The 72,089-nt window shown below is 41.1% G+C and overlaps 3 protein-coding genes across 4 annotated transcripts in view; 2 read left to right on the top strand and 1 right to left on the bottom strand.

Annotated features, from left to right (window-relative positions):
* Positions 1–12,647, top strand: part of LOC135111089 (leucine-rich repeat protein soc-2 homolog) — a 21,988-nt gene extending 9,341 nt beyond the window's left edge. For both annotated transcript variants that reach the window (XM_064024019.1, XM_064024020.1), the window contains exons 2-4: positions 6,627–6,770; positions 9,312–9,479; positions 9,807–12,647. In XM_064024019.1, coding sequence (XP_063880089.1) covers positions 6,627–6,770; positions 9,312–9,479; positions 9,807–9,970 — 476 coding nt within the window. In that variant the 3' untranslated portion in view covers positions 9,971–12,647. The remainder of the gene's footprint in view (positions 1–6,626; positions 6,771–9,311; positions 9,480–9,806) is intronic.
* Positions 12,648–13,605: 958 nt separating this feature from the next.
* LOC135111088 (kelch domain-containing protein 3-like) lies at positions 13,606–21,365 on the top strand. Its single transcript, XM_064024018.1, has 9 exons — positions 13,606–14,081; positions 15,097–15,252; positions 16,033–16,191; positions 16,309–16,496; positions 17,139–17,355; positions 18,285–18,371; positions 19,489–19,597; positions 19,943–20,052; positions 20,726–21,365. The coding sequence occupies exons 2-9, from the start codon at positions 15,102–15,104 to the stop codon at positions 20,869–20,871; spliced, it is 1,167 nt and encodes a 388-aa protein (XP_063880088.1). The 5' UTR covers positions 13,606–14,081; positions 15,097–15,101; the 3' UTR covers positions 20,872–21,365.
* A 6,303-nt stretch (positions 21,366–27,668) lies between these two features.
* LOC135111090 (uncharacterized) lies at positions 27,669–53,875 on the bottom strand. The gene is made up of 4 exons (XM_064024021.1): positions 53,295–53,875; positions 31,462–31,698; positions 30,873–31,018; positions 27,669–28,717 (listed from the first exon to the last, which is right to left on the bottom strand). The coding sequence occupies exons 1-4, from the start codon at positions 53,326–53,328 to the stop codon at positions 28,610–28,612; spliced, it is 525 nt and encodes a 174-aa protein (XP_063880091.1). The 5' UTR covers positions 53,329–53,875; the 3' UTR covers positions 27,669–28,609.
* Between the last annotated feature and the right edge of the window lie 18,214 nt (positions 53,876–72,089).

The following is a 72,089-nucleotide window of genomic DNA, read 5'->3' as shown; positions in this document are numbered from 1 at the left end:
CTCTCTCTCTCTCTCTCTCTGACATTGTGGTTGTGCTGTGGGCGTGGAAGTATTACAGTAACACTACACGTAAAAAAGTTTTATATTTAGACACGTATATAGATTCTCTCTCTCTCTCTCTCTCTCTCTCTCTCTCTCTCTCTCTCTCTCTCTCTCTCTCTCTCTCTCTCTCTCTCTGTATGTAAGAGCGTGAGATGAAAGACTAATGACAATGAAAAGTAGCAATAATAATACGTAGTAACTTCTCAGCTTAAAAATAGAAGTTACTACGAAACCTCATCACATCACCAGTACCATTACCTCCACCCTCATCACCATCTTCCTTGACTGCTTTAACACCACCACCACTGCAGCTCCCCACCCTTCACCCCTCTCCTCTCACCACCCCACCACCACACCAGCACCCCACCACACCACCACTATCAGCATCCGGGTCCCTGGTGGTGCCTTTAGCGGCCCGTTACGTCGCCACACCGTAATAATGTCTCACTCCAACCTTCTCTTCTCTCCCTCTCTCCTCTCCCTCCCTGTCTCGTAAGGAAGGTCATGATGTATGCGCACGTAGAGACTGTTTCCCAATGCCTCTTTCCATGTATGAGTGAGAGGGAGAGCAAGTCATGTAAAACGAGAGAGTGAGACCTGCCTTGAAAACAGCTGACATCCTAAACAGCTGATTAGAGGTAAACAAACGGGTGAGTGTGAGGCGGGAACGTTCAAGGTCGAGTAGACGTTCAGGAAGCCAGATAAACTCCTCCTCCTACTCCTCCTTTCTTTGTTCCTTTCTTTGGTTTATCTTTCATTCTTTCTTTGTCGGGTATTATTGATTTTTTTCTTGCTGCGTTTTCATTCCTTCTCTTCCTTGTCGTCGTCTTCGTTCTCATTTTTCCTTCTCAGTTATTGAGTTGCCACACGTCACTAGTCATTGAGGTTATAGGTGGTGGAGAAAACGAATTACATAAGAGAGAGAGAGAGAGAGAGAGAGAGAGAGAGAGAGAGAGAGAGATATGTGTCTTGGTGGCGTGACTCTTGAAAAGTTTTATGTGGCAGGAAATACGTGCGTCAATTTTTTTTCTCTATCTTTCCTTTAGAGCATTGTTTTCGTCTATGGCATTGTGAAATACACACACACACACACACACACACACACACACACACGGGCTTTGAGCGGTGCTTGTTTACACGAAAGAAATGGAAATGATTGAGGAAAACGAGAGATCCCAGCGCTGGCAAATGTAAACAGTCACACGTGGTTGGTGATGCAAATACAGAGAAGGAAGGAGGGAGTGAGGGAGTACCGTTACTGCCAGAGGTACAGTAGATAGTGGCGGCGACAGTGACATGAACACCTTGACCAGGGGCATCCCAGCGAGCCAAACCCTACAGTTCCACCCCTTGGTGTTGGCACGGGCTGGATCCTGCCCCTGGTGCTTACATGATGTTTGTCCTTGGAGCCACCCAACCCAGTCACCAGTCTCTTCACCCTCCACCGCCGCCCCTCCCCTTCTGGCTCCTTCCAAGGCCACCACACACCCCACCATCCCCTCATCCTTCCCTCTCTCCCCTTCTTTTCTCGCCAAGGCTGCGCAGCACGCCCCTACACCTTAGCGTCACCCCTCACCACCCATCCATGATTCACCAGCGTTATCTTGCTCGCGCGCCTCATTCCTTCCAACGGCACGGCCTAGCGGGAGGCGTGCTCCGGGTGACCTCTCCTGCAGGTGTCGCTCACTCAGTCTTCCGGGTCTGGCGACAGCATCAACTTACGGCGGTTACGCAACGCTGTGCTTGTACGTCCGTGTTTTTCCTGCATAGAAATGAGTCACTGAGGATAAAGGGCCACGCCTGCAGGTCACGCTGTAGGTCAAACAGAGCGAAGCGACGAGGAGGGAATGATGGGTGGGTGGAGTGTGGCTGCTCCTGAGGCTGTGACGGTGCTCTTGTTTTGTTCGCTGGAGCCTGGTGGGGGTGGGGAGTGAGGGCTTTGTGTCGGGCGCCGGCTGCTACGAGGTACTTAGCGAGGGAGAGTTACCGTGACGAATGACTGTCGGGAGTGGCTGTAGTTAGGCAACACGCTAGGCTGCGGGGAAAGTACTGTCTGCGTGTGTGCAAAAAACACGAGTAATGACAATAGAGAGGAACACTCACGGATGGCGTAATTACTATACAGGTGCACATTAGTGAACGTCGCGAACTAAATAGCAACCAAGAACCGTATCATTATGTAGTACTGTCGTTAAGTTTCACCATTAAAAGTGACACCTATCATTAGTAAAAGGTAAAAACCAGGCACGCTTACGTTTAAGTGGAATGTTTAGTTATTAGCTTTCTGCCAGTATAAAAACGTCGCTAAAAACATCATATTGCGTTTTAACGTAGAGTTCTTTGTTAGTGTGACATTTTGATTTATTGAACCAGTCAGTTGTCCCGTTGTTCACTAATATAAGCAGTGACAAGAGTGGTAATGCGTCTGTTGATAAGCGTGATGCAGGAAAACTTACAGGCGTGCGAGGACAGAGAGAGAGCAGGAGTGGCAGGAGTCGCTAGCAAGGAAGCGCTTACAAGCAAGACATGAGTGGGAGATTGACTCACGAATGGACGGGTGAAGCAAATGAGTGATGGTAAACATTGCTGACTCACTTGCTAAATCATTATGTAACCCATCACTTGGCTGGCTTAATGACTGAGCTGGATATGGTATGGCTGAATGGTTTACTGAAATGACCACGACCTGATTGACTGAATGAAGAGTCGTGGATTGTGAACTGACTGACTGACTGATGTGCTGAGGTACTGGAAATAAATCAGAGAAGTAAATGAATAAGTAAATGAGTAAACAGTTGACTGATGATACCACTGGAGAGAGTGATTGACTGACTGGATGAATGAATAATTGATTAACTAAAGGACACACTAACAGACTAATCCATCAATTCATTGGCTGATTGAATGATTGAATAAATAAGTAACTAACTAGTTAACTAAAGGACACACTAACAGACTAACGTACCAGCTTACTGACTGACTGAATGGCTTAAATTGACACACGAGCTGGCAAAAAAAAAAAAAAATAAATAAATAATGGTTGACTAATGCTGACTGATTAACTAGACTGACAGAGATAGACTGGCTAGATATCTAACGAACTGATGAAACAGAACTGAGGGACTGAATAACTTAACTGACCAACCAAATTATCTGATCAACAGACAGAATGGCTTCCTAACTGGCGAAACAAAATCTGACCAGCCAAATCAACATACTGACTAACCGACTGACTGACTGAGTGGCCTTCTGGCGCTGAGTTGGGTGCTTGTAACGGGGCAGCGTGCCACAGCCCGTTCCCGCAGTGTGGATCGTGACCCCTCACCCGTCGCCCCTCACCCCACGCCCCACCCAAGGATAGGAGCAGGAGGCAGGGAGGGCTGGCCAGGAAGCGGTTGTGTATACTGGCGGTGGCGGCGGCGGTGGTGGTGTGATATTGGTATTGTTGTTGTGATTGAGAAAGATGGTAGAAAGTCATAGTAATGTAGTAGTAGCAGTAGTGATGGTGATGGTGGTGGTAGTAGTAGTCGTAGTTGTTGTTGTTGTTGTTGTTGTTGTAATAGTGATACTGGCAAAATGGACGGAAATTTTTTCTTTTATTTCCTTCGATACTATAGTCATTATTATGTTTGTAATGGTAGTAGAGGTAGTGGTGGTATTAGTATTGGCGATAGTAGTAGTGGTAGTAATTGTTGTTATTGTTGTTGTTGACGGTGGTGGTGGCGGCGGCGGCGGCAATAGAAAATTTATTCAATTGTTTTCGTACAGTAACAAATGTGGGTATCATCACAAACATGACAACTTTTCCTTTTAGAGCATGCACAAGTATCCATTACTCCAGAGAGAGAGAGAGAGAGAGAGAGAGAGAGAGAGAGAGAGAGAGAGAGAGAGAGAGAGAGAGCAGTAATAGGATGAGTGGCATGAAGGAGACAGAACATTATTATGTCACCGCACAGTGTAAGAGGAGAAAGGGGAAGAAGACAGAGCGAGAAAAGAGAAGGACGGTGAGGATTACGCACTAGGTTAAAGGATAAGGATGTAATCTTCTCGTCCTCCACCTACACTCAATTACCTACCCTTCTTCCTCCTCCTCCTCCTCCTCCTCTTCTTCTACTAGCTCGTCCTCGTAACTCTTCTGCTGATTGTGAGCATTTTCTTCCTTCTCCTCCTCCTTCTCCTTGTTCTTCCTTGCTTTATCTTCTTCCTCGTCATCCTCATTGTTGTTGTTGTTCGTTGTTGTTGTTGTTGTTGTTGTTCGTCTTCCTCATCTTCGCCTTTTTTCCTCTCCCTCTCTCTCTCCATCCCTCCTCCTCTCCTCCTCCTCCTCCTCCTCCTCCTCCTCCTCCTCCTCCTCCTCCTCCTCCTCCTCCTTCCTCATTCTCATACCACTTCTCTTGTGTGGCCACTACGCAATACCCAGCTGAGAGAGAGAGAGAGAGAGAGAGAGAGAGAGAGAGAGAGAGAGAGAGAGAGAGAGAGAGAGAGAGAGAGAGAGAGAGAGCACTATGGAGGGAGTGTATGAGGTTGATATATGAGTACATACACATAACTGACAAAGGGTATTCATATGACCCTTAGCCCTTGAAGCTTCCTCGTGGCTGCTGCTGGATATGCTGGTGGTTGAGGGACCTTGCAGCACATATGTAGACTGTGTAGGCGTGCGTATGTAAGTGTGTGTGTGTGTGTGTGTGTGTGTGTGTGTGTGTGTGTGTGTGTGTGTGTGTGTGTGTGTAAATCTTCCTACTGCGTTAGAAATTTGTCCTATCCTCCTCCCACGCATCAGAAACTTCTCGGGCAATACTATGCACGTAGTATTGTTCCTAAACCTTATTTACGCACATACAGGCGCTGATTGATAGTGGTAGTAGTAGTAGTAGTAGTAGTAGTAGTTGTTGTTGTTATTGTAGTAGAAATTAATAAACCAGGAAAGCATTAGTTACATAGGTTACATTTTTTATCCTCAAAATTTACCTCCCACTCTTACTCCTATAATCTTGCCTAATTTTTCAACGATTTTACTTTACTGTTTCAATTATCATTATTTTTTACTTACTTATCCCCCCCCCCATCAAATCACCTCACTGTTATTTGAGACCATTCTATTTCTTTCTTAGTTCGATAATTATAACGAGCGGTGAGTTACGACCCTATTGTTCGGTTTAAATCACCCACTGAACTCTCACCTATACCACGAAGTTGAATGGCCAAGAATGCGAAGTTCGGGACAAGGACAGATAGAAGGAGGAGGAGGAAGAAGAGGTGATGATGTTGCCGTGATACCTTGTAAGTGTCCGTCTGAAGTGCTCGGGGAAAGGGAGATGACCTCGTGTTGCGTGCTTGTGCTGAAGGAGGAAGAGGAGGTTATGTTGGGATAGGCGCGCGGTGCATCTTTGTTTTGTTTTGGTAGGGGTGGTGGTGGTGGTGGTGACGACGACACGCTCCGCCCTAAGTTGTGTTGCTTTCTTTTTGCTATTGTTTTGTTTCTTTGTTTTATGTCTTGCTATTTCTACTGCATGGTGTTATATATATTTTCCTATTCTATTCTTTCTTTCTTCATGTTTCTTTGTATATTTCTATCCACCTTTCTTTCCTTCATTCATTCTTTCTTCCTTTCTTCCCTCCTACCCTCCTTCCTTGACTTCCTTCTTTGTCTTCTTTTAGTTATTAATTCTTCCTTTGTCGATTTTTCAGTTGCTGTTGTATTTTCGTCCAAATTTTTCCTTGCGCATGTGTTTTCTTGTCCTCCTCCTCTTCTTTCTCCTTGTTTTTCATATTGCTGCTCCGGAAGAGGATAAACACGAAAACAATCTAAAACAGTCCTTAACCACATGACCCAATTGTTGCTGCGCCATAAGCTCAGTTAGTCCGTCCGTCAGTTTGTCTGTCAGTCAAATCAGTCACCTCGATCCTCCCCACATGCCGTGATGAGTGACAGATTGAAGCAGGATCAACCAGCTGGGAAACTGAATGAAAATAGCAACTCTAAATCCACGTGGCATAGCGAATATACGTAGCTCTCTCTCTCTCTCTCTCTCTCTCTCTCTCTCTCTCTCTCTCTCTCTCTCTCTCTCTCTCTCTCTCTCTCTCTCTCTCTCTGCAAATTGCTGTCTTCCTCTCGTTTTTCGCCCCTATTTTTATCCCCTCATATGCATAAATAGTTTTCCCCTCTCCTTTATACCCAAAATTCTTCCCCTCCATGCTGTGCCCTCTTTCCCCTTCATGCTTATTAATTTCCCACATGCGCAGTTTCCCTCACTCCATTATGCAGCCAGTTTCCCTTTGTTTCCTTGTTCTTCGTTTAAAAGCAGTTTCTTTCCTTCCTTCCTTGCACTTCTATCCTTTCCCGTGTGTTGTTTCCATCTCCAATTTACGCAGTTTCTTTCCTTCCTTTCCTTCATTGCACTCTCATCCTTTCCCGTGTTGTTGTTGTTGTTGTTGTTGTTTTTCCACTCCTTAATATACGTAGTTTGCTTCCTTCCTTCCTTCGTTGCATTTTAATCCTTTCCCGTGTGTTGTTTCCACCTCCGTAATATACGCAGTTTCATTCCTGCCCCTCACCCTTGTCCTCTTTCTCTCCCCCACAGACTTGAGCGAATGCCAGCTGTGTCAAGTGCCGGACGCTGTGTTCCACCTGATGAGAAACACACCGCTCACCACGTGCAACCTCTCCGGAAACCTACTCTCCAAGATTCCTCCCAAGTTTGCCCTCAAGTTTTGCCTCATAACAGGTGTGTATGTGTTTGTTGTCTCGGTATCCGTGCGTAGTCTGTGTAATAGTAACGTTCTATCTTATATTTATTATTTTTCGATGTGTTTGCCTTTTCCTCTGCTATTTTTATGCAGTTTTGTTTTCTTGCTGCTATTTAATGTGTGTGTGTGTGTGTGTGTGTGTGTGTGTGTGTGTGTGTGTGTGTGTGTGTGTGTGTGTGTGTGTGTGTGTGTGTGTGTCGCATATAAATGGAAAATCCCCCTCCAAGTTCTTTCTGATTTCACTTTCTTCCCTCTTGCCTCACTTTATGAATAGCTTGTTTATTAAAATGAGAGGGTCTGGTGATGCTGGAGGTGATGCTCCATCAGATTCGGGAGCGCTGGCCGCCCCGGGAGCCAGGTGGTCGCCAGGCACTCCCGCCATGTGTTTTCCTAGAGAGCGTCTCCACCTCACATTCCCTTAAATATTTCTCTTTGTCCTGGCACGCCTTGCACCACGCGGTCTGTCTACCCGGTATAGTTGATGTTTACTTGCGTCTTGAGAGAGAGAGAGAGAGAGAGAGAGAGAGAGAGAGAGAGAGAGAGAGAGAGAGAGAGAGAGAGAGAGAGAGAGAGAGAGAGAGAGAGAGAGATTCCTATTGTGTTGTGAGGCTTCATTGCACAGTAGTGAGTGTGAGGATTGGTGTAACTGTGGTAAAGTGTGGATGTCATGGGTGTGGTGAGTGTTTGTAGGGTGTAGCCGCCGTCTTTAGGTGCACGACCGGTCCTCAGGATAGCCTCCGGATCCCTTTGTATGCAATTTTAAGTCTCCAAGGCCCTCTGAGAGCAACGGGCGGGCGGGCGGCCGGGTGGGTTTGGGTTCGTGACCCGGGGCGCCACCGAGGAAGGCGTGGGCGAATCCTGGTCAGGGAACAAAGAGGGCATGAGTCACTCACCTCACCGTCGACGCCGCCGCCCACACGAATACCGAGTCCTACGCCCACAACGCCCCTCAAGGACTCTGTTTCCACCCTTGGTCAGAACGTGACGCTGTGGTGGTGGTGTAGTGAGGGGTGTTGAGGAGTAAGGTGCCGACCGTCAGAATGTGTTGATGCTTGTGACGCAATAGGCAAAATAACCTGGCGAGGGATAGGAACCGTCAGGGGAAGATGTTGGCGGGCACAAGTTGTGATGCGGTACGCACGACCTGCCGGCTGCGTCACCTTCCGCCTGCTCTCTTGATGCCAAGCATCCGCACAGAGACAGTCCGACACAACAATAAGGAGTGCCGAGGCTGTTCTGCAGCCTCTGCTTGAGGTCAGCGGATAGGATACGTGAAGATTCCTAAGTGACGGAATAATATATATATATATATATATATATATATATATATATATATATATATATATATATATATATATATATATATATATATATATATATATATATATATATATATATATATATATATACACACACACACACACACACACACACACGAGTATATTTAAGCGCGGAAGCTTTAGCAGAAGACATGCTGTATGGTACGCGGCTCAGTCTAGAAAGCAGCTGAACTATCCCCTCTCATTCCGATCGGAATGAGGAAGAACAAAGAAAGCAACCAAGAGAAATCGCCCTGGGGCCAAGGTGGAGAGGGTGGTGGTGATGGTGGTAATGGTATGTGGAGTCGAGGGGCGCCGTTGCCCTGAGAGGGGTGGGGATGGGGTGCGGGAAGTCCGTTGATTCACCTGGACAGCCCGCCGTGGCACCTTGCCCACCGCCAGCCAAGGAGCCTCATCAAAATATATCTTGTTATGAACTCTTGCTGAACCATAGCATTGCGCATTGCCTTGAGCCACTTATAACTTGGCACAAAATTCAATATACACGTTGCGACATCCTCTCTTGACATAGTAATCTGAAAATTTGGCTGCTTGAGAACACAAAGAGCGGGAAGCCCCAAGGCACGCGGGGTGTTGGCGACCACATTGGCAACACGTGCCTCGCCAACTGCCCTACGCCGTCACCTGCGCAATAGACTTTCCCATCCCTACCCAGTGAACTGCGGAACAAGTCTTGGGTCTTTTCCATTCTTCTTACGGTTAATGAGGAAGACACGACACAAAGGAACTTCAGTTTTTTTTTTTTTTTTTTCTTTGGTTTACCATAATTCTGCTCCTCGTCGTTGTGAATAATAACTGGGACCTTTAGCCGAACACACACACACACACACACACACACACACACAGTCTATTCAAAGACCTCTGCTGTTCAGTGATAACAAAATAACTCAGCAAAAGTTAGGATAGACTTCATATCACAGATACCTCGAGTCATTCATCAATTGACGATTATGCATTCTTATCAAAATATATTATGACTTCAAGCTGTCTGCGGTATCTGTGGCTGTGACATTTAGACGCATTGAGGTTAATCAAGAGAAATCCCTTTGCTACCCCTGCCAGAGAGAGAGAGAGAGAGAGAGAGAGAGAGAGAGAGAGAGAGAGAGAGAGAGAGAGAGAGAGAGAGAGAGAGAGAGAGAGACGTAAATCCAAAATTAACATTATGCTGATCTTTCCCAGAGTTGAATGTCTCCCACAACAAGATGTCAAAGCTGCCCGAGGAACTGGCAGACTGTGTGGAGCTGCAGCGCCTCGATCTAAGCCATAACTCTTACGTCAACCTTCCCTCCGTGGTGTTCCGGCTGCCCAAGATCAAGGCCATCTATGCTAACAACAACTATATCATGGGTAAGAGAGAGAGAGAGAGAGAGAGAGAGAGAGAGAGAGAGAGAGAGAGAGAGAGAGAGAGATTGTACTTGATATTTAGACAGGGCTATATTCTTTCCCTGGTTTTACAAGGTTTGTCTTTGTTACACTGATTACTACAAATGACTAAAAGAGTAATGTGAAATAAAATCTTCAGTAATTTTTATTAACAATATAACATTTTACATCAGTAAAATTAAGTAGGGTGTTCTGTACATAAACATATATTTCATATCTAAAACTCAACAATTGCATATTTATCTTTATGGTGTACAGAACCTTATGGTGTGCTCTTCCTTTCTTATACAGATATTGAAGTCGAGGAAGTTCAGAGAGCAAAAACCTTGGAAGAGTTTGACATCACTGAAAACCCCCTGACACCAAAGAGTCATGATGGCCTTAGTGCCGTGACCAACCTCAGGATAAAGCTTACCCCGCGAGAGCTGGAGGAGTGGGAAGACCTCAATGTCTGAGTGCACTATCATTCCTCAGGGTCCTCACCTAGCGCCCTTCAACCTTGTGAACTGTGGATGTCATCAGAGCCTGGCATGTGAAAGTGCTAACCTGTGAAAGAAGCACATCTCAGGCAAGATGTTTTATGGTACTATTCACTGTCGCCTCCTCAGAACATACCATTATGATGTAACTGATATAATGGGCATCAGCAATTTGTAATGATGGGTTTAACATATAAAGGCTTTACCTTACTAGTTTCATGCAGCGAAAGATATGGTGATTAAATATCAACTTCATGATGTGATGTGGAGTAGAAGTATTGTGAACATCCAGTATTTTAAGAGATAATATTTGCAAAAGGGGACTTTGTGTTGACTGCAATTGTGAAATCTTGCAATGAAAATGATAATTTTATACATCTGAAGCTTAAGATTACAATTCTTTTTGAAGGTGTTCTCCATTCATATTCCTGTGTATTGAAGTTCATAGGTATTGTGATTGAGGTTAAGTATTTTATTTTTGCAAGAAGCCCAAGTTCATTGTTGTGTCTTGTTACTGTTATCTTTTATATGTGAGGCAGAAGGGTGATTATTTATATAATTGTACTTCATATCCTTTTATTGTTTTAGTGATTAAAAAAAAAATCTGACTATCATAAGCAGGGCCATAATTCACTGCCATAATGCTGACTGCAATTACTACACACATATGGTATACTGTATCTGTTACTCCATTGCATAACAAGTCTCTTTCTTTTAGACAAAACACATGATATGATCCCAAAATATCAAAGGCAGCTGATAATTTGACATATGTCATCTTTTTGAAAGGCAAATTTAATGGTTGCCTGAAGAAAGTATGCTGTGGTTTTTCACCTTTTGTCAGTTTGCTAAGGTGCACAACAACTGTATGTTTAGTGTTGAGTCCCTTGTTTTCTTGGTCACTTCTGAAGATTTTATCTTCCATCTCAAAATTATTCAAACATGTCTTGCTAGACAAAAATAGATGTTCTTCATACCAACACAGCTTTTCCATTGCTACAGTGGCTCACATGGGTCCTAGCTGGCTTAAGGAACTCTATGGTATCTACCATTCATCACTATCACCATCATCATCAGCCATACCATAGCGCCTTGTCACTAATTCCTGTTGCATCTTCTCAAATAGTGTTTCTGCTTTTCATTTTCACATGCCCATATCAACATGAAAGAATACTAAACAAGCTAAAGAAGTTAAATGCCAAGCAGTAACTTGTCTATTGTATTGGTTTTCATGATATTAGGAAATGTATTTCCAAATGTAAAGTAGGTTAGTGAGGTTTTTACATAATGAATTGCTTTGATAAATAAGGGTATTGAATTCTTGATGTTTGAAAAAAAAAAATACTGTAGATTATGAATATTTTCATTGGCATAGTACTCTTCAGTACTTTATTCAGTGTTTGATAAAATTACTAGAGCTCTGATACTGCTCTACTAGGTCTCTGGTTGCAAGACTGTTAATCTTTGATGAAACTTCAGATCAGTGCTTGAGAGGAGGGGTCATATTTGCTGCCAGTAGTGATACAAGATTGTGTGGCAGGTGATGTCTTTCACAGTAACTCTAGAACTAACACAGTATCTAGTCACAGGTTGGGATGTATATATTGTATTATATATCATGCATTTGGTGGTGGACTTGTTGTATATTATTTTATTTTTATGTGTTGTGTATGTAAACTTTTTCAAAGAATCATGTTATACTGAGTGGTTAGCTAACATGACCAGTCAGGAAAAAAGTGATAGACTAACTATAGTTGCTTATAGAGTAATTTTCCCCAATAACACTGCTAACATGGAAACTATTGTCTTGTAAAATACCATAGATGTAAACCACTTGCATTCCGTAAGATTTGTCTTTGTATTTTTTTCGATACTTCAACTTTTATATTGTAGTTTCTAACTGATATGATATGCTAGTCTGTGTCAACTGCCCTGCCTGCTGACTACAGACCACAGTAAAAGCTCACCATGAAGAAGACCCATGGATTCAGTTAGTCAAAGTTTACCATTATAGCTTTAAGACATAGCATGTGTTGGTTTGAGCCAAAAACGTGTATGTAATAGAATATTAATCAGGACTCATGTAACTCACTGATAATTCCAACTTAGCATCGATCATGTATGAATCTAAAGCTATGGTTATTCCAAGACACCCATGTAAGGCTGGGCATCAAGCTCAGTGTGTGAGACATTTCCATCCGATGAGAATTCTGTTATGCTGGACTGAATGATATTTATTGGCCTGGATCAGTATTCCTCCAGCTGATATTGGTTAAATTTTTTGGATATCATGAATCTAATGTTTATTGAACTTCATAGTTTCCTACTGTTTGCTTGCTTACCTATAGTGTTAAGTAATGGGAAGTGGAAATAGTTGACACTAACTGCTGAGTGTAATGTTAACAGTATGTATTTCACTCAAAGAAATTATTTAAACATTTTTTTATAGGTTATTTAATGAACAGATTGGATGTGCAATTCTTTTAAAACTGCTTTAACCTAAGGCTTTATAAATGAAGAAGTTATATATATATATTTACTGTATGTATATGTATATACTATTAGAATAAGTTTTACGTTGAAAGATGTATTACTTATTGTTAGAGTTTAGAGAGATTTTTTATACTCGAATACATTTACTATAAGATAGAAAGAAGCATTTATTATCCTTCAATGTCAACAATCAAACTGTTGGTGACATCAAAGCTCTAATGGGCGGCAGTGATACATTTTGCTTCCTTCATTTTTGTTCCACAGAAATACTATAAACTGAATTAAGATGTGCAAATTTGAGCTCTCTCTCTCTCTCTCTCTCTCTCTCTCTCTCTCTCTCTCTCTCTGTGCTTATAATAATAATTAAAAGACTCGTGCTAGATCTTTTCTCTTATAAGTAAGGTTAGGGGCATATACAATTGCTGTGTATGATCTTAGCACTTATCACCATCTCATTGGCCTTTATCTATTCTATGTATATCTATCTATTTATCTATCAATCTATCTGTAGCGTCGATTTTTGGTGTGGATTATATTCTCTTGTAGTGGGTGTCTTCTCATTAATAAGAGACGTTATTAGTCTGGTTACACCGTAAGATAAGGGAAACAAACACAGCCTCACGTTCTTACACTATTTCATAACATGTGTAAGAGTTGTGTACGTAAAGTCGATGACTCAAGTCACAGAGGCCAGAGCGGGACGGGAGGTAGGATTGCGTGAAGGCGCAAGTGTGAACCATAGGAAGCAAGAGCGAGTCATATAATCTTCCTTGATGCGAATTAGTGAAGCAGCAAACGCGTGGAAGATCTAGAGTGGATAATGCAGTTGGAGAGTTGAACTTGTGGCTTTGCTTGAGTTGCTGGATAAGTTTAGAGTAAGTGATCATGATAAGAACAATAGTGGGTATCATGGAACTTACTGAATCTAAACCTGGCATAACCTATTTCATGGACTTATTGAATCAAAACCTAACAAAACCTAACAGAAAGCCCTCAGATGATTTTTTTTCACCATTTTCCAGTAGTAAACGAAGAAAAATGAACACACACACACACACACACGCGCGCGCAGACACACACACCTTCCCGTATCAAACTTTTGAAATCTGGAATGATTTGAAGGAAGAGATGGTTTTGGCACAGTATACACATTTAAAGAGAAACTGGATAAATATAGTTAAGGAGACAGGACAAAATGAGCTTTGGCTCGTGCCCTGTGCAACACACACACACACACACACACACACACAGAGAGAGAGAGAGAGAGAGAGAGAAAGGGTGGGGGCACTGTCATGGGAATGCTTCACTGCTTGTTGTAACGTGCATGATGGTGGGCTGCCATAACACTATGGATTACAGTCCTTTCACCCACTTACTGTTTGCTTGCTTCTGAAGTCCAAATCACAAGAAAAAGTTAACTTCTGAGTAATTTTCATCTGGGTTTACCGACTAATTTCTTAGGTTCTCTAACTCAAGAGAGAGAGAGAGAGAGAGAGAGAGAAAGAGAGGACCGAAATCAACACTAGCCGAACTGGTTGAGTCAAATTCAGAACAACAACAGAGCCACCGCGGGACAGCAGGCAGCTTCACTACGGTATGTTTATTTACTCGTTTAAAGGTCATAGTATAACACTTCCCTGTATTAATCAAAGGTCATGCCGTAGACTTGAAGCGTGTGGGGCTTGCACAATATTTTGCCAGGGGTCTTGCATTGTCTGAGTGGCAAGAATTGTACCTTCATTATAGGATTCACTTTTTGGTCTACATTCTTCATTGTGTAGAGTGAGATGGCCTCCTTACTTGCGCCACTTTGGCATGGCCTTTTAAGAAGTCACGTGGTTATAAGCCCTGACAATTTCAGAAGTGGGATTAAAACTTCCTGGTCAACAAGTTACAAGTATCATTAAAGTTGAAAATTAGGGTTTTCTGTTTAGGGTTTTCTCAGCATCGCAGGATTCAGAGACAAATCAGGATATTTCCCGGGATCCTTTAATTTTCCGTACCTGATGATATACATATGAACTAAAGCTAACCCCTACATATCTCATTAGTGTAGTGTAATTTAATTATTTGGTAGGCAATAGGATTAGTAAATAATATTTCACTGAGACAAATGTCAATGGGTATTATGGAAATAAATTAAGTAACCTTAGCCTACTGATTTCCAGATACTGACTATTTATTTCTGGGCAAAGTGATTTTTTTTCTTTTAAATTGTTATCCACAAAATTAAGGAATCAGCCATTAAATTATGAAGTGATTCTAAACCTAACCTAATATGACTTTCTGTGTCTCCTTTTGTCTGTGTCAGTCTCTGTCTTTCTGTCTGTCCATTCTCTCTCTCTCTCTCTCTCTCTCTCTCTCTCTCTCTCTCTCTCTCTCTCTCTCTCTCTCTCTCTCTCTCTCTCTCTCTCTCTCTCTCTTTTAGTAAATATTTGCATTTATCTCTCCAACCATGCATTAGTGTGTTAATGACATAGTTTGTGTTTAAGCTTTTGGATCATTTTTTTTTTTTTTTTTTTTTGGTGTCTGATAACAGTGTTAATGTACCTATAGCTTTTGTTCTCCAATGTTTTCCTATTTGCTCTGAAATAGTGATGCATTTTCAGGGGTCATGCTGTGGACAGTGGAGCTGGCCGGGGGACCACAGCGGGTCAACCATGCTGCTGTGCCTGTGGGAGACAGAATTTATTCCTTTGGGGGTTACTGCACTGGAGAAAATTACCAGACGATCAGGAATATGGATGTACATGTTTTGGATACAGGTGAGTGCTGGGAAGGTCATGAGGTTATAATGAGTCAGTGAACACCACAGCCTTTGTTGCTGCTATCACCCTGTGACAGCCACCAGCCAAGCATCCTTAGTGTGTAGGATTGTTAGAGTAATCACTCATCTTGTTCCTTTTCAGAATTTTGATAGGTGCATATTTATATCCCATGATTACTAATGTCTTCATATGTGTTATTACATACATATCTGTCAGAGTGGCCTTGTGGTGTTGGAACAATTTCTAGGCCTGTAAATTTTAGCTGGTTTATAATAAGTGCTTGTTCTTTATTGCAATTTTTTTTTTCCCACTGTACATTTTTTACAACTATATAATTTGACAAATTTGACAATATGTGTTGCCAAAAACATGATCAGACATCACTGGGCTGGCCCTTACAAGTATCCCAATGAATCTACAAGTACTGCAATGAATCTGGGTTACAGAATTTCCTCATCTTATAGGAGGGTTTTTTGTGGCTGTAAATTCAGTTCAAATTCTGAATTTTATTTATTGAATTATAATTTTTTAAAGCTTGCTCTGTGATCATGGAAGAGTTTTTCAGACTGGTACATTCTTACTGGCTGTGAGTTATTGTTGGAGTTTTTTGGGAAAGTAAATTTTTGTCCTTTTTAAAAGTCAGCACCTTGAAGAGTAGAAGAAAAAACTTTTGGTCCTAAGGAACTGCTCTGACACCACTGATAACATATAGTTTTGCATCACCAGTGTATAATGATGATTGAATTGTTATTAATTTGACTTTGTTGATATTTCCAGTAACTTATAGATGGAAAGTGGTTGAGATCCATCAAGAAAGGAGAACAGTCCCCTTCCAGAGATATGGACACACTGCTGTGGCATTTGGAAACTTGGTTTATGTCTGGGGTGGTCGAAATGACAACACTGCTTGTAATATACTGTACTGTTTTGATACAAGTAAGTATTTCATTGTTTATATATAAGGAGATATAAGGAGTTGATAAATATGAAATAATTTTCTTATATACATTGTTTAGATTAAGCTAGTGAACATGAAACTATTTGTACTTACAGACACCCACCTATGGTCTGTCCCAGACGTGAAGGGACTAGTTCCAGAGGCCAGGGATGGCCACTCAGCATGTATTGTCAATGACCACATGTACATATTCTCTGGCTATTTGGAATATATGGAATCATACACTCAAGAAGTTCACACTTTAAATCTCAGAACTATGACTTGGTTGTACGTCAGAACTACCGTGAGTTTTTATGTTTTCCGTGGCTGAATCAGTAGTGCATCTTATAAAGTGAATTTTGACTTTAGTCTTTTGTTTACTTTTCAACTTTGTTAGTTTAAACCATAAACCAGTTATGTTTTCTGCTGCAAACAGGTTCATGGTTGATATTAATATATTAAGATATGAAGAATACACTAGAAGCTCCCCATCTTGTAGCTTGAGTATAGTGAGTGTACTGAGGATATCTTGATTGGTCACATTCCTATCCTTACTGTTGTCATACATTTGACAGTGCTATCTGATTAATTATCATTGTGATCAGGTAGCACTACCAGATGTATGAGTACAGCAAGGAAGGGAGCGTGGCCTATCAAGTGCACTCACTAAAGATATATACATGCATATTGTATAATATAATGTCCAGACCATGAACAGCAAGATATGAGTCAGTTGTCTTATTTTGAAGATTTTTGGCATGTGAAAATATGACTTTGCTGCCTGAAGTTTATGAAAGATATTTTGAGTTCCCCATCCTAGGACTATTTTTTTCAAGGATGCTTGAGACTAGAGGGTTGCCAGATTCATGGAATTTAGAGAGTGTAACCCAGGATGAACAATATACTAGAAAACAAGTAAAATATTTAATGTTATTTTTTTCCACAGGGGCCATCTCCAATCTTTCGTGACTTTCACACAGCAACAGGAATTGATGGGGTCATGTTTGTTTGGGGAGGAAGGGAAGTGCCTAGTGGTTGGTATGATTCCCCAGACCATGAAGAATATGGATCTAATATGTATGCTCTAGACACAACCACCAACCGTTGGAGCATTGTTCCCTCGTCAGGCAGTATCCCTATTGGTCGCAGGTCCCATTCAGCCTGTGAGTATAATGGCTAGTCTTATCTGATATCTCCAACAGATATTGATGTGCTACTTGAGTGTAGGTTTTCTTCACTTTCCCTTTATTTTTCTGAGAGGTTGTAACTTCTGTGACTGATAACTTATGAGCCATATAGCATAAAAGAAGCAACCTAACCAAACTGGGCAGTATTGAGTGTTTGGCAGCATCTGGTGGCTAAATTATAGCCACATTGTGTGGAGGAGCAAGCTAAGGAAAAGTTAACCTTAAAGGGGATGATTCATAAGCCTAAAGCTGCATAATTCTCTAACTCAGCCAATGCAGGATTTGTAGGGTATGGCAGTCCTTTTAAAAGAGGCATGTGGTGTGTGGTTGTTTTCTACTCCCATCAGTGACGTCAAGTGCTATGACCATTAAATACACAGTGTTGTATAATAATGTGGTCTATAGAGTATGCAGGAAAGGGTTTTAGAGTATGTTGGAATTCTCTGAAAATGAAATTCCATTTTTTATTCTTTAGGTTATTTTTCTTTTACATAGTTGTTGAAAGTTATCTTTGATTACTGAAAACATCAAAACAAACAATTTCTGAATACTCACCTCCAACATTCTGTTTTCACCCTGAAAGGAAGCATAATTCTTGCTGTCATGGTAACTTTTTATGTAGTCCAATGGCTTTTGCTTCAAGCTTTTTATGAACATAAAGACACTGAAATTCATCAATGAATACCAGAGTTATGGACTGAATTTTTAAAACTTCCTTTAAATGTGATTTTCTCAAAATGAAAAAAAAAAAAAATGACAGGTTGCCCCTTTTACATTATACACCTCAGATAGGTATGCTATGTGATGATTTGTAATTTTCTTGCTGGAAATTTGAGCAAAAAGAAATATTATAAGTTATTGGATTGATTTTGACAATGGAATTGTTCTTAACTTTTTTTTTTCAGTTGTTTACAAGAACTACATCTATGTTTTTGGGGGGTTCAATAGCAAAGAAGGTCGTCATTTCAATGATCTACACAGATTTGATCCAGGTAAGCATATTAGTGTTCTTGTATTGTTGTGCACTGTTATTTTTTTTTATCTATTTATTATTATTATTATTATTACTATTATTATTATTATTATTATTATTATTGTTGTTGTTGTTGTTGTTGTTGTTGTTGTTGTTGTTGTTGTTGTTATTATTTTATTTTTATTTATTTTATATTTATTCATATATTTTTTATACAAAGAATTTGCTAATGTCATCATTATCTTTCACCCATTAGTGTTTTGGCTTTCTCTTACTCACACATATGCACTGATCCAAACATTAGGTTTATTAGGATAAAAAGACATGGTTGTTTTCCTTCCCAGTTTACAGTTCTTATGATCTATTTGTATTCTTTATCCATAGTATTTATTTATAAAATTGTAGTGGTGAATGCTGATTGCATTTTGGCCACCATGTAGCAGATGCCTTACAATAAACAAAGACATTTAATGTCTTTGATATTGTTTATTGGCTTTATATGTAACTTTACCTCAAAGATATTTATTGTTCCCTAAATAATGTAATAAATAATGTTTTCATGAAATGGTTGTCTTTATTTGTTTATTTATTTTATTTATTTATATATTTATTTATTTATTTTTTATCAATGGCAGGACTAAAAGTGTGAATGTGAGTATGAGTGTGTGATATTTTGTCTGGGCCACCCTGTGTTGGATTGCCAGCTTGATATGTAGATACAGATAGGTAGATGAGTGGCAGAATCTTGGGAGAGGCATGACTGATACTCAAACAATGCACTATCACAATGAACACAACATTTTTACTGATTTATGAAATGCTGTTTGCAATGCATTGTCATTAATGTGTCATTGGATCCCTTGGTGTAATTATGGGTTGCAAGGGTTGCAACCAGTTCAGCAGAGTAAATTGTACTATCACCATAAATGGTGCTTCCTGGCACACATGTTACCTCAATGGCCTCTTGATACCTCATGGAACCAGAGGAGGCTTTTCGTACTTTCTTAATACTTTATTTATTCTTGCTTTATAAAATGCCTGCATTTTTTATCTTTTATTACATTTATAATTTTACATCTAATCTTCTTATGCACTGTTCATCTACTGTTTCACAACATACCTCCCTAAATTTTCAGTGACACACTACTGGGAACGTGTGAAACCCCTGGGTGTTGGGCCCTGTCCTCGGCGCCGACAGTCTTGTTGTGTTGTGGGCTCTAGGATGTTCCTCTTTGGGGGTACCAGGTAGTGTATATGTATAGTGTATTTCTTTGTGAAGGTTTGTTGTACAAAATATACATATTGTGCATATAAAAATTTATAATTTGTATAAAGCAAACATCAGCTCGTCAATGTTTGAGGCATGTTGGTTAGTTTAATATAATTATGTCATGTACAGGTGGATCCAGATTTCTATAAATAGTGTCATGCAGTATCTAGAAGGTTATGTATATCTTTAAAGACTATTATGAGCTGTCATGACTTCAGTTCCTAAATCAGTGATGAAGACAAGCTTCTTCTTTGTTGTTGTGGATGTGATGACTTCCCACTGTAGTAGATTGATTTATATGATAGTTTCTTTTTTCTCAGCCCAAAGGAAAATTATGAAGATATGACGCCAGCAGAAGATGATGCCTACAGTGAAGAATCAACAGACCGCCGCCTCAAAGATCACAATGATCTCCATGTGCTTGATTTTGGTAAGTTTCTGGTTTCTTTTCTTTTTTCTTTTTTTCTTCCCCCTTTTTTATTCCCAGTTTTATCCATTTTCAAATATTTTATCTTTGATTCTTGTTTTAGGTATTTTTCTTTCAAGGTAGAATCTTTTAATAATATTGGAAAGTTCCTAGTCAAAGAGGGGGCATTTACAGTAATTACAAAAATTGAGGGGAGTCAATTTTTGTTTCTTTGAAGATGACATGATTGCTTTTGTGAAAGTTATTAGAGAGAAGCTGCAGAATTTTGTTAGAAAATTTAACACATGTGACAGAAGGAAGCTTGATGTAAATCAGCTACCCTTATGCAATAATGCTGAGTAAAATATATTACATATAGACAGAGGTGATAGTAATAATAGTTATAACAGTGGTTTTTAAGGTGATAGTAATGGTGATAGTAAAAATACTTCAGTTCCCAGCTTATAAAATCAAATGTGTTGGATATTGAAGTAGTTGAAAAATAGGACCCTTCAGAGGTCAGGTGTATTCATGATAAGGGAAGGCCAAGCAAGGTGCATCAAGCCCAGAGGACTGGCTGGTGCAGTCTTAAGTAATGCATCTTGTATGTTTACCACCTGCGGTGTCTTCATAAGGCAAGGAGATGCGAGAATCATCAGAGTTCTTTCACTTATCTTATACTTCTTTTATTTTCCAGAACCAAGCCTGAAAACATTGTGCCTAATCAGAGTAGAAAGCCTTAAGCTTGACACCTCTTGGCTCCCAAGGGAGCTTCAAGCTTTGTTGGAAGTAATGACTTTGCCCAACAAGATAACTCCAAGGCCCCTAAACCACACTGGATGATTGCAGTGATTGCTTGGGCGAAATGCAAAGTCCAGAAGAATATGAAACAAAAATGGAACTTTCACTACCCCAGTCTGGCACCACAGCTACTTCTCTGTCCATGTCTGTGCTGCAGCTTTTAGGATGCACAGAAGCCTGGCTTGGTGTTTTCACACTTCAGGTCCTTTCAGTTGTCTTCAACAAGTAGAGGTTTATATATATGATCCAAGAATCTCCAACCTGAGACAGAACAGGTGTTTCCACAGATTATTTGGTTAAGCTTTTATTCCCCTTTTCTTTTTCAAGTGACAAAATTGATGTCAAATAACCACTTACATCTTGGTCTTTATTGTTAAGCAGTGATTGGTGAACTGACGCCTGGTGTGATATACTACAGTTCAGGTCAGGCACAAATTAATTTAACTAAGATTTTTTTATAGTATATCAAGATATCTATGTTATTTTAAATGAATCCTTAAAAAAATAAATAAAATAAAATAAATAAAAAAAAAAAAGAAGAAGGAAGGCCTGCAATTTGTGGACACTTGTTCAGTCTCCAAAATTTCCGTCCCTCAAAATAATTTCTGTGCTCCTATAACCTCATTTTACATAAGTAAGAAAAAAGAAAATGAGGCCCCTTACCACAATGTGGTGATTCAGGGATGAGTCTTAAGGAAATTTTTCAAATGAAGACAGACTCTTGTGAGGTTTTCTTCACTTGGATGGTGGGAACTCAAAAGTGGAATGAAATCAGGCTTAATAAATATATAATGTTGAATTTTCAGTACCAGAAGATTTTTAACATGCAAGCATTTGTATGAAAGTAGAATAATATTGGTGATAAAATGTCTGTCTGCATTTGAGGACACTGGCAAAAGATAAAAATGCTTCATATGAATGAACATTTCAAAAATTATAAGATATCTAAAGCAGTGCAGGCCTTCAGTTTAAGTGTATGGAGCATATGGGAGTCTTGAGTTTTTAATTATGGTGAAAAAATGGTTTATGTTGCACACTACTGACTTTCTGATTATGGTGGAAAGATGGTTTATGTAGCACACTACTGTCATTGGCAAAAAAGACTGGTTTCAGGTTTAAATGAATTGGACTTTGTCACCCAGTGGTCACTCATCAAGCTGAATGGTCATGTGTAACTTGTATCTTAAATATTTAAATTTCTCAGTTGCTCCTCAGGACCTCATCCCATATTTATTCTACCTAAAATGCATGCCATTAAGATTTACCAATAAGCCACGCCCCCTTCCCATCTGAAACATGTTTGATAATCATATTTCCAAGTATGTGTTTTAGTAATTTTCACTACCTAACATGTTTTTAGTTTTCATCAACACGTATTGCAGTTTCTCATGCATCCTTGATTACTTTAAGAACAGTGATTGGAAGTCATACATTTTTGTTTCACTGGACTGGGCATTTACTATGCTCAATACTTGAAGATAACTATATGTAGGCAGAATGTTTTAATGACTCAGAGGTTCTGAGGGAGAAAGGATGTGGCATCCACCTCTGTGTGGTGGACTCTGGAAACGTCATTATCAAAAGCTAAATGTATTATGAAATTTATTAACTGCAGTAAGCCAACTTACTGAATATTGAATTGCTATGAATTGTATGCAGTTCTGCATCTTTTGGTAAGCTGCTTTATGTTATGAGAGAGAGAGAGAGAGAGAAAAGCAAAACATGGTAGTGGTGGTGATGGGTGGGAGGGAAGGTGGGAGAGTGAAAGGGAAGGAAGTCTAGCATGAGGAGGTAGGGAGGTTTTTGACAATGGTTAGACACTTCTATTTACAAGCTCAAATTTCTGCAACCATAACACTTAGAAACTCATGGTTTGTTTCACCATGAAGAGGGAGCTTTCATAAGTATATTGATAGAAAACTTGTTTAAAGATAACCACAGATTTACAGGTATTGAAACATCATTTTATTGTCCAATGAAAAATTAAAATATATTTTTAGCATCTTAACCAGATATCAAAAGATAACATCCAAGACTATGGTACGAGAGCTTGTTGCTTTATCCATGACACTGATGGGAAGAGAGCATGGTCTGTTGATATCTACTGATATGTCTTAATTACATGCACTTTACACACATCCTTCATATTTCTGATTATTAAAAAAAAAAGTGTAATTCAGATATCTTTTCTATACCTGGTCCCTCTTCATTACATTGATGCTTTGAAACTCAGGTTCCTTCTGCAGCTCACAGTAACACTGCACGTCTGTCTCACCTTGCTGTTTTTGTGACATCATCTGTAACATTAAATCTCACAAATATAAAGATGGTACCCATCTGTAACATTAAATCTCACAAATATAAAGATGGTACCCTTCACACATGAATCATACCATTTAGCTTTAATGTGCAATGAAACCTTTCTGATTGTTAGCAGTAGAAAGAAGTCCCTATGTCCACTCAGCCTGTACAGTTACCACAGAGCTAATTTTTGCATCATTCTGTGTAGTACATTACCCACCTTAATTCCACTGCTTGGTTCTCATTGTGCACACATCATGCTTACAGGTAAAATCAGGTAGCTAATATTACATTACATCTTTTATGTATCTGTCATCACACACATTACAGAGTATGGAGTTGCCTTCCACGATTCTTTTATATACAACACATCACACAACAAAAATCACAAATTTTTTGAAAACTGGCTCAGCTATTTATTTTTTACTGTAAGACCTTGGGACTCCATATCCTTTCTCCACCTCAGAACTTCATATCCTTCAACCTATCAGCAAGTCTGTTTATCACCCACTCAGACTAATTTGAAATGGGAATATACTCAAAAGGTACTGATAAATAAACACACCTTGGCATTGTGTAAGGTTAGCTGATCATAACAGATCATAAAAGGAGTAAATGCTAACATAAACATGAATTCTTTTATAATTGTGAATTTCAGTCAAGAAGCAAGACAAAATATTCTGCCTGCAGAAAAAGAATGAACTGTTTATCCCTTGCATTTTTATCAATACTTTATATATATATATATATATATATATATATATATATATATATATATATATATATATATATATATATATATATATATATATATATATATATATATATATATATATATATATATATATATATATATATATATATATATATATATACAGTACATGGTAATTCTCTTTTTAAATGTTTTGTCCTATATGAATATAATGAATTATGTGGTATCTTTTCTCAACTTTTCTTAGTTTTGCTTACTCAATTAAGTAAAATTTACCTACCTTACTCCTGGTCTATATATTATTTATGAAAACTTGTTTTAAGTTGTCAGATTCCTGTATATGTAAATACTTGAGCCATAATGGTGGTGTGAGTTGTTAGACAATAGTATGTGTATATGACCTGTATATCTGTATTTGTTTTAGGAGTGTTTATTTTCAAGTTTGTGGAACCTTGTTATATGGCTGCATTGGACAGTGAACTTGCATACAAGCAACAGTATGTCGAATGATTCTAACTAATCTCTTCAGAATGTCAAATTAATCACTACAGTATTACTATATAACACATGTATGCACTTGGCAGGCTATACAGTAATAGTCCCAGTGCTACTTAATCAGAAAACAAAGGTTATGAATATTGCAGATTTAAGGTTTATATTTTTACACCTGTCACTGGCCAGACTCACCTATTGCTGTTTTGCTGCAGTAATGTTAAGCACAGTTATTATAAGTTGTGACTTGTTTTTTTTGTACATTACTGTACATTGATAACACCTGTTTGCACCACAATAGTATGGTAATGCATTTAATGAGTGCATGAGTTTGCATTGCTGCTTACTGCTACAGACATAATGCGTTAACTTATCAAAATCTAAGTATGCTAATACATAAATACTACTTATATAAAGTCTTGTACTGGCTTTCATGGAAATCAAACAAAAAGCAGTTAATTAACTGAATTTTGCTGAGCATGGGTTCATTGCTTGAATATATTACTGTTCTTATTTGGCTTCCCTTGAGGTCCTGAATGAAGTCCCATAGAAGGTGAATGACTTGAGAAGACAGACATGGAAGCAAACACAGTTATAATTTACAGCAGTGCTTGGATTTTTCCTTGTGTGTGTGTATATATATATATATATATAATACACATATACATACATACACAGTAGGGTACGCGACAATGCAGTCGTTATAGTGTACAACTGCAATAATGAACCAAAATTTTTAATAAATATTTAATCAGAATAACAAAATAAACCTTGCAAGACTAACTCGTTACCTATGCGCTCACCTATCTGTCAGAGATGAGGGACAAGGGAGAGAAACACACACTCTCTCTCTCTCTCTCTCTCTCTCTCTCTCTCTCTCTCTCTCTCTCTCTCTCTCTCTCTCTCTCTCTCTCTCTCTCTCTCTCTCTCTCTCTCTCTCTCTCTCTCTCTCTCTCTCTCTCTCTCTCTCTCTCTCTCTCTCTCTCTCTCTCTGTCTCTCTCTGTCTCTCTCTCTCTCTCTCTCTCTCTCTCTCTCTCTCTCTCTCTCTCTCTCATTTTGTGTAATTTTTGCTTCATCGTCTCTCACTCGTATATGTAATTTAATTTTCTTTGTAAATTCTCTCATTCTATTTAGCAATCTTTGGGATTATTCTTACTTTCATAGAGAGAGAGAGAGAGAGAGAGAGCTCCGACTTAGGCAGGATTTACTGTGTGTATATGCATGACACTGACAGTAGGTAAATGTGACCTATACTTGTCAAAGTAGCGCTGAATTCGGGGTGATAATTCACAAAACTCGGGATGGTTAGAATTTAGGACTATAATAAGCATGAAACTCATGATGGTACTGTATATATCTGTTGTATTATCTCAAATTTAGTAGTGCAAATGTGCTCACTTTGATGTAATTTTAAAAAAAATTGTGCTTTTTTTTTTTTTATATTATTTTCTAGTTCCTTGGAACCAATTGCTTTTTTCCAATAGGTTCTTCAGTCGCCATAGCAAACACTACATTGAAACAAATTAAGTTCATTGTCATGTACCCTACTGTGTATATATATATATATATATATATATATATATATATATATATATATATATATATATATATATATATATATATATATATATATATATATATATATATATATATATATATAATATTTTCATTGCCTAAAAGATTTATGCTGGACCATCCCATGCAATAAAGATTGTCTGATATACTGTATCATCAGTATTCATTTTATCTTGACATTAGTTATGTAACTAGTAGTGTGAATCCAGACAACACTGTCTAGGCTCTCACTATGTCTTCAGTAGTGATCCATAAAGCACTCACATTTGTAGCTGGAGAATACTGTCACTTGTGTCTTTACAACCACTACTTAAGTTAAGGTGTGACTCTGCCTGTGATACTAGTGATGAAATGTAAAAGATATATTTAAAAAGTTATTTACATCTAACTTTGTTGATTAGTTATGAAGATGATAATTCTTTGACAGTATAGCACAAATAATAATTTTATTGGTAAACTAAAGAAATTCTATCTTTAAAAGATTTTTAATAAACTATTTTTATCCTCATTTTGACCAACTGATCTGCCTCAGTCTTCTTTCTTCTTCATCAGAAGGAAACACTGTGATTGTTTTGATATGATTATTTAGATTTTAGTATTATTGACTTCATTCATATGAATGTGAAACTTGTATGGCTATTTTAATAAAAATGAGTGAATATAGTCTTTAGTACAACCTGGGTGTTTCTACATCTGTTGATTGTTGTAATGTGTGATGAGTAAATATTCACTTTTGTGCTATGCCTACTTTATTTGTATGTTTATTTATATATTTATTTGTTTAGTAAATATTCACCAGTATTGTAAAACTTTATTGATATTAAAATACTTTACTTATAAGTTCTGTACTACTGTATCTGCAGTAGTATGGATGTGCTTTTGCAGTCTTCTTTATTGAACTCTGTCATAGTTTTCTCTGTTTCCATTGTTTTCTGTTCTCATTGAGTCCCCTCATTATAAGAAAAAAATAAAATTCAAATACATTAATATGTTTTTTTTCGGATTTATTTATTTTCTTTCTTCAATTAATCATTAAAATACATTAACATCTTTCTTAAATGACTTAGTTAAGTTTTCTCTATCCTCATCTTTATACTGGCGTAATATGAGTCCGCTGTTGCAGGGCTTGTAATCTTTTGACTTCATTTAGTATCCTCTTACCTTATTTAATCTTTTTGGAGATTGTAAACAATTTGGAGGCTTATGTTGGTTCCCCCTAAAAATAACGTTCTTTATACCTGTGTTTTTCATGATGTTATTTTTAATTTTAATTGGTAGTAGGACCCTATAATTGTTTTATCGTTTTATTAGTTTCTTTGATCACTAACCTTTCTATAAGAAGTGAGGTCGGATACCTGTCATTTCTAGGAGCAGTTGTCAACCAGATGTGTTTACTTCTTGTGTTAGTCTTTGTTCAGGACCGTGAGTGTGTGATCCATGAGCCTGATGACGTGTGTTGCTACCGGCCTGATATTCCGCCGATATTATCCCTTTGGGATAATATGTTCAAAGGATGACACACTGTGCCATCCTTTGAACAGATGAACATACTGGAAGCTGCAAGCATCCATGAGGCCTACACGGTGAGACCCTGAGTGAAACACATCTACCTATCTAGTATTTCCTTTTGTCATCATTATTGAGTCTATTCCATTCATCAAATATTTTATCTGGGAGCCAATTCTTTCATATAATTTTGAAGTAAAATTTTGAAGCCTACTAGTTATGTATTTTCTGGATGAGGAAAATGAATAAACATTTTATGTAATTTACTAGTAAGATTTTTAAGACGGACATTTTATTTCTAATACACTGTATTCCCTTGAAATAATGTCTTCATGTAAAACTACAACATATGCATACATACAGACAAACCAGTAAACAGTTCCCGTGTGTAGACAGCAGAGAAAACAACTCATTCATCACAATGTTTACCTTGCTCCTGTGATCTACAAGTCATCGATAAAACTCATTACAGTATTTGGTGATTTTATTTCTTGATTTATTATTATTATTATTATTATTTTTTTTTATTTTTACTAATGGTGTGTGTGTGTGTGTGTGTGTGTGTGTGTGTGTGTGACTGGTTTGCTTTCAGTGACAAAATGACTCGATTATACGAACACTTTTTTTTTTTTTTTAATCACCTTTGAGTCAATTGATGAAGAAAAAAAATATATATATACATCTGTAGTCAGTTGAGACACCTGTTAACATGTCAATAAATATACTGTGTGTCGCAGTAACGAGTCACGCTGGACGCCATTGGAGGCAGACTGGGAGGGCCACGAGCTGAAGCTCCGCCGCGGGAGGGTGAGCCTGGCGCCATCCTGGTAATACTTGTGAGGGCGACTTCTTCCCAATGGTCGTCAGTCTTCAGTGCACATCAGACTCCTCATCACAGTCGTCAGTGTTGAGGTAGGATACATGAATATTTGAATAATGGCTCACACGCGGACACTTCTACACAATGCTTTCCGTCGTTGCGAGGGCGGAGGCTTTGGTAATTATTATCAACATTTTTAAACCAACTACAGCTTCTTAAATTCATTCACCTGCCATTATTCACGGTTGGAAACCATACACTGCCCAAACAGCAGCTACATTAATATTCTTATAATTCTAATAGTATTATCGGTAAGGAAATGCCACTGTACTGGGATCCCAAAAGTCCACCGACACGGCGGCGCGGGCAGCAGTTAGTCATCATCGTCCTCTGCTTGCTTCTTCTTAGGCGCTGAATTAGGCTTGAGTCGAGATGGTCTTGGTCTCCGTAATCGCGCGCGTCTCCTGTTCGGTCCTGCAACCTGCGTCAGGGAAACAATATTAATTGCTTGGTTAACTTATTATTAACCTGACAAATTAAATATATTTGAAGTACAATCTAATTAACTGTATGAAGCCCATGGGTAGAGTACATAGACATAGAGGGAAGTTATGCTTAACATGCTAAATTTACTGATAATGAGAGGAACGCTCTCTCTCTCTCTCTCTCTCTCTCTCTCTCTCTCTCTCTCTCTCTCTCTCTCTCTCGACATTTTAACAATAATCGAGGCATGAAGAACACGAGTGTCATTCGGATCGGTGTTTACATTTCCCGTAATGGCATAACTGGCAAGGCTCCCGTGTATAACCTTGTAAACAGGTGCCCACTCGCCCCTTCAAGCTACAGTCCTTGGCGCTGCGTTCGTCATTGGTAGGGGAAGCTTGGGACCGCCTCATTTACACCCCGTTCTTTCTCCTTCCTTGTCCGAAAACTTTAAGTTCGCCATATCCCTGGGTTCACGAGGAGGCCATCCTGGACATCTCACGAATCACACGCCCTTCCAATGTCTTAGCGTAGCATCCTGTCTCCACCACAAGAAGCATTACTGAAGGCTGCTCACCTTTAACCTTTCCTAGCTCCTATTTTAGTTCTACTTATGTACCTGGCGACTCGCTCTTGTTCCTCAGTTAGAGATGAGGAGGGAAGGTTGACGGCTCCCTAATAAGTGCTAATTTTCAATCTACTGTAGCTACACAGGGATACGATAGAAATCCACGACAGTATCCGCAAATCAAATTGGAATTATTGCAGAATGTATTTCAGTGTTATCCTCTGAAAGACACCGAATTTACACCCTGTTTTCTTTTCTTTTTTTTTTTTCTTTTTTTTTTTTTTTACGAAGATATTCAAATAATAAAGGAACACTTCAGATCAAGAGACTTAGATAATGTGCTTTTTTGTCACTCGCTAGCTTGAACCACACACAAGCAGGGCCTGCCAAGCCTCTTTTTGGCTACTCCATGAGTCTGGACCTGCTCCATATTCGAGCTGAAGCCAGAGTCAATATGTAAAGACCCGTTCACTTAGTAATTTGCACTTTGGACATGCATGTTCATCGCTGGGTGGCGTCACGGTCAACAAAATCGGTTTATGGGTGTATTTGAAATGTTGCCATCAGGTTTACTAGAATTCGTGGATCAGAAGGCTGCCATGAGGGAAAATTCGTCCACTTTTTGTTAGTCAGAACATGCTCTTTAGAATTTTGCTTGTATGTTTTTGTTTGTTCATTTGCGTATGCATTTCCCGCTCCAGCAGGTCTCGGCAACTCTCTATGAGAATATAAAGTTTTCCTAATTTTAAGATTTTGCGACATGAAGGTAGTAAATAAATAGATAGATAAATAAACAATGAGGCAGCGTGGATCAGATGGCTGCCACGCACTCTGACAGGCAGGACCCGTATTTTGAAACACAGAACCTCCACTACAACTATTTTCTAAGGCCACTGTGATTAATCGTGTTCTTTTGTATGTTATTATCTCATTAATGGTAGAGCCTTCGCTACAACTATTTTCTAAGGCCACAGTAATGATTAATCGTGTTCTCTTGAGTATATCTATCCCATTAATGTTATAGAATCATCATTAACGATCATTAGAATCATGACAGCCTCATTGAAAACCTTCAATAACTTCCACTAAGAAACTGTTGAAAGTAATCGAGATGAAGCACCAAGACTTGTGGGAATGCAGGCCCTGCTTGGTTTCCTCTGACCGCATGAAACAAGAAGGGTGACGAGGCAGACTCCTAGAATGTGAATAAACGACCTGTCATCAACGCAAGGCTCACCACCTTCCTCCCTACAGTGTGAGTGATGGCATGTAGCGATGTTAGAGCGTTCACAGTTAAGTAAATGCCTCGCTGTGTCATTCTCATGCAATGCGTCGTGAAACCCTCGTCAGTTAGTACTTTGTAAAGGTCAGAAATTAAAAGTTTCACTATCCGGAAGTAGTTGTATTATGAAGTTACTCGTATTGTAAGGTTATGGCTGAATCTCTCTCTCTCTCTCTCTCTCTCTCTCGTGGTAAGGAAGGAAGCCAGTATAAAAATACCTCTTCCAGGTTTGAGGTTTCAGAGGTAACCTTGAGCCGCAGTGCGTTGGTTGGACAAACAGATATGAATAAGCCTGGCACTCACCTGATGGCCCATGTAGAACTGTAGGTCGCCCTTGAAGTTCTCGGGGGTGAATGAGAAGAAAGGGTTGGGCCCGTATCCAAACATGAGGCGACACTTCTCGTTCATATCTTTCCGGTAGCCGTTCGGGCAAGGGTCGACCGGCACATCTGAAGCACACGAGAGAATTGATGAGCTGCCTCCTCACCAGTCACCACTCAGAACGCTTTCGGTGTGACTAAAAAGTGCAGCGGATCCTCACTCTGCGCATCTGGGAGCCGCCTTGCCACGCCCTTCACCTTGCAGTCTTCACTTTCAAGGTTACTCGATCTGATGCACGCCTCACCACTGAATTTGTACCATTAATGGAGCCTGACACCTCCTTTTACTCTTGCTTTGACTAAAATGATTGTGGAATAATTTATGCCAAATAGAAGCTACCTTCATCTCACTCACGTACTTTGCTATCATTCTTCATCCTAATGTTCCTCTACTGCTGAATTACTCAGCAATCAGTCAATTAAACTAATCATATATTTCTAACTGTCTAACAATCACTCGATCGATGCATCTCAATACGAGTAATACAATAGTAGCAAAAGGAAGGACTCACTAATGATGGCTGCGTTGAGGCCAGGGTCTGGACCATCAAACTCGGTGCCCTTGGGTGCCGGGAGGCCCGACTGGGGCGGCGTGGCGGCCACCAGTGGGAAGGCGCCGTTTTGCCACAGGCTGAGCGGTGGGAGGGATCCGAAGCTCATGATGTCTGGTCCCAGGAGGGGCGCACCCAGGGCGTCCGTCAGCTCGCACCACCACGTCGCCGCCCACAGCACCGTCCACAGTCGCATCACTGTCACAACAACACAGAGAGTCAGTATTGGGGCGGCAGCATCCCAGGTACTCAGTTTTCTCAGAAGGCTGCATATCTTGTGTACGTGAGTTGGGAAACAAGGAAATGCGTTGGGAAATGGCAATGCCCAACATGAAAATAACCCGAAATGTGTTGGTCGTACAATAAAATTTAAGGATCAAACTAATCTGAAGATGAAACCCAATCGTGATCTCTGCCTCTTGCTACTCCACTGTTATGAAAGTATCTGTAAATCAGTGAACCCCAAACGAATGCGATTTCTCATCTGGGAAAATCCTAGACCAGATGGGGAACTAGTCCAATCCAGACACTGAGATGTGGATCAGTGGTACTTCCCTGCCATCACTTCATTATCATTGTTTTGGTATTCTTTCTTTATTATTATTACCCTTTTCTGATGGTGCCTTATCTTGGAAAAAAAAAGTCATCGTAATCCCATAACGATTAATTGTTTGTTTCTCATGCATCATTAATTTTGTGTGTCCGTCTATATGTCATGTATCACCAGTTCTTGAGATCAGTCACCGGGGACCACTTTGGCTTCCGCTGCAGCGCTTAATTGACAAATACGAAGATTAATACAAACACGTATGGATTTTCTGGCGACATTTGTGATCAGTTTGAGGAAAAGGTGTCAGCCTGCTACTGGCATCTGGGAGGTGTGCTGCAGATGTCACCACTCACTCCTAACACCGAAACTGAAACAAGAAATACAGATATGTACCCGGAAAGTGACGATTGAGTAACGAACAACCTCCTATCTTGAGGTTTTCAGTGTTGGAGTAGAAGAAATTACATATATTTGATAAGCTTAGTTCACGCAACCTATTCTTAAGCTCGGAAAAAAAAAAAAATATCTGCGAAATTCGAGCCATTTTATGTTTTATATAAGCACAGAGAGAGAGAGAGAGAGAGAGAGAGAGAGAGAGAGAGAGAGAGAGAGAGAGAGAGAGAGAGAGAGAGAGAGAGAGAGAGAGGGAGGGGGGGCTGGAGGGCAAGACCATATACAATCTTGAAGGAAACCGTGAAATTATTTGAGTTGGTGACACTTAGCAGACACTGAGCCTCCCAGCCCGGGTCACCTTCATCCAGGAACCAGTGAAGGTCACGCCTCGTCACCCCTTCCCTTCCCGCCGCTCACCCTCCCGCCCACTTCGTCCTTTACTTCCCGCCGGACCACCCTTCCGACATTGTATTAACATTGCGCGCGCGCGCGCGCACACACACAGAGACACACACACACACACACACACACACACATACACACACACACACACACACAGGAAGTGGTGACTGAAAGCAATAATCATAAATTTAAAGAAAGATATGGTGATTTGATTTAAGATCCGCAAAACTACGAAGCTGACTCGGTCTTGGAATGTACAAATAGGTAAAATCGCACACGCACACACACACACACACACACACACACACACACACACACACACACACACTTGCTACGCATACGCTTATCTCACTGTAGATGATTCACCGTCCCTCATTGGTAGTGGGGACTCTGTACAACAGATGCGGTGCTTAGAAGTGTACTTGAGCGTGTGCCGCTGTCATTCGAGACTAGTGAACAGGTACCAGCACCGGCACCGGCGATATATGATGAAGTGAAATTCTTGAAAAAATAGTAAAAAGATAAATGAACAAAAAAAGTTACTCTAAGACAGCAATGCTTTATACCCAAGATTACTGTTGAAGACTGTTTCCAAGTTTGGATTGAGCAAAGTGTTAAATCACATTGCATTATCATAAATTAGAGAGTACTGTTCTCCGTTTGCCTCACCCTCCTCCGCTTCCTCCTCTCCTTTATGGATCTGTGAGTGTCATGGTTAGTATCAGTCATTCTCGCGGTGCATTCGCCAAGACGTTGTTCATCCTGGAGCTGAAAACTGCCAGTACTCAATGTGTAATCCAACCACCAATACACTGTGCGGGTAGGTGAAGGAGAACAAGATGCTAGGAAAGAGATATAATGGACACACGGCATTTCGAAAACTTCATTCCTGATGTTGAGGAAACAAGGCTTTAAGATTTCTCGTGAAGCCAGAGTGAAGAAAAAAAGTATAAATATATATACTCGTATATATATATATATATATATATATATATATATATATATATATATATATATATATATATATATATATATATATATATATATATATATATATTTTTTTTTTAAATCCTTGGTGACGGAGAAATGCTGCACAAAGCAGGAAACAAACAAAGCTGCCTTGCCTCATCCACGTGCATTACAGCGGCATCATTTTTGGCCCCCCAGGTAACCGGTTCGACGTTATTTGCTTTTTTTTTGTCAAGACTTAGAAGTGCGTATGTGGCAGGCCCTTAGGGACGACTCACGCATCTTGAGCACTGCGAGGTGACCAGTGCTGCCCTTCCCTGGACACATTGAGGCGGCAGCAGACACGAGGCTTTGGAACACTGCTGTAGAGACCTACTTTTCAGATTCCCAGTAATACTGGAGTGACGAAGTTGCAGCATGGCAACACGAAAAACCGGTTTCACTCCGCTTCCCAACCTTAACGAATATTTTATTTCTTCTTTTTTGTGGAGAAGACGACACGCTTTTCGGGATGTGAGAAGCGTATGGCCGCAATGTTGCCACTGGAGACGCGCCCTCGTCACTAACCTAGAAAATAAAACTTATTGTCCTTGGGAGAAGACAGAGGGGGCGAGGCAAGCTACGAGATGGACCGTGGCGGTGAGGCGACGGGGGGAAGGCGAGACGAGGCGACGTGGCAGGAAAGCGGAGATAACAATAAACCACCACATGGTCTCGTGCCCAAGGTAGTGGTGATGCAATGGATCGGGATACTGGTGACGTCATGGAGACTGCGTGGGTGGAGTGTTGAGCCCCAGGTGGCTGGATTCCGAAACCGGTTTGGAACTGAACCCAACTGACCGGTTTATGGAGGCCAGCATGACATGTGTGCGTGCGTGTGTGTGTGTGTGTGTGTGTTATGTGGATCTGACAGTGTTTCATTACAAGAGCCTTTCATTGTGAACTTGCGTAGATGGTCGTGTCATTATTCACGTGCCTCTGTATCATGTTTCGAGCGCCACACCCCCACACGTGGAGCTTCGAAACTTGACCCTCCCCCTAGAGATTGGACAACCTAATAACTCTCCCTTGTTCCACCGCAGCCTGTGACGCCAATATGACCATGATGTTGCGGCGACTCGAGCTTCATTAGTCAATCAGTGAATCGAACCGGCCTCATGTAATCCCTGCGTCATTCTGGTCCGTATTCTGAAACGTTTCGGCGTCTTATTTGAACTACTTACTCTGGTGGAAGTTTTTAGAATATTCAAGGGTGATTTTATGATTCTAGTGATAGTTTAAAAGGGATTCTGCATCATTAGAGAGAAAAAAGAAACTCCTATGTGAACTCGACTAATGTCTTTGGCCTTTAAAAGTACTTATGAGAGGACAGAACGTCTTAGAATACAGATTGTTAACCAAAGAAGTGCCGAATTATGGGCATGATTTGCTGATTTGTGCCTATTATTTTATTGTTTCTTGACTAAATTGAAAGGAAGACTGGGGATGGATGGGACGCGTCATACACTGAACAGGTAATGTTTAATTTTGCTACTCGTATTTTGTATTAAGAGTTAACAAGTTATTTTGAGGTATTTGGTAACATTAGGATGGTTATTATTTCCGGTCTGCGGTGCCACTTTCCTTGATGGCTCGCCTGTCATTGGAGGGCTCCGTGCCGTCGGCTACTTGGACCAACCGCTCCCCCTTGGGCGCTGGTGGACTGGAGAATGTCAGAGATATCGCCTTCCGTTCCTCTCCCTTTCTCTGCTTTCCTTCCCTTCCCCTTTCACTCTGCGGCGCCATATGACCGTGTTGTTACGGCACATTTCCTTTCCTTTCCTTCTTTTTTTTTTTTTTTTTTAATCAGTGAATCAATCCATGTTTAAATAGACTATAAAATTCTTTATTCCTTTTACGTACATCCTGATTCAATAACAATAATGTTTGCTATATATTTTATGCCTTGTTTGTTCATAATTTTGTGGACAATAAAATCTTTCTATCTATGGAGAGCTCTACACAAAGACAACGTAAGAATGATAGACAAATTAGTTAATGATAATGTATGGAAAGAGAGAGAGAGAGAGAGAGAGAGAGAGAGAGAGAGAGAGAGAGAGAGAGAGAGAGAGAGAGCGTTACACAATGGCAAAATTAGGAATGGTGAAGGAAGGCAGGTTAGACAGAGACGTAGATGATTAGATAAGTGTTGCTGGCGTGGCCTACGTAGAATGGACGAGCGGCGGACAGAGGTGACACTGTTGACAAAGTTAGTGTAGATTTTTTTGTTTCTCCTTCAGTGGATTCCCTAGAACATGTTTTTATGATGGTGACGGTGGTGTTTGCTGCGTCACCTCAAGAGGACAAGAGGAGGGTGTCAGTACGTAGAAGAAATATTAAAATAAGACGTAAATAGAGAACAAATTCGAGCGAACAAACTAACACAGACGAACAGCTGCCAGAGATAGTGGGAAAGTAGGAAGAAAGATTATTTATTTATTGACTCATTAATTCATTTATTCATTTACTCCTTCCTTTCATCATTTATTTACTTATTCATTTCACCTGTTTTTCGCTGTGCATCTTAGAGGAACGAGTAAGTGTGGTGAGAAACAGCGAGCAGATTCCTAAACATTTCACGTCCATCTTATTCCGACTACTTTTAGCAGCTCTAGTGGAAGTTGTTGTGATTTTGAAAGGTACTTCGATGATATAAATGATCGTTCCACAAGAATTACGTAACATTAAAGGGAAGAAATACTCATGGAATCCCGAATAATCATCTCTGTGTTTCTGTTAGTTGGTGCTTAGTCAAAAAGGCAGTTGGATAAAGTTTATGAGCCGGGATGACATACATAGGTAATAAAATTTAACAAAAATATAATAGATATATGATATAATAAAACTTGATGAAAACAACAGGAGAAACGACAAACAAGGAATCAACCTGTAATAAGTGAAGCGGACCGCCCACCAAACTATTACATAACCTTCTGCTGTACTTCTTTCATCCCACTTCTTTCATCCACTGGTAATCTTTCCAATCTTCTAATCTGGTAATCTTTATCCCTTAAAGCAGACAGACAGATAGCTGCTCATTTAACTGACCACAACACACACCACGCAGCATTATAATTCCAATAACAAGCACACCCCAACAAATTGCTCTTACACTAAACATATCAAACACAATTAAAACCTAAGAAACATACAATACAACCTCCTATCATATCCCCAAAAATGAGAAAAACAAAACACATAAGACATATAGACACACGAACACACGGAACACCTGAGACACACAAGACAATACTTGATACAGAAACCAACACGCAACACATGAAACACGCAAGATACAAAATGCTGAACCCAACGTACAATCTGAGCCTTTATGTCACACACACCCCCTGTCGTGTGGCCTTCCAAAGCACTCCGGGCGAAGCAGTAACGCAACCAGTTTTCCTAAGACGTAGAATCTCCAGGAATTCATACCTTTTGTTATTTTATTGTCATTGCAGAGGGTGAAGTTTGTCATGGCGTGTTTTGGGTTGTTTTGCTTTATTAGGTGAGGAGTTTGGTTGTATGAATTGGTGGATGTTGAATGTATGGAAAAGAGGTGGAAGGGGTCTCAAAACTGGCCTGAAAGTCAAATAATACAAGGACGGAGGCGGGGAGATTTTAATTTCAGGTGAATAGAGAAATAGGTTATATGTTGCAAAGTATTTTTTTTCTTTCCTTCCTTTTCTTTTTTTTCGTTTTTGTATTTTTTTTTCATTTCATTCTTTCTTTCTTTTCTTTCTTTCGTGTTTGTTTCCTTCCTTCTTTTTTTTTCGTTCTTTTCCTCCTTTCTTTTAACTTCTTTCTTTCTTATTCTTTATTTCTTGTTTGTTTCCTTGCTTGCTTCTTTTCTTTACCCATAAAGCAAACTGACGCAAGGTTACAAAAGAAAAAAAAGAAAAAAAGAAAATGGTCCTTTAACTTTCCGCGCCTTTCCTTTAAAAAAATAATAAAAATACTTGAAAATGTTTATATTTGTGAAAAATTAAATAAGAGAAAGGATTGAAAAAGAAGAAGACGAAGAAGGAGAACAACAACAAGGAGGTGAAGGAGGAATAGAACAAGAACAAAAAAGAATGAAGAGAACAAGACCAAAAAGGAGAACAAAAACAAGGAGAACAAGAAGAAGAACAAGGAGAAAGGAGTATAAGAACAACAAGGAGAAGAAGAAGAAGAAGAAAAAGAAGAAGAAACAACAACAACAACAACAACAACAACAACAACAAGAAAAGGCTAGAAATGAGATAATTAACTCTTGCCAAATCAAATACCAAATCCTATCTTCCTCAAAATGTTTATGAAAGTATTCGCAAAGTAAAAATATTCTCATTGTCTTCCTGTATGAGAGAGAAACTTGGAGCTTTGCAAATGTCCATGAAAATATACCTAAGTACGTACAGGTGTGTGTGTGTGTGTACGCAAAGGAGAGAGGGAGTGAAAAAAGTGTACCTACTGTAATCTCTCTCTCTCTCTCTCTCTCTCTCTCTCTCTCTCTCTCTCTCTCTCTCTCTCTCTCTCTCTCTCCCCGTGTTGCGTTCTCCCTGCTCTTGTATCGTTCTTTGTATTGAGATCCAGAGTCCTCCAAACGAGTCTCAGGTTAACCACAGTGCGTGTAATATTAACCAACAACACCACCACCACCACCACTACCATCTCTGCCTCCGACCCTAAGAAGCAAGTCATTGGTTTGTTCCTTCCTGAGCGCAGCCAGAGGTGCATACGCGAAGTGTGAGGCAGTTACGTGGCGTGCTGTGTAATGATAGTTTAACCCCTTCACTACTTTATTATTTTTTTTCCACAATCACCTGTAACTTTTTTGAGACTTATCTTTGTGTTATAGTTTGTTAATAGTTTTATAGCCTGCCTAAAAAATAAGTTTCCAGGGAGAGAGAGAGGAAGAGAGCTATAGTGAGATTTGAGCGCTGGCGTCCAACACTCAATATTCCCAAGAGCGTCACTCTACCCACTAGGGCATGAAGAGAGAGAGAGAGAGAGAGAGAGAGAGAGAGAGAGAGAGAGTTATGCACTCCCTGAAAAAAAAAAATCCTTCTACAAATCTTGAAAATACGCATTTATGGCTTTTACTCCTTCCAGTATTCTCATCATATTGAAAAAAAAAAAAAAAAAATTACGGTGCAGAATAATCCCAATAATACATAACACTTCCTTAGATCTGTCCACAGAGCAAGCAACACCAGCGTGACTTAATAATCTATCCGGTTGTGTTGCGAGGTCGTTATGTGGTTCGATCGTTACGTGCTGGTTGTTTGTTTGGTTATTGGGTGGTCCCCGCAATTACTGTTCATTCCTATAGTGTTATTCAATGTTATTCAGTGCGCATCTTGGCTTCGACTTCGTTCTGTGTTTTAATTTCTTCCTTCTTGTACATTCAAAAGGCTGTAGTTGAAGTTACACGGATTTTTAAGGACGCTTTTACGGTTCTAGTGACAGATAAACGATCTTTCTACATTATTAACAGAAGAAACACTCTTGAAAACTCAGCTAATTATGTCTGTAGCCTTTGAAAATAATCGTTGTGAGAGAGCAGTGTTTCATAATACTGGTTTAAGTCAGGAGGAACGACTGATCAGAGTAGATGCTTCAGTCCGACAGTCAGTAATGTTATCGGGAAACTAATCCGTGCACTGCTACTTGTCACGTCATTCTGTAATCTTTAAGCAGTCTGAGACATTTCTTTTGCTCACTAGCCACCTCTGAATATTAAATTGTGCAGCCACTGGGAAATGTATCCTTTGAACCGCCCTGTTCTTTATTGTCGGTGTTTATGATTTTTTTTTGTTTATTATTATTATTATTATTATTATTATTATTATTATTATTATTATTATTATTATTATTCTATATTTTTTACGGTGATATTAGTTCAAATTCGAGCATGCTTGATTTGCAGCTTTTAAATTTTAATCTTTATCCTTTTAGATTTGAACTATAACTTATTTTTTGTTACTTTTACCTCCCACCTTAACATTACTAGTATTTTTATGCAGTTATATATTTCGGCACCATGTGAAGCTTTCGGCGCCTTTGTTAACCTTTGTTGTTGATGCGCCAGACACACACACACACACACACACACACACACACACACACACACACACACACACACACACACACACACACACACACACACACACACACCAAAAAAAAAAAAAAAAAAAATAAATAAAAAAAAAAAAAATAATCACTACTTTATCTAGTGCCCTTCGTCAATTGATATGAAGGAAGGAGAGGGATCCTGACGTAGACGCTGCTGTAGCAAAGCACCTGAGGTAACGTGTGTTGCTGGTCCTGGGTGGCTGTTCTCTGGTGAGCCACGCCCGCATGGCAACTACTAGCTACTCTCCCGGGCAGCAGACGAATTTAGTTATCTAAGAATTTTACGGCATCCTGTGGCGGTCGAGGTGCAACTGGAATCTAGGGCTCAGTTGCTATGCGATTTTTATTTTATTTATTTTTTATTCATGAAAGAATCACTTGCACTGCTGTTTGTAGTAATCCAGGCAATCTTGACGTGTTTTGTTTAATTAAGAACCAAGACAATGGAAATCACAATATCGTTAAAGATTCATTGGTCGTTTTGTTTTTCTTCGTGTCAAGGAGACTGACCAACAGATGAATAAAAAAAGAAAGAAAAAAGAAAACTCGCACCGCTGCTTGTACTTTAACCCAGACAACCTCTATGTGTTATTTTGTTCAAGAAGCAAAACAACGGAAGTCACAGTGGCGCTGAAGATTCATTGCTTGATTGATTTTTTTTCTTTTTCGTGTCAAGGAGACTGGCCAACGGGAGTAGAGAGAGAGAGAGAGAGAGAGAGAGAGAGAGAGAGAGAGAGAGAGAGAGAGAGAGAGAGAGAAAAGGCCGCTGAACTTACTGCTTCCCAAAAGGTCAAAGAATGCGTCAAAGAAATTAGTCACGTTAGGCCTAGTGATCAGTTACTACTTATTTATTTATCTATTCATTTATTTATTTATTAATTGAGTTGTATTCGCATCGCTCTTTGTAGTCTAAGTCAGTGTTCACACCAAACCCTAGTAAGAGAACATAAGAACATAGGAAAAAAGGGAAGCTGCAAGAAGCCATCAGGCCTACACGCGGCAGTCCCTGTATGAAATATACCTACCTATTTCCACCTATCGTTCCCATCCATAAATCCGTCTAATTTTCTCTGAGCTGATAAAGGTGTTTACATTTGATTGATGCAGTGAAGTGACATGAGGGGCGTTAGGAATATTGAAAGGGATAGAAGCAGTCAAGTTGAAGCTTAATAAATTAGGAAAATAAAAATAAAAAGAGACAAGAGGAAGTTGCCTCTCTTTTTTTCTAATATACGAAGCTTCAACTTGTTGCTTCTCGCCCTTTCCAAATTGCTAACCTTAACCCTTTCACAGCCATGGTCATCCTTTGCTAACCTTCCTGACTCTATAAAAATTGTTTGGATGGTGACACAGGAGAGAAAAGAAAGAAAACAGAAGGTTAATATTGTCTTTGTACGCTGCAGAAATATTTACGAGAACTTAGCACAAGAATAGCGTCGAAAAAATTACATGCATTGAAGTAGGAAAGTTGTGTAGCGTGATCCTTTCTAGAGTAGCAGATAAGTGAAACAGTAATCAGGTTATTATCATTGCCGAATCAATGGGGCTCTCTTAAAAAAAAGGGTTACATGGTTTGATTAACTTGGATGACAGATATAGGTATGCTTTACACGAGGACTGTCACGCGCAGGGCTGCTGGCTTTTTGCATCTTGCTTTGTGTTGTCATGTCGTAAAGCGTAGCAGGGGAGCAGAAAGAATAAGGGACGCCGGGCTCAGAAGGGCAGGGCAGAGTACGCCTAAGCTCTAACAAGGGGCAAAAAGTTGTAATGTGTTTGTGCGTTAAGTTAGTGTGACCTTTAGGACCCGCGGCAGCCCGATGCTTGGCTCACCTTGAGACTAGCCGCATCCGTTGTGCAGGTGTGTGTGTGTGTGTGTGTGTGTGTGTGTGTGTGTGTGTGTGTGTGTGTGTGTCTGTGGGCCGTATTCAGAAACGCTCTGCTGTCTGACCACGACTAATTTCAAATACCAAAGGGATGATAAGCCGGGTTCCCAAGAGTGCTTTAACTATTAATAACGTAGAAATCTTGTTAATCTGTCACCAAAACCGTAAAAAAAACATCCTTAAAAACCCGTGTAACTTCAACTGTAGGGGAGCCTTTTGAAAGTTGTGGAGGTGAGGCGCAAAAGTGTTTCAGAATATTGTCCTGTGTTTGTGTGAAATATTGTAAAGGTTGTCATGGTGCATCAACCGTATTCCTCTGACTCCATTCTGCTTGATCCTACTGCTGCTGCTATACCGGTCTGTCCGCCTACTGGTCTTCCGCCCTTGCCCCCGCCTCTACCCCCGTTACCCCACCACCACTGCTAACACCCATGCGCCAGGCAGTGAGAAAATGGTGTATAAATGTAATACGAGAACAATAGAACAATGGAACGTAGAGTAATGGAGTTTGTCGAAAAAAAATTAAACGGACAGGATGTATATTTGATTGGTTTTAGTGTGGAGTGCATGTGTATGAAGTAGTTAACACACACACACACACACACACACACACACACACACACACGACTGGGTAGCTCAAAACAAACACCTCTCATTCAGTTTGTGCAATTTTTCCCCCTTCCCTCCCAACTTCTCCCTCTCTCCCTCACTCAATCTCTCTCCCCTGTCTCCCTCTCTCCCTCACTCAATCTCTCTCCCCTGTCTCCCTCTCTCCCTCTAAGTAATATTTACCAAAACATCCGCCACACCCTTCTGATCTTTGGCCCGCCTCGCCGCGCCCACGTGCAGCCTCTTCCAGCTACCTTTGCTCCGCCAAGACAAAACTCCCCTGCCTGACCCCTCCCGACACCACACCACACCGCATCACACCACATCACACTGCTATACACCACACTACAGTATATAATTTAATGCAATGATGTAATATTACGTACTGCATCCGACTGGTTTGTTTTAAAAGATTATTCCTGTTATTTTTTCATTGGTATTGTGTGTGTGTGTGTGTGTGTGTGTGTGTGTGTGTGTGTTTAAAGCAGGTTCTTAAAGGTTGTTGTGTTTTTTGGTCTTGTTGTTGTTGATGGTGGTGGTGGTAGTGTTAGTGATTCACCTTTCTCTTCCTTTTCCTCTTCTTCTTCTTTTTCTTCTTCTTCTTCTTCTTCTTCTTCTTCTTCTTCTTCTTCTTCTTCTTCTTCTTCTTCTTCTTCTTCTTCTCCTTCTCATTATTATTATTATTATTATTATTATTATTATTATTATTATTATTATTATTATTATTATGTCTGTTTTCCTCCCTTCCCATCTCTCTCTCTCTCTCTCTCTCTCTCTCTCTCTCTCTCTCTCTCTCTCTCTCTCTCTCTCTCTCTCTCTCTCTCTCTCTCCTCCTCCTCCTCCTCCTCCTCCTCCTCCTCCTCCTCCTCCTCCCTCGCTCTTCGTCCTTTCTCATCCAATGAGGCCTTGACCAGGTAACCCACGGAGGAAGGAGGTGAAGGTTAAAGACTCTTCCTTGCCTCCCTCCCTTCCTCCTTCCCCACTCCCTCCTTTCCTATCTCCCTTCCTTCCTTTCTATATTTAGATTTGTGTGTCATTATACTGTATTTTGTGTGTGTGTGTGTGTGTGCGTGCGTGTGTGTGTGTGTGTGAGAGAGAGAGAGAGAGAGAGAGAGAGAGAGAGAGAGAGAGAGAGAGAGAGAGAGAGAGAGAGAGAGAGAGAGAGAGAGAGCACTATACAACCTACAAAACCCAACATAACCTACCAGTTGCTTTACCATTCCGTGGTTTTCCTCTCTGAATTCCTCTGTACAAACTTCCCACTCTCTTGTCTTCCTTTACGCAATCATTATCTCACTGTTAGTGCTGGGAAGTGTGGGTGTCAGCGCTTCCCGTGTTGCTCACCTCTCCCAAACACGTGTCCGCCTAGACGTGTTCTCAGCCTTCTTCCTTGCACCGTTACTTCATGCCGTGTTGCTGCTGTGTGCCTTATCACGTTCACCTTTGCGTGGTTCACACCCTCGCTTGGCTGTTCTTCGTAGTGAGTTCCCTGTTCCTTATTTGCTTTTTTGCGCCTCGTTGTGTGAGGTGTTTTCATTACAGTAATAGGTGCCCGTGTAAACCGTGTTAGCAATGATACGTTTAGGGCCACAGACGACTGCCAGACACTGTGAAATCGTAAAGTGTTGCTCAGACTAGCGTGGATAATGAAATTCTGGTGTGTGAGAATTCTAGAGACGGTTTTTGACTCTATTATGAAAGAAATATCCTGTTAAACTTTAAGATAAAATTATAGTAAGTAAAGATTACAGACATGATTTATAACTCCATTATAAAAAAAGAAAAAAAAAAGAAAAGGAAACTACCATGCTAAGCTTAAAGATAAAATTGTAGTTCGTGAAAATTCTAAAGATGATAAAAAAAAAAAAAAATCATGCTAAATTTCACTCGATCTTGAATGAAAACTGGAACCAATGCCATGGTAGGGGAAGAGTTAGAGTTATATTTATTAATGTTTATGGTAATGTGATGGCTTGAACGTGCACTGTAGCGGTGATAAGCTTTAGATTCCCTGGCGATATCAGCAATTCAATCAGCAGTTAGGCGTGTATTAGCCTCGCCTTGTTTGGTCTAGTGATTGCTGTAATGACTGTTTCAGTCTTCACGGCCTGGGATGGTACTGTGTTTTGCTCTTGATTCTTTTAAAGCTCTGTGTTTATTCAGTATTTTGGTTGAGTTTATTTGTGTTTTTGTTTATCTATTTGCTTATCTATCGTTATTTTATTTATTTGAGTTACTTATCTAATCTATTTATTTTTCTATCTATTCATAAAATCATTATTCATATATCATTATTTATATATCTATTTACATATTTGTTTAAAAGTTTTACACCTACGAGTATGTATACACGGCTCTCATGTTGTGTTGGGTCGAAATGTAACGCCTCGGGTTTCAATACAGAGAACTTTTGGTGCTGATCTAATAAATGAAGTCATGAGAGGGAGTGGCCATGGAATCGAACCCCTGACAGGACGCTCAAAGATCACATCTCAAGAACAGTGATCGCCGTGGTCCGAGTCAAGTTTACTCGACCTTGACTGCCCTGCTTCTGCATGCACATGTAGTGACAGTACTGGTTAGGAGTCGTGAAGTGATTGAAATATGGTCCTGAAATGTAGATTTGCATAGAAACATTAGTATTGCCAAAATGAAAGGTAAAAGTTACAAAAATAAGATATAGTTTAAATTTAAAAGAATGAAAAGCTGAAGATTAAGCGGGAGTGTGTACGGCATGTTACTTGACTTCTGACTCACACCATCTGACCTACGTAAGCTGTAATCAAAGGTAGAGTGTGGGAGACGTGTGGGTGACGGCTGCACTCCACGATAGGTTAGAAATTTGTGCCGCCATCTGGACCACTGGGTACTGAGTAAGAACATAAGGGAAGCTGCAAGAAGCCGTCAGACCTTTACACGTGGCAGTCCCTGTATGACACTTGCCTATCTATTTCCACTTACTAGTATCAGATGATTCATAACCCCACTGATAGCGAAAAATATCATTCTTTACTTGATCAAATCTTCTAATGACATCCTTAATACGAGTACATGTTATCCTTTTTATTTTCCTCGGAGCAAGAAATTTTGGGAGGTAGAGAGATGGGAAACGAGAAAGGAGTCAGAAGGCAGACTGAAATAGTACTGGGACTGACTGGAGAGACAGACAGCACAATAGTGAGCCCCACGAAAATACTTCTGGTCGAGTGTTGGAAAATAAGAAATTGATACACTAAGGACGCAAAGGAAGAGAGGAGAGTGACCTAAGAAGCGATTCAAAGCATAACAAGTAAAAAAAAAAAAAAACGAGGAAAAGGAGTACTGTATATCCTTCACTGTTTTCCACGGGTGACACCTTGCGCTCACACCTTCCCCACGCTGAGCACTTTAACACCTGCCTCCACATAATAGAAAACGTGATGTCTGGATGCGGATGCGTTCTAGGTACAAATATAAAGGTTGATGCCAGACCGTGCGAGCTTTGCGGACGTAGATTGAAAGATATAGGATGTAGTTAAGTTATCATCATACAGTGTTTTTATTTAGTCTATCATTGACCGGTGATCTTGATTTTATAACAGCTGTTTATTTAGTTTGGTTTAGTTAAGTAAGATAAAGGTTTGGTTAGGTAAGGTTTGGTGAAGTCAGGTTAGGTTTGGTTAGGTTAGGTTAGGTTAGGTTTGGTTAAGTTAGGTTAGGTTTGGTTAGGTTAGATTTGGTTAGGTTAGGTTAGGTTAGGTTTGCTTAGGTTAGATTTGGTTAGGTTAGGTTAGGTTAGGTCAGATATTGTTTAATAGTTTTTCAATTATGTTGTTCTGCAGGGAATGATTTATAATATTTAAGTACAATATGACGTGTGTGTGTGTGTGTGTGTGTGTGTGTGTGTCAGAACGTGGTAACCAAAAACAGGATACTGGTCCGCAAAATACCAAGAATTCAAACCGCAAAACTCCTCGGCCACTAATAGACAAATCAGTTCTCGGGGACTTTACCGGCCTGGACAGTGTTGTCAATTCTCCCTCTTAGCTGTCAGCTGTGAATCTTTGAAACATCGATACAGTGCTTCAAGGCGTTCACTGGGGACAAGAGGAAGTGGTACACAGACAGACAGAAGAAGGGAAGATGTGTGCTGAGGCAAGAACGGTGTGGAATCATAATCCCTCCCGTAACTTAGATGGTGGGAAATTGTACACAGCGACGAGAGTTCCAAGGGTCTCTGTGGGTCCTTGTTAAGACGACAAACTTGCTGCTCCACCCATCAGCCTCGGAGAACGTACGTCACTCCTGCTTGCACTGTCCCCTTTACTGTCCCTCTTAAAACAATGTACAAGTTAATGATCTCTGACTGTCATGGTTTCTCCTAAAGTTTAATAGAATAGTGTAGTGCAAGGTTGCGGTACATTTATTTAAAGAGCATTGCCAGTTTAAACCTTCCAGTACCTTCCGTTTTTGCTTAGTCATGTCGAAATGCTCAAATACCAGTGTCGTACTCTTATTACCAGTGAATTTTAATGGTGGGAGAAGCATTGCCAAAGTTACAATGAACATTATAGCTGGAGGGTACAATGAAAGCCAAGGCCGCGGGGGTTCTCACCTTCTGGAGTGACGCACAAGTTAACAAGGCCCGCCGTTGGGTAAAGCCCCGAGTGTTGAGGTCACTAACTCGAACCAAGGCACAACTAGCCAAGGATAACAGAGTCCCTACAGCCTGCAGTCTAGTATTAAGGTGCACATTAATGTAAGCAGCTAAATTACTTACCATTCAGACTCCGAGACGTAATATTACTCTCACTCTCCCTCCTTCCCTCTCTCTCTCTCTCTCTCTCTCTCTCTCTCTCTCTCTCTCTCTCTCTCTCTCTCTCTCTCTCTCTCTCTCTCTAAACTCAGGAATTTTGATGACCAGAAGATATGATTCATGCATAACTCCTGCTATACTACTACTACTACTACTACTACTACTACTACTTGAAGCACATGAACCCTATGTGCATATTTCTTCAGTTTACCTACACACATTTTTAATCATTGTCCATTTCCTACAGAGTTACTTTGTACAAGGTCGAGGAACGCTAAGTTAACCCTTTTATTGTTATTTGGCACATCTCTTTTTAACTACTAACCATTCTGAGTCATCTTTTCTTGTTCCACTTGCAAAGATTGTACTGCCTAGAAACTGCAAAATGTACTTTCTTTTTTTTTTATCCCTTTCTTTCATGCAGGTACAAATAAAGATTCCATGCATTGTCCTTAGTGTCCTGAACTGTTGCATGTTGTAGTGAAACGGTTTTAATGCCTAACAAACTCCCACACTGATTCGATGCAAGTATGAGAACATGAAAGAAAGAAAAAAATACTTCTAATGAATTCAATAAGGAGTAAGGCATGAGGGCGATGTAATTGTATGTCTGAAGATTGCATGGCGTTATGATAAAATAGATAAATCAATAAATGAAATGGGAAATTAAAAACAATACGGTAATAGATGAATTGAAAAAAAAAATGAACTGGGATGTGTCAATTGAGAAGAAAAGCGATAACGGTGATGATGGGCAGCTTATTCTATCCTTCTATTTATCTATTTATCTATTTATTTACTTATTTATCTATCTGTCTATCATATATCTATTTTTTTCTATTATTGCATGTGTTTTTCTATCTCCTTTTCTTGTTTGTTTGTTTTTTCTTTCTTTACTTATCTATATATTTATCTATTTAGTATTTTCCATTTACTCGTATTTATCTATTTATCTATCTATTTGTATATCTACTAGTATTTTTCCATTAAGAGTTACAATAGCTAACCAGAGAGGGCGAACATTCATCCCCTCACCGGACTGCACCCGCTCTATACCCACTCTGTGCCTGCACGGGTCGCTGTGAGGGTTCCCGAGTGGGGTAGGTCAGGAGCATCGTGATCTCCCGTCATCGTAAATAACTCGGTGGCAACTTGCACCTCTTAACTTGGCGGCCTTATAGTGAAGTGATTCCGCTTGACGTCACGAGAGCCTTGGAGTGTTTGTTGCTAGCACGAGGTCTTGTACGGCAGCAGCAACAACAACAACTACTACTGCTATAATGGCTGTAACAATAACAATAATAACAATAACTAACTGCAATAACAACAACAACCGTAATGATACTACTACTACTACTACTACTACAGTACTTCTACTACTACTATTTTTTCCTCATTGTTTACAACTCAAGGTATGGCATAAAACACTTCTGGTCTCTCTCTCTCTCTCTCTCTACACACACACACACACATGAAGGTAAGATTGCTAGCCATCGCTCTCTGCCGGGTTACAAGGTCACAATCCCTCGCCTTGCGTCTCGTGCCTGCTCGCTGCCCCGTGAACAGCGCTGCGGCGTGAAACGAAACTCTCAATTTGTTTCCACCCGTGATTCGAACTTAAGACCTCTCGTGTGTGGGCCAGGCACGGTAACTCCTGCACCACCGGGCCGCTTTGTGCACTGACGTGAGAAAAGGAGCCAGAACAAAATCTTCACCTCGATTTACCTTCAGTGATTTCAAGGACATAATTTTGATTTCCTTGTAAGAAAAGTGGCGGTGCACAGTACATGGGCGTGAGGGAAGGCACTTCGCTGTGAGGTGGAGAGTTCTGCCTTTGAGAATGTTTGAAAATTCCTCTGATCACTAGTTAAAGTTGACATCATTCCATGTTTTAGAAATAGCACAAGTGTAAGCTGAATATGTTCTTGTGCGGAAATCACTCTGCAGTATATCCAGTATGCATACTAGTAATGCAGGCTAATGTTGTTGATATATACATCGACAAAAAAAATTAATGTAAGAATGTAAGTACCTTTAAATGTAAGAACCTTTACAAACAGTTACATAGAATTTATCAAGTCAAAATAAACCGGTGTCCCACTCGCCTCACACAGCGACTCAGGCCTTGTCACCCCTCGTGCCCCCGTGCCCTGGTGGTCCCGTGCTTGCTCAAGGTCACTCTGAGTTGTCAGTTACTTCGTCTACGGAAATCATCATAATGAACATAAGTGGCAGAGGAAATAAGTATGAACAGTACATATTATCATTTGCCTTAACAATTACAACTTGTATAGGACTTGCTTGAAGTGCGCAGAAAGGTTTACGTCACACGCCCACCACTCATCTGTTTGTTTTGTTCTAGCATGCATTATAAATTAGACTGATGTACATATAAGGAGGTCGGTTGCGTAAAAATCCTACATGAAGAACCCTTAAGTTTGCATATTATAATGTATCTGAAACTGTTCCTAGAAAGATGCGAACAAAACGTAAAAACTCACAGGACACACTCCATGCACAGACTGGAGGCGCTTGCACGGAACCAGTGTGGCGAAGGAAGCGCTGACGCACGACTCGGGACAGGTTTCATTAAAGCAATAGAGATAGATGAGAGTCGAGATATCAAACTCTCAGGTGAGATCAATGGAGGACACCAAAAGTTTGGAATAAAGAAGACTGGCGCACTGTGGTTAAGATGAAAGTGTGGTGCGTCATGCTACTTGTGTGAAAGATTGTGCTCAGGTGATGATTTTTTTTTTCTTTTAGGTATTGAAGGTTTCTGTGTTCTTCCTGGTTCACTGAGAAGTATTACACATCAAACTCGAGCCTTCTGCAGTGTCTCTGGTAAAGATACAGTTCCTGTAGCAAGGCTTGCCTGTCCTATTAATGTGGTTGACAAAACCAACATATATAACTCTCATTAAGACGAAAGCTGAGTCTGAATTGACGAGTAAATGAAAGAGTAATTGGCTTAGCACAAACAAAGTTGATGTTGAAAGAGCAGTGATGATGCAGCATAACGACAACACTGTCTTAAAAAAGAAGAATGAAAACTAGAATTCATTAAAACTTTCAAGATGCTGAAATCTGCAGCGAAGCTTTACAGCATCGTCTCGCAAGCTTGACGAAGGTCTGTTAGGGAGTTAGGAACTCGCTAATTAAGACCTTGTTTTTACTAAGCACGTACCCGCTGACGAAATTGAGTGAAAATAGTTTCAGCAGCGACTCGGTTCTGGAAAAATGATTTATAGGATTAAAGCGAACAGCCGTAAGGACAGATTGACTGCAATCACTCTTTAGGTAAGAATAATGCCACTTGGATGCTGACAGAGAAGGAAAAAAATGACCAAGCAACACGCGAAAAAATAATCTTAATTTTGTTAACTACACATTGGTTACAAGCTTATTAACTACGAGCTGTGAAAGTAATGGGCTAATGTTGTGACTCCCATTATCATCATCATCATCATCATCATAACAATAATAATAAAAATAATAATGATAATAATAACGTGGACTGGATGAAACGTCGTCGTCGTAGTTGCAGTCGTTCTCCTCGTCGTCGTCCTTGTCGTAGTCGTGTTTTTCAATGGCTCGCTGTAACTTTATTTTACCATTTCTTTGTTTCGTCCTCCTCCTCCTCCTCCTCATCATCATCATTATCATCATCATCATCGTCGTCGTCGTCATGATCGTCAGCATTGGGGTCGTCATTCTTCCTGTATTTTTTTTTCTCATTCTTATCCTTACCCTTTATTTCCTACTCCTCCTCCTCCTCTCACCACACTCCCCCATGACAGCCTTTTGTTCCTGTCTGCAAAAGCTGTACATGTTTATCCAGTCACCCTTTCTTTTCTCTTCCCCTTACTTCCCTTCTTATCCTTACTTCTTCACTTTCTTTCCTCCTCCTCCTCCTCCTGCTCCTCTGACCACACTCCTCCACGGCACCCCTTTGTTCCTGTCTGCGGAAGCTGTACACGGCCATCCAGCCATCGCAAGCAGGACGTGATAAGGGAAAGACAAGTTGGTAATGTGGTAAGATCCTCTCTAGATGGTCATGCCTCAGCCTCACTGCATGCACTCTCCGCGGGGTGTGCGTGAGGCCGCTCCTGACGTCACTGAGCTGCATGTATGTGCTCTCGCCTCGCTGCAAAAGCCGGATGTACAGTATTTTATTTTGGGGTGTAATTTATCTTTTGGTGACGCTACTTGAAGGATTGTCTCTGGACCTGCGTAAGGAGAAACTCTCACCTTTGTGCGTTTTTTTTTTTTTTTTTTTTTTAAGTTTTGTTTTGTCATTAGCATTATTTTCAAAAGAACATGAGGATAACTGGTCAATTCTCATGAGTGGTTTCCCTATTGACGGTACATAATTACTTAAGCTATCTTTAGAATCATGAAATCATCCTTGAAAATCCCAATAACTTCCAGTGTACATGTGGAGTCCGTTAAGTGTAAGAGATAAGACGAAGAAATGCTTAGGAATACGGATCTAAGAGACAAGGGCAGTGGAGGGAGGGAGAGAGGGAGGGAGAGGTAGGAGAGGAGCAAGCAAGGGAATGGAGGGTAATATGGGAGGGTTGAGCCTAACTAGGGAGGGAGGGCCGGGATGCCGTTAACGGGCCCGTGATCAATGAACTTTAATGTGTAAATGTGAGTGCGGGCAGCCCCGAGGCGACACCAGCCCTACAAGGCCACCTAACTGTGACGCTCGAGTGGCGGGTCCCGTGCCTGTAAAAACACCTCCTGCCCCTACCATAGCTCTGTCTTGTCCCAGCCTCCAGTGCTCTCCATCCTTCCCCACTGCATCTACGTCTCGCCCAGCACCCTTCCTAGCATTGTCACAGCCTTGTCCTCCACAGCCTTGTCAAAGACCTCAACATACTTAACATTATCCTGATTTAGGCATCACCTCCACCTTTACAGCCTCCCCCTCTCCCCACATCTGCTCCACCGCCCTGTAGCAAAAGCCAACCTTGTCTCACGTGATCAATCTTAATTTTACTCTCGTCCAGTCTTCTCAGCAGGAACTTGTCTCCCTCCCTCCAATTCTTGCTGTAGTCCTCCCCCTCTCCATCTTACAGCCAGGAGTATCTTGGACCACCACTGACCCCTCAAGTACTGTAGTATTGTTCATCCAAGTTGGTTGATATGGAAGTCAGTCTTAGTATCGTGATTCGCCCATAAGCTCCGGATCTCTTAAGTCAAGGGAGAGGACTGACTTTGTTGAGATTTATTGACTTGTTGGCTTTTCGTGCTTTCAGTCACGTATCATTACTGGGAGCAACACTCACGCTGGCCTTCATGTGCTCCCTGGCTCAGGTGTCGCTCTGAAGGTGTTATGTTCTGGGATGTAATTAATATTTAGGTATGAAATAACCAACAAAATACGGCAATGACAATAATAGGAATGATCATTGTAATAAAAACGAATAATAAAGACGATGATGACGACAGCAACAACAACAATAACAACAACAACAATAATAATAATAATAATAATGATAATAATAATAATAATAATAATAATAATAATAATAATAATAATAATAATAATGGCAAAAAAAACAATGGCTTTACAGGTAGCCGCAGTGAGTTACAAGAATGGAGATACAAAAATAGGTGTGCAGGGAGGAAGGTTGGGGGATGGGTGGTGGGGCACTGACCCTCAAATGGGGGCGGAAGTCAAGGGTCTTGCGGTAAGGTAGAGGGAAAAAATGAAGTAGGGAAACATGCAGGGACTGAACCCGGTGCCCTTGTTTGTCTTGTGTTTTTGTGAGTAATACTGAATGACATATTATGAGGAGTTATTATGTCTTTCTCTTTGTGTGTGTGTGTGTGTGTTACAATGACTTGACGCATGAGCAGCAACACATGCTCTGCCTAATCACGTGTCTGCTCGGCACGTGCACCAGGGGCGTGAGTTTGATTTTGTTATTCTAGTTCGTGTCACTACACTCGGGTTTATTTTGAAGGGAAAGGCATAATATTACAACATTTCCAGCACAGTAAGGTGGGAAGAGGACAGCGGCAAACTTACAGCTGTGTGGGACGCATGTTGGAAGACCCTTCATGGCAGACTGCTGAGTGGGCAGGCCGAGGGAGGCGTTGGGTTTTTCAGGCGCCACAGGCACCTCGGGGCTCCAGGCGGCGTTGCCTGGATACCTTCCCTAGGTGTTAGTTAATCCGTCTAGCGTACACAATGTCACGCACGACACCTCCTGCTGACGAGACTTTCCAGCCTAATGTCCATCACGGCTCATGCAGTTTTCAGTTCCTGGTGTTGTCTTTTTTCCACGAACTGGAACACTCTTGGGACACAATGAAGACAAATTTCTCTCGAGGAACTGGTCTCGAAAAACGTTGCATGAAGCTTCGAATCTGTAGAGAGATTTCACTATAATTTTTGGGTCGGTTTTCCCTTTTCCATAATTCTGGCTTTGTTTGCAAACAACAAGTGAACCACTGCGTTGTCACTGGATCGTTCCTTTCCTCTCCGTCACTTCACTCGTGCTCTCAGAGGTGCTGAGGTGCTGTGGGTAAAAATCCAGGCGGGCAAGTCTTCGGGGAGCGGGAGTGCATAAACTACACCAACACCTCACCGGCTATCAGGCAGCCACTGAGGTTGCCCACAGTTTGTTGCAGTGAGCGCCCACCAGCCTTGTGGATGCCAGCTGTCGCAATGCTCGTTCCAGCACCCCGAGACTCTGCGGCGGAGCCTCATCACGACACCTTGGCCGTCACCGACTTCACACTGGTGTCACATTATGTTACGTTACGCGGCTATTAAGATTTTTTGTCGGTGATGTTCTATTATGGGAACATAAACTTTGACCTCCAGTGTCCCTTCAGGTTGAATGTCTTCCTATTGTGTGTGTGTGTGTGTGTGTGTGTGTGTGTGGTTGTAGGGTTGCATGCAAGAAAGAAGTGCATGACTGTGCAGTACCTACGTATATAATAACATGTAAGTATATAATAAAGTGTCCCTGTCAGGTACAGTTATGTACATGTGTTTTTCTTTCACGACTGTATGTTATTTAATGTTTCTGTGTGACATAACATGCATTCACTTTTATTTTTTTTTATCATTGGCTCTGCACAAAAAAAAAAGTGTTACATAATTTTCCATTTTATTGTAGTGACACGGATATTCGTAATTCTGATAGTAAACAAAATATCTTCCCACTGTGTTGTAGTAGGGAAGGAAAAGTGGTAAAGGTGGAGGGTTATAAGTCTATACCCTTTATATTGTGAAGGTAAAGGGCAAGGGGATCTGTCTGTCTTTTTTTTCCTTGTTGTTTTGTCCTGTGTGTGTGTGTGTATGTGTGTGTGTGTGTGTGTGTGTGAAATCTTGTACATGCCAGAGGGAAAACTATCATTACTTCTGTCTCCATAATTGGTGTTAATATCTATATTAGTAAAACCACCAGCAGGTCCATTTGTAATAATAATATGGGATTTCGTCATCGTCATTGTAGCAGTAGTAGTAGTAGTAGTAGTAGGAGGAGGAGGAGGAGGAGAAGGAGGAGGAGGAGGAGGAATAACACACATGACTGTTGCTGTCTTCAAACCTTCTGCGTGTCTTACCTCGGCTACAGGCTCTAGTCGAAGTTATTTAGTTTTCTTTTTTTATTTATTAACTTTTTTTGGGGGAGGGGGGGATTCTAGAGATAGATCAACGAGAATTCTCCACTACTTATGGACAAAAAAATCATGAAAACCCGACTAATTGCACCTGTGGCCTTTGAAAATGGTTCCAGTGGGCGTTCGGGGCGCTAATGAGGCAAGCTGTCACCGCGTATGGCCTCTGGAAAATGGTTACTCCAAGTCACTTCCCTATCCACTGACGGACCGTGGAGGAGTGGCCGGAGACTAGGAAACCTTTTTTTCCCCTCCACCAAGGGCACGCGGCACATGCATAACCTCGAGCCCTTGTGTTCATACCTCACCACGTGGTTCCGTGATCAATGGAGAGGCGAGAGATGCTGACTGACTGCTCTTTACTCGGCCAACCTGCAAGTCACGGGTTGGAATCACTAGCAAGATCACAAAGTATAGAGACAGATATTCTTGTTGTCTTTATTCATCATCCATAAAGGTACTGACGCACATTTCTCCCTCGATGTTTGGTTCAGAGCCTCGTAAGTCGTCCCTCACTGGCCACGTCCGCTGCAGTGCCAAAGGGTGGATGTAAATAGTGTCCAGCTGTATTGTCCACGTGACCTTTGTGTTAAATAATACTTAACAATTCGCTGACTCATGCGTGGCGGTGAACACAAGAGGGTCCTGACGTCATGGCGTGTGTGTGTGTGTGTGTGTGTGTGTGCAGTTTTTACAGACCTATTCGATAACATCTTTTCACTCTAAACCTAATTTTCTTGGCCTGTTAAGTTTTCTTCCGTCTACAGGGACAGTTTTAGATGTGTGTGTGTGTGGGAGGGGGGCAAAACGGTGTCCCTTCACTTTTTTATTTTTACACGTCTTGTAAATTTACCTATATCCCTTGGAGGCTTGTTTTCTGACGGTCACTGGCTACCTGTTTGTGTACCTGCGAACCTCCGACAAACTTTACATAACTCGCGTCAAATAACAAGGAACGAATGACTCGTTACGTATATACTGAGTACTAGTGCTTGTACATAATGTTCCGTATCCTTACACGTTCCAGCCTCTCACCTCGATTATTATTATTATTATTATCATTTTTTTTTTTTGAGAGATTCTAGTAGAAGAGTTTTTCAAGAAATTTCCATTGATTCTGTTGATATTTTAACAAAGACTCACCATCACCAGTGAGAAAAAAAAAAAAAAATGTGAAATAAGTTGACCTGATTATCTCTGTGGCTTCTGTAAATAGTCCTGATGAGAGAGCAAAGCGTGTGAGAATACAAGGCAGTGTTCGTGCCCTTGCTGGTAGGAGGCAAATAACTTGAAGGTGCTGGTGTGTGTGTGTGTGTGTGTGTGTGTGTGTGCGTGTGTGTGTGTGTGCGTTCCTACACCCTTGTATGACTGGACCAGATAACAGGGAAGAACCGTGAGCTGCTGTACACACACACACACACACACACACACACAAGGAGGCTTCTGAGTCTTAAGCTTCCGTGCCTTAGCGGTGTTTGCTCACACACTGTTTGCACCACAGTCTCGCTCTCTTTTCGTTAAGGCTGAGGACCGCCAGGATGAGGATTTACCTGGGAATCGTGGTGTAGGCTGATAGGGAATTGGGGATTGGTGATAGTGGTGTTAGCTGATGCGGTGATGGTGATGTCATGGAATGGTGATGATGTGGTGACAAGGTTGTAATGACGTGATGGGATGGTAAGACTGTTATGACCGTGAGTGGTACAAGTTTTTATTTTCTCCTGGTCCGTCTCTTGTTAGTAGAAACGACATGTCCACGCCACATCTTAATCGGTGCCCCCCCCCCCAAAAAAAAAAGATTAACTTATCCATCAAAATGCGGTAATCTATGTTTTTCCTCCCCCATTTTCTACCACGCACATGCATTACGTAACAGCGATGGTGGCGGGACCTTAGTATTCTAATCCCGGTACAAATGAAAGAATCTTAACTCCTCAGCAAAAAACACCGTTGGCGTGTGACCCCGAGCTGTGAAAAGGAGGAAGAAGGAGGCGTGGTTACGCGAAGGCCTGGTGGTCTGTGGCGAGAGAGAGAGAGAGAGAGAGAGAGAGAGAGAGAGAGAGAGAGAGAGAGTCGGGGGGGGATTCGGGGAGGCAGGTGGAGAGGTCGTTGAGTAGGTAGGCTTGAGGATGCGCAGATATCAGAGTGACAGAAGCCCGAGGCTGGTGGGGTACCTCCCTCCTGTGCATCGCTGGGTGTTGAAGTAAATCAAGCGTCAAGAATTATGTCTTTCTGCTTCACTGTATACTTGCCTGCAGAAGGTGACGGTCGAGGCCATTTTTGAACGAGTTTATTGTGTTGCACCGAACGACTGACGTGTGCACGCACGCGGGTCATTCCACCCGTGGTGGCTCCTTCAAGGCCCTGCGGCGCCGGGTTATTGCAACAGTATCTAAAGTTCATTGCTGTTTTAATTTGCCAGATTAGACTGGATAAAAATTAGCAGTAATGTCTCAGCATCAGGTACATCAACATTATGGATATTTTTTAAGATGTTACACAGAGGCTATATTTCTCCAAGGAGAACAAGTCTGATTGTATTTGCCTTTTTCTTATAATTATTTATGCAAATAAGGGATCAACTTCGTCATTCGCTACTGAACGGCTTCTAAATATATATATATATATATATATATATATATATATATATATATATATATATATATATATATATATATATATATATATATATATATATATATATATATATATATATATGTAATTTAAATAATGGTTAAATTCCTTAGATTAAAAAGAGAGCGGCTCTAGTTTTGGAGGTAATTATGAAGAGCAAGAAGGCGTGGCAGGCAGGCCTTGGCGCCGCGGGGTCGAGCCGGGGCGGGGAAACCGTACACCAGTCGGCCTCCGGCGGTCACCCACACCCTACCTCCTGGCTGCCTCAGTTTTTATCGGTCTTCAAGGTCACGCTAGAAAGGTTAGCTTAGCGCCCCTGCTTGTCGCCGCTCCGTCTTGTTTCACAGCATGATGCGCCTTGCACCCCTGACGCCCGCCTTGCGCCATTTACATTCCCACCCGCCCCCACCTGTGGCTTGCCCTCTCTTCCCCATGCCATAACCGGACTTACTGTAGCCGTTCCAGTCTTCCTGCAGATGTATATATGTATATAGCCTGTAACACTGAAAAAAGTATGCACTTGAGTGAGCGTTATGTAGTAACAGGAGCATTTTGTCCGCATGTGGCAGTTTTCCAGTGTGTTTGTTACCTTCTTGATTCCCGCTGCGCAGGCTCGTTCCCTCTTCACGGCGTCGTTCCCTACATGCTTTTTATTTCTGTGCTTCATGGCTGGAAGATTATAAGAAAATATTAAATAGAATTCTTAAATACATTGTTTAAGATACTCAATTTATTAACCAGTGGACAAAAGAACGTGGTAGCGTTTAGAATAGGGGGAAAATCACGTTCCTCACATAAGAAGCAGTCATGAAAGAGCAATGAATTTTAAATTTATGTGTCTGCAAATATCAAGGCGGGACAGACTGGCAAAATTACCTATGCCTTTGTCCTTTGTACTTCATGAGGAAGGGGAACAGAGACCTGCATTGCTCACGAGTAGAGATACCATTGACGTACTTCTGGTCACCATTAATCTCTCTCTCTCTCTCTCTCTCTGTGTGTGTGTTGGGAGATAGGGACACAAAAGGAAGCTACACACACACACACACACACACACACACACACACACACACTAAACATCCTGATGATGTTTCGAAGCCTCATGAACACTTCCGAGACCGAGTGTTTCGAGAATCCCGCGTCGTGCAGAGGAAATCCACAGTTACTTTGAACGAAGTGTTGGTGTGTACGTGTGTGTCTTGCTGGAGGGTGTCACGCTGGCTCTCCGCTACCCAGTGTCCCCCATGTGAGTGACTGAGTACGTGCATGATGAACACTGGATGTAGGTACTGTCGCTATTCTGAGGTACCTTTGTTGTTTGTTAGTCCTTGGTGTGAAGGTGGATGTTAACTGGCTGGCAGATAAATTCCACACACACACACACACACACCACGGAATTTAGATACCAGTAATTATCGAATACCAAACACGTAGTACGAAGCAAGATAAGATGACATAGTTTCGAGCTGTCCTTTGTAAGAATTTCCTGTCGGTGAATGCGAAATATTGAAGAAAAACTGACTGGAAAACCCTTCATTTTAACATCGCATCACAATCCACACATTCACGCGAGACAAGCTGTGGCTGTGAGAAAAAAAAAAGACATCTGGTAATTGGAAATATTAGCAAATCAGACAATTATCCTGACAGATCAGTTGGCTTTTACTTATTGCAGTGAGGGATAAGAAAAAGACCTTTGCAATGAAAGAAGGCGTTAAGCAAGAGAGAGAGAGAGGCCTGCGTCATAGGGTCTGCGGGGGGACAAAGATTTCCTAGATACTGTGTAATGAACCAGACCCGCACTGCTCACATCTGCTCCTGAAGTGGCCCCTGCACCCACCCAACCTCAAGCCACACTCACTGCTGCCCTGCCGGTGCAATCCATATCAATTAAAAACAGATTACAGTAGTGTGGCTAATGAGTGTAAGGCATAAATGTAGCAGTCTCTGGAAAAATCTTAAGAACTACTACTACTACTACTACTACTACTACCACTACTTCTACAGGGTACAGGGTCACAGACAATATTATATTCAAAAGATATGTTGTTATGATGAAGTCTGTATTTCAGCGTGAGCTTCTTAACAGACTCTAGTGCAAGTTAACGAGATTTTCAAGGGTGTTTTCATGATTCTAGAAAAACCTGCTTAATGTGCTGCCCATCTCACTATCTACAGGCACTTCTCTCTCGTGCTTGCACTCGTCCTTCTCCATCTTCCCATGCAGTGTGCTTTATTTTTTACATTGTTCTCTTCTCAGTGTTTGTTCTTGTCTCCACGTTCACTTGCGGCCAGGCTGGTCTCAGTAAACTCTCCAGGGTTCTCCCACACTTCATTTCTTACATCATCAGCGGCGTCACTCGTGGTTCTCTCATCGCCACTCTCACTGCTCGCCGCGCCGTGACCTGCTAGTGGGGAGGCGTGACCTGCTAGTGGCGAGCGACGACTCCTCAAAGTTGCCTCTACCTCTACTGTTGACAACTCGTCTTGCGGTCCTTGGCTTCCGTTGTTTTTATTTTCAATCTAATCCAAACGTGCTCTGATTCAATTTAAACACTGAATGAGACAACATGCATTTACTGCCTTCTTAGGGATTGTTCCAAAGTCTCTTTTCAGTTTAATCCTTGCCAAACAATGTCTTCAGATTTTTTTTTTTTTTTTTATCTAAAGTCACTGCAATGGGACAACGAAGAAATTTATCAACCGCATCACAAACATTTTCCCGCCGAATAGACTCCGGATGACTGATCATGATGGGGCAAAAGTAGTTTTTCCTCCAGCACAACCAAGTGTTCATCAGGTCGGCCAGCGGTAGGAACCATCTGTGTCCTGGCTGCTGGTACTCGTTCAGAAGCGTGTTTGTCACGCTCATGTTTGCTCATCTCAGCCTCACTCTTTCTCCCAGAATGCAAAAATAGCTTTAAAAACAGTAAAAAGTGTAGAGAGGCCATACTTAAGAGAGGGAGAGGGGCGACTGAGAGTGAGAATGGCATTAGCTGTTACTCGTATATTACTTACATAAAAGAACACGGGGCGGATATATATTCAACTAACCAATAATAAAGGCCCTACAAAAGTTGAAGTCCCTGGAGAAGGAGGGTCCCTTATCCATGCCAAGTGGGTGTTTAGCTGCAAAAACACACGCACAGTACGAAAACCTAACTTACGACTGCATGTGGTGGTAAAAACTGAACCAGAACCCAATACTGACCAAACCGTGTGTTTTGTGAAGCAGACGAGGTTAGCCACTGTTGCGCTTGCTCTCTCTCACTATCCTTTGTGAAATTTATTTAAAAAAACCATGATTTTTTATGCGGCTACACACAACGATAGGCTAAATTGGTTCTTATTTTAATCTTCTTTTTCTTTTATGAGAGGAAATTAATGGAATTTTTTCCTAAGTTTTTGTTTTCGTGTCTCCGTCCCTTGTGTGTAAGAGGGAAAATCTGGAAAAATTCATTTACTTGAAGAATCTTATCAATACGCTTCAAGCCAGCGTGGCCAGCCTTAACCTCGTCCCTACCTGTTGTAGGAGATCTTGTCCTGAAGTGAACTCGCATGGGCTGATGAAAAAGACCCATATACTTTGCTGCCACGCGATTCCTTGCCCCGCACAACACAATTCATTGTTTTTTTATAACAATATGATTCTTATTTGAGTAAATTTTGATGATACAACAGAAGGGAAATAAAACAAGCTACTAAAAGATTTGAACTACCCGATATCTGTCACATTTACCTTCTAAACTAGTACAATACAATCTTACTTAGCTGATGATAAACCAGAAGCCATACTAATCAAAGGGTTAAGGAGTGTTTCATAAAAGAAGGAAAGTTGTCTTGGTTCTCGCGCCTCACCGTGTCTGAGAACACGTGCCATTCCCGATGCGGAAGTGTGCCCCGCCTGAAGGACACAAGGCAGCTTTTTCTCACCAGTGACGAGGTTACTCCAAACCAGGATGGCCCCCTTCTGCTTGTTAGTGCCTCAAAACGGCCGGCCGGCTCAAGCTTGAAGAACGAGGACAAGATGAGGAGACTGAGATTGTTATCAAGCGTTTTAGAATAAGAACAAGAATAATTTTAAGTAGCCGCTATTCTTAGTTTTTGCCCTGCTATTTGTGCATAAACTGTTATTGTGATACAAAATACATATAATTCCCTGTCTTGCAAATTATAGTTGTCGCTTTGATGACCAGTCTGTAAGAGGTGTAAAAACTCCTGTTCAATGGTGATTTATTTTTTGCTGAAAAGTCTTGAAGTTATGGCACAACATTCATCAGTTACTGGACTGGTTTTTGCATTTGCCAGAATTGTTTACATGAGAAAGTCTGTGTGTGTGTTGTTGATAATGATAGTGTCCTTGAACAAAACAAGCGCGGTGTTTGTTACCTTCCTTTATCTATCAGCTGATGACCAGACTATTTTTCGTTCCATACTTGAACACCAAGAATCAGATTGACCCAATAATAATGGATGAGTCCTCAAATACCTCGCCATCATCGTTCATTCGTGGCTCTGATGCTGGGTTCCTTCTCACACACAGTGGCAGGCGTGTTGTATTCGTTATGAAACCTAGGACTGTTTCAGCATCTTGTCACGACTATTCGCCTGCGTTACTCGTAGTAGATGTTATGGACTTTTAAAAGATGTTTTCACGATAGTGGTTTTAATTTTTCAGTTCTACTATATGCTACCTCTTTCCGTACTAACCACTCCGAGACATCTTTCCTTGTTCTATAGTCACCTCCAAACACTGTAGTAGCTAGAAATTGCAAAATCTATTTTTTTCTATTCCCTTAATTTTTGTAGATGCTTACAAAGACTCTGTAATTTATTTATTTTTTTTTGTGTTGTGAATTATTGCATATCGCAGTGAAGAGAGACAGAGAGAGAGAAAGAGACAGAGAGCCAGGCTATCTCCATCAGGCAGCGGCTCCGGCATCACTAAAGTACTTTCAGGATGTGGCGGAGGAAACCCTGCCGTGAAGGCCGCCTGGTGGGAGGGTCATGAGTGAAGATGGCACTCCGGCAAGGCCACGAGGGAGGAACCAGTTTGCGGTGACCCGGTGGCCTTGTCTCTGGCAGAGTCACCGCTGGGTTTCCTCTCCCTAGCGACCCGGCGGTGTGGCGTGTGCTGGGATGACAGTCCGTGGCTGTATGTGGTTATTGTAGTTGTGGTTGGTCTTGTTGTCGTGTAGTTACTGCCACTAAGGCCGTGAGGGTATAGGTGTAGTGGTGTAGTGATGATTCTTTTTTTCGTGTTTGGTTCGTATATACGTTGTAGTTGTTCGTTTTCTTGTAGCAATTGCCGCTGTCCGGGTGTGAGGCTGTAGATAACCGTGGCGGGGCAGTGGTGCAGTGGACGTGTGGTGTTCTTCCTCTGCCTCTTGCCGGGATCGTTATTTTTTATTTTATTTTATTTTTTTCGGGTTCTGTTCGTCTTGTGTACTTTCCTTGTATAGTGTACCTGCCGCCACAAGGCCTGGACCATTCAGGATCTGTGTATATCCAGTGTTCGATGAAAGGATTCTTGCTGACAACAAATTATAGGAGAGAAATTAGCTGCTTTGTCATCGCGTGGAAACAAAACACTTGATGCATATTGAAGTGTAGTTTTGGATTTTTTTGTTCGTAAATTAGACAAGAGAAATGCAATTGCTTTCTCGTTGCAAGGAAACAAAACATTTATGAAGAAAGAATCTACTGAAGTTAGACCTAATACTGCTTATGATGTAAACTTTATACTCGGGGACACAAATTACATTCTTATCAAACATTTTTCACCTGTAATCGTCGTGATGATGTAAACTTGAGTCACTTCTTCCGGCGAGTGTCGTTGGTGCGTTGGTGTCTTGGTATGTTAACTTCCCACTCGAGGATAGAAATTACGTTCTTTTCAATATTTCTCACCATTAATCGTCGTGGTAATGTAAACTAGAGTCAGTGTTCTTCCGGGTGTTGTTGCTGCGTCGTTGTGTTGGCGTGGCATTGCTTACATGTGTGATCCGTGGTGCTGCGATGAACTGCACAGTCTGCTCTGCCCGAGGTCACGGTTCGCCGACACTTCCGCAGTAGGGAAAGACACACATTTACGACACCAAGTTTATTTTTCTGTATGGGGAAGCATACTGTTGACTGACTAGTGCTGGGTGGTGAGGGGAGTATGTGGCAGGAAGTCAGTGATGGCCTCCACTTCCACCAGACATTAATGGTGTGACTGTGTGCTCTTCTTGCCTCCGCTTAGCTTTAACTTTATCATCATCTTCAGTTTCATCTTCATTTTCTTCTTCGTCTTCTTCTTTCTTCTTCTTTTTCTTTTTCTTCTTCTTGTAGTCACTGAATTCTTGAGGACGGTACGCATTAATTATCAAGTATCATCCATATATGTTCCTTAATTGGTTAACTACAAATTTGATGATTAAAAAAGAAAAAAAAAAAAGACTGGCTCTGATCTCTCTCTCTCTCTCTCACACACACACACACACACACCCGTCACACGAGGTAATGAGTGTTAGGGTAGACAGGTCCCCCACCCACCTGCCTAAGGTTGTTGCGAGTCTTATTTAGCTTCAGAGTGACCTTCAGAGCGAGCCGGAAAGACGTGACCACGGGGGTGTGTATTCCTCGTCATGGTCTGGAAGGGAAGGATCATGGCCGAGGTTACGTCAGCTCCCTAGTGTTGCAAGGAGGAAAAATGGTAAGGAAATGAACGAGAAGACTATTAGAATAAGAGAATGATGCCCATGAGAGTATTTTCTCATGAGGAGCGAATGAAACAATGGGAAGAGTGATGCCCCCGTGTTCTGCAACGCTTTGCTGTCTCATCACGACTATTTTTAAATGCTGCCGAGGTGATTTGCCGGGTTCTCACGGGTGTTTCTCCTGTTAATGAAATGTAAATCTTGTTAATCTGTCATTAGAACCGTAAAAACACTTAAAAATCCGTGTGTAACTTCAATTAGAGCCTTTTAAAAGTAGCTGGGGTGCGGTGCAAAGTCTTTCAAAATATGGTCCTGAAAAAGACAGGCCTCATTTCCTCCCTATATAGTCCCGCTCACCTCCAGCGCGAGGTCTGCCTGACACTCCAGTTCTCCCGCCGCCTGCCCGCCGTGCTTGGACAATGAAGGCTGCCAAGGGTACTCAGCACACTCACGAAACTTCCTGCTTCACTTCACTTCTTGATAACGGCAACAGACAGTCGCCCATAATCTTACAAACTGCTTGCAATAACACTCTAGTCTTGGTCTAGCATCGATTAATTGTGCTATATTTTCTGTAAATTTACCCTTTCCATCAAGCACAACGGAAGGTTATTAAGTCTACGCTGAGGAACATATTGATTTCCACAACTGCTGTTTCTACTCTTCCTCGTCCGTCTGTCAGTTTGGTCGAAATTCTAGAAACGCAGTTCAGCCAATCTGGGTCTTCTGGAAGGCTCTGAGGTGCCGCGACGTGTCCTCAAGGCTCAAGAGTGCGAAGGCCCGGTTTTTGTCGTGATGCTGGGCAGGGGGCTGGAGGACGCCCTGTGCGGGAACGAAAGAGGGGCTGAGCCTCTTCCCATCAACGGCATAACTCAGGTACTAACAGCGACGGAAATCTCACCACTGGGGCGCCGTCCTAGCACAACAGGGAGAGATCAGCTGACGCCAAGTTCTCAAACATTTCGGCGTCTTATCTCGACTACTTTTAACTGATACTAGTGGAAGCTACTAGAGTTTTCAGGAATGTTTTCAGAATTCTATTGACAGTTTAACAAGGATTCTGAACCATCAGTGGGAAAAAAAAAAAAAAACACCCACGAGAATCCGACTAATCATCTTTGTGGGCGTTGAGAGGACAAAACGTTTAAAAATACCGGCTCGTGATAAGACCGCTGACGCTCAATATTAAGTCAGATCTTGAAAGTTAATCTTCAGTCGTTGTGATATTTTGCAACTTGCTCGCTTGACCAGTGATAAGGAAGTCAAGGTCACAGAAGCTAGAATACCGGACTATCACACTCACTATATATTTTTTTTTTTCAGCGAGATAACATTTCCTTACTGGGCGTGGCGGGCAGGTGATCTGTATGCCCCTGAGCGTATGCATGTGGGAAGTGACCGAGGTGGAATACAAAATATACGTTGCGGCGATGAAGGGCAGAATGGAGGAAGAGAGGCAAGGATGGTGATCACGGAAGACTGTGGATGGAGTTCTCAGATGGTTCGGTGCTTCATCGTGATTACATTCAACAGCCTCTAGCGGGATTGCCTGGGGATTTGCAAGAGTTTTCACGATTCTAGTGATAGTTTGACAAGTATTGTGCATTATCTTTGAGAAGCAACAGCCCTAAGAACTCGACTTACTTGATGAGAGAACAAAACGTTTAAGAGCACTTTTTACGTGAGCGTCGGCAACAATGAGTGTGTAGGAAGTACCTCAGGAGATGGAAAGAAAGAAGGGAGGAAGTTGAACACGGAGGACTTAACTTGAATGCCAGGTGGATGGACAGTTAGAGAGGGAAAGAAATGAGGAAAGAAGTTGAGCTCGAAAGACTTAACTTAGTGTAATACCTGATGGATGATTAGAGATGTAAAGGAAGGAAGGAGGAAGGTGAGCACGGAAGACTAACTTAGCATCTGAGTGTATCTGAATTTGGTGCCGGAGACAGTAATGAGTCGGGTGGCGGCCTTGGGTACTGTTGTTGCTGGTACAGTTAAAGAGGCACTTAGTAAATCCTGTCACGTGTTACAGTGTATATTCTGTCTTCTCTCCGTCACCACCTTGCTTTCGAAAATTGTAGGGATGTTTTGTGGTCTTTTAATTGTGATTGTGTTTTGCAGCTTGTTTTTTATTTTATATTATTTTGTATTCATGGTTTTAATGGTGTTTGCTCTTTTAACTGTGCGTATCGAAATGTAATATCTTTTGTTACGGCAACAAACGGCACTGACATCAGTCAATGAAGCAATCAATCTTACTTCTCAGTTGATCAATCAGCTACGAGTAACAACTTCGTGAACATCAGTCTGTCAGTCAGTCAATCTCTCACTCGGTCGACCAGTCAGTCAATAACTCAATGCCACCATGTTCTCCCCGCAACCATCAATCAGTCAGCCAGTGAGCCAATCAATCCATCAAATAGCAACTTAACGCCACCACCTTAACTCCCCACCTCGTACCTCGTGCATCCCTTCCCCCACCAGTACCTGACAACCTCACCCTGTCACGCTGTCCCTCGCACCCCTCCTCCCACAATTTCACTCCCCGACCACCCAGTCTCGCCTCGCCTGCCCCACCCACCCGTCCTTGTCCTGCCCTCGCTGTGTACCCGGCCAGAGAACACACCAGTCGGCCCTCGCATCTTTTCCTCACAGCTATATACAAACCAGCCTTCTCACTTCTTTCTCAAGGGGCCAAGGACGCCCACTGGATTGGCTTTCTGTTAATGGGAGGCGTTTCTGAATGAGAGAGAGAGAGAGAGAGAGAGAGAGAGAGAGAGAGAGAGAGAGAGAGAGAGAGAGAGAGAGAGACTATTGTAAAGTGTTATCATCGTCATCATTGGTGAGGAAAGGGGGGAGAGGGGAAGTCTTCAGGAAAGTCAGTACGTGTCCAGATCTCCAAGTAATTGCAGTCTCGTCAGTGTCTCACAGTTTCCTTTGCCTCTACAATGTATTTATACTGAAGGTGTGTTGTAATTTCCAAAGGAGGACGAGGAAGAGGAAGAGGAAGATTTCTTGTTATCAGCACGCATCCAGTCTTCATCTTCCAGGGAGTTTTCACCATAATAAGCAATCCTTGTTGTGGTATTGGGAAAGGAATTGAGCGAGGAAGCACAAAACGCTGCTATAATGCTAGTGGCTTATGGCAGTACAAAACGTTAATTTGAAATAAATAAAACGAGCATGAATAGCGTCACTAATTAAAGAAGAAACATTTTTCTCCAAGTTTCTATCCACTCCACAGTTCGTAAATTAAAATTTTAGCTTTTGAGGCATAGAAATCATATTTGTCGAGGATTAGAAAAAAAAAAAAAATTGAACATCCTGAAATTAACTTTTTTCCTCAGCTGTCATGCGTGAATGGTGTACTTCATCGAGAATAGCTGTTTGTCAGGCACGTTTAGAAAAAAAGATCAGCATGTGCATGCTCCAATGGAAAGAAGTGTGATAGATACAGACAATCGAACAACCATACGGACAGAGACGCAGGTTGGTAAAAGAAAAACTTGTAATCATTATTGTTGATAGACTGGAGCTGAGGTCATTCATGTCTGTTCATGACATCAGCACATGAACCAATAGTGGAATTAAAAGAAGTGTTGACAGAGGCGGAAGTTTGACAAGACAGAAGGCATCAGGATACCGTAGCCACAGCCTCTGAGTTCCGCAACAAGTAGCAGCAATTTCGGAAAGTGACGGGTCAGAAGCTGGAACATGAGCCAATAAATGCTGCCCTCAAGGAGTATCTAACCAGTACGGATGTTTAAAGTACTCAGCTTATCAAACTACCCTCTTGAATCCCTTTGTACTTGTGAGAGAGCAAGCGTCAGTTTTGAATAGTGTTTTGAGAGGCAGACTTGAACCGGGCCTCAGCAAGCATGAAGGTCAGAGGGCATTAACACTGATGTGACTCACTTCCTTCTAAGTTATTTATATAATAGATTTTCCCTCTAAGGAGACTTGTAATATTGTCTGGTGAGGCTTTGTTGTGGCCATGAGTTGAGTGTTAATATCTTCATTTCCTCCTGCAGATAAAACCATTAATAATCCTGCGAGAGGCTTGGGTATGTTCTGACTCACAAAGACACCCCTGCAAATCAACCCAAGGCAAGACTCGCGTGGCGGCGATACCTGCGTGCTATACCGTGGCACCTGCTCCAACAAACACAGGTAAGATGATTCAGCACACTCTTTGTCAGTTGTTGAGTTATAATATACACGAGTCTCCATGCCGCGCAGCGCTCCTTGCCTCTACTTAGGGATATCACGTCAAAAGACCCAAAGAAACCACAGGTGTTGCCGCTGGGCCTGTCTGAAGGCTGTGCGGCGGCGACTTTGGGGTGTGGAGGAGGGGAAGAAGTCTTTGTGTGGTGGTGGACACTCGTTATATTAATATGATGTAGACCACGTGGCTTTATGCTCCTCCTCCTCCTCCTCCTCTTCCTCCTCCTCCTCCTCCTCCTCCTCCTCCTCCTCCTCCTCCTCCTCCTCCTGTCAATGCTGTTGCTATTATCACCATTCCTACTACTTCTGCTGCTACTACTACTACTACTACTACTACTACTACTACTACTACTACTACTACTACTACTTGGAATGCTTCAAGAGGGATATCAGCACGCGATCCTGAGAACTATATAGAATGACCGGATACCCTTCAGCAATATTTTTCTTCTTTCTGTCTTCTTTTCAGTGAGCGGCGACTTGCGGGAACTGTTGCTTTCTTCTTTAATTTTGTTTTGTAGTTAGATGTCTGTAAATAACCTTTTTTTCATGTACTATAAAAAAAAATGGCGTTGGATCAAAACAAGTACGTCTTTACTTATAGGTACTTTTTTTTTCTATTCTCTCTCGTTTTTTTGTTTTGCACGCGTTTAGTTTCTTGTCAGCTTCCCTTCCTTTAAAAAAAAATGTCGTATCTAAGACAACAACTATTTATGCCGCTGCAGACTCACACCTACACTCCCGATGGTTCAGCGGTGCACACGTGACTCTTGATCAATAAAAATAAAGAAATAATAATAGATAAAAAAAAAAAAAAAAAACTTGTTCGTCTCAGCTAGGGAAAGTTATGATCACGAAAGTTTGGATTTCCGCAAGTCCGTATTCTCAAACACGTAGGCGACTAATCTCGCGGGAGGATTCCACTCATACCGCTCTTTTAGACAGGGTGGAATCAAAAGCTTTTCATCTCATCAACTCCTCTCCTCTCACTGACTGTCTTCAACCTCTCTCTCATCGCCGCAGTGTTGCATCTCTTGCTATCTTCTACCACTATTTTCATGCTAACTGCTCTTCTGATCTTGCGAACTGCGTGTTTCCCCTCCTCCCGCGGCCTCACTGCACAAGGCTTTCTACTTTCTCTCTCCACTTTTCTGTCCACCTCTCTAATGCAAGAGTTAACCAGTATTCTCAGTCATTCTTCCACTTTTCTGGTAAACTCTGAAACTCCCTGCCTGGGTCTGTATTTCCACCTTCCTATGACTTGAACTCTATCAAAGAGGGAAGTTTCAAGACACTTATCCTCTGTTATTTGATTCTCTGTTTGTATTTTCTTTGGGAACTGACACCTAAGTATTTTTTTTCCCTTGGCCAGTGGCCCTCTAAAAAAATAAATAAGTGAATTATGTCCTTCTTGAATCCACCGATCGAAGTGAACTGTGGCGGGATATTCAAATTTTAGTTTTGCATCCAGGCGCGTGAGAACAAGAAGGCCGCCGCCGAGGGTGTTTTGGAGAGTTATGAAATGTCACAGCGCGGGTGGCTAACGGTTGGTATGATCAACAATTGAATGTTAGAGCTAAAAAAGAAGGGTGCTCAGAATGTCACTTGTTCTCGCGGCATAAGAGCGATTCTGTCTGGCGGTTACTGCTGCCTTGACCCTTAGGACCCTTAGGACAGGATTAATGTGTGACAGTGGTTTTGTTGGTGGGCGGATGGCTGGCTGATGTGCTGTTGGGTGGATGGGTGGGTGGATGTTTTGGTGGTTGGATGGATAGGTGGATGGGTGTATTGGTGGATAGATGGGTGGTTGTGTCGGTGGATGGGTGGGTGGGTGTGTTGGTACTTGGATAGGTGGGTGGGTTCAACTCGGCAACCACATCACAGTTTATTCAGTTATATATAGTTTACTCGGTGATGCCCTTGATTTTATAAACTTTTGCTGTACAATTACCATTAAAGTGTTGATAAAAAAAATCGTTAAACTTGTAATAATTTCGTTATTACAATTACAGAAAGAAACGTGAGATAGCAGATTAGTTCTTACCATAACATAAAAACACATCAACTGTCATTTCACTACCCTCCTTTCTTTTTTTTAATTTATTTAACATCAACTGAAGCAGAACAATCTTTAATTTCACCACATGCCTTGTAACATTCCAACATACGAAATTTTTTCCCTCTACGTGAATGTCTATAATTAAGTCTGTAAAGGTCTTAACTGTTTGCTTTCATTGCTGCACAAACAAGCAGCACCACCCAGACTAGGCCGGCGATGCCCAAATAGGTAACTTCCTTTGTTTTTACAGAATGGCGAGGGGCGAAGGAGAATCTGTCTTCAAAAGTGTGGGAAGTCTGGGTTGCCTACGCGTCTCCTTCTTTATAGCCACGCCTAAAGGTTATAGTAGCTTGGATAATGTGAGACGTCGCGTGTCTTACCTACCGTATACATTTTTTCTGTATTGACGGGAAGCCTGCGGTATCACTTGATCATCACAGCTCAAGGTGAACGTATGGGTCCTATTAAGAGGAGGTCCGGGAGGGAGGAAGGGCAAGGCGGTAAGGTTGCGGTGTTCAGAGAGGACGTAAGGGAGGAGGTGGGAAGTATAGAGCGGCGGGTCATTAAAGTTGTTGCGGACCAGAAGGAAAAAGCGTGCAGGATGTTATTATTATTATTATTATTATTATTATTATTATTATTATTATTATTATTATTATTATTTTTATTATTATTATTATGATTTTCTTCTTCTACTACTACTACTACTACTACTACTACTACTACTACTACTACTGTTGTTGTTGTTGTTGTTATTCTTTACTTTTTTCTTTTTCCTTTCTTTTTTCTTTTTTTCTTTTTCCTCTCTAAAGTAAAAGAGTAGCGAAAAACCATAATTGAACCCTGAGACGAAGAAAAACGATATTTTTCTGTACACTGAGAAAAAAAATTGTTTATTGTTGTCCTCACATTTACTGGGACGGAACAAACAGTGCGCGCCAGGGCCAGAAACAGCAGCGGCATTGCGACGGAGAATCTTCGTCACGCAGCACGAGGCGATCTGGTCAGGCAGGATCTTTATTTTGAAGTAGATCTTCTCCTCGCGTCACCTCCATGCAAAAGACTTTTTCTAACACGACCTTAACTGCAAGTGCTTGTCCCGGACACACACACACACACACACACACACACACACACACACACACACACACACACACACACACACACACACACACAACTGATGGGCCAGCTAGGAAGCAAGCAAAACCGAATGTAAAAGAATAAAAATTGAAGTAAGGGTTTTGAATTTTTTTCTTTGTATTTATATTCTAGTTATTTATGTTTAAGTTGCCCAAAAAGCTTAATGTTAATAATGAGCTGTTTGTCTACCTGTTTGTCTACACTATTAGCCATTTCACTGCTATGTGATATGTTTTCTTAATCACAAACTACTCTAAAGCATTTATTTTATATTTTTCTACAACCACCTTTGAGCATGATACTACTGGCTGGACATTGATAATCTACTCTTTTCATCCCCTTTTCTTTCTCGTAGATGTTCTAAAAGATTTTATACAATGCCTTTAGTGTTGTGGATGTTCCATATCGCAGTGAAAGAGTCAATATATTTTCCTTG

This window comes from Scylla paramamosain, chromosome 21 (genome assembly GCF_035594125.1).
Source record: "Scylla paramamosain isolate STU-SP2022 chromosome 21, ASM3559412v1, whole genome shotgun sequence".
Lineage (NCBI taxonomy): Eukaryota > Metazoa > Arthropoda > Malacostraca > Decapoda > Portunidae > Scylla > Scylla paramamosain.
This window is presented reverse-complemented; position numbering and strand designations above follow the sequence as displayed.

Bases quoted from the DNA above. Each gene is read 5' to 3' on its own strand.
- LOC135111090 (XM_064024021.1), bottom strand. From the start codon at position 53,328: ATGAAGGGTCTTCCAACATGCGTCCCACACAGCT. The intron at 31,019-31,461 runs GTGAGTCCTTCC...CGTGTGCTTCAG, and splicing joins CCTCAACGCAGCCATCATTA to ATGTGCCGGTCGACCCTTGC. The intron at 28,718-30,872 runs GTGAGTGCCAGG...TCCCTGACGCAG, and splicing joins AGTTCTACATGGGCCATCAG to GTTGCAGGACCGAACAGGAG.
- LOC135111088 (XM_064024018.1), top strand. From the start codon at position 15,102: ATGCTGTGGACAGTGGAGCTGGCCGGGGGACCACAGCGGGTCAACCAT. The intron at 16,192-16,308 runs GTAAGTATTTCA...TTGTACTTACAG, and splicing joins ACTGTACTGTTTTGATACAA to ACACCCACCTATGGTCTGTC. The intron at 18,372-19,488 runs GTAAGCATATTA...CTAAATTTTCAG, and splicing joins TCTACACAGATTTGATCCAG to TGACACACTACTGGGAACGT.